The following is a 72,089-nucleotide window of genomic DNA, read 5'->3' on the forward strand; positions in this document are numbered from 1 at the left end:
GAGCTCGTTGATTATATTAGTGAATCTTGCATTCATTTCAGAGATGCCTTCATTGTCATTCATCTCGAACAGCTCGTACAACCGCATGTGTTGATTCACTTTTGACTCTTTGACCTTACTAGTTCCTTTGTAAGTAACCTCCAGCTTCTTCCAAATTTCTTGTGCTGGATCACAACCTGAAATCTTATTGTATTCTGCAGCATATAACACACAGTGAAGCATATTTATAGCCGAAGCATTATTTTTCAATTTCTTAAGGTCATCCTCTGACCACTTAGCCTCGCTTTTGACAGTTTTTACACCGTCAATGATTCATAGGGAACAAAAGGGCCTTGGACTATAGCTAGCCATGCACTCATATTTGTTGCCTAAATGAAATTTTTCATCCTGTTTTTCCAAAACGTGTAGTTGGCCCCAAAGAACAAAGGAGGCCTAGTTATGGATAATCCCTCAGGTGGTATCTGAGTTGTTTGGTTTTCAGGAAGAAAACGAGTGTTGTTCTCAGCCATTACAAGGATCAGCTCAAGATAGTTTTATCTTGATTAATGAGTTGTTAGGCTCTAATACCACTTGTTGGTCCCCTGTAATGTGACAAAATTAGTTCCAAGGGGGGGGGGGGGGGTTAGGAACTATTATAAAAAATTTCGATTAAGGCTGACTTATTTTATATTTAGTACTTTTTACTCAGTCTCTAGGTCAGCACAGCTGAGTGGATTTTGAGACAGCTTTAGTCAACTGCTAACTAGAGCTGTTTCAATTGTGAGTTGGGAAGCAATACTTAAGTCAGTTTCCAACTCAGCACTCAGATTACTCGGCGTATACAAGTTATTATTTTACCGAGTAATGTTTAGCAAGTGATATATATAAATATCAAGAGATAAAGGGTTAGAAGTTACTCAGTAGACTTATCCTGGTTCGGCCTCTCCGCCTACGTCCAGTCCCCGGAAATCCTTTCGAGCTTTTTGAATCCTCTACTGAGCTCTTTAAAGGTAGAGCACAAACCGTTTACAATAGCAACTGAGTATGCAAGAGTACCATCCTCTATTCGTCTACTCAATCCTATCTCTACCACTGAGTACTATAACCGAGTACTCAGCCTCTCTCTACCACTAAGTACTATAACCAAGTACGCAACCTCTCTTTTCTAACCTATTACAAATAATACAGGATTTGTTCTCACTGAGTGAAGAACACTTTAGATGAATAAAATCACTCTAGACTTTTACACAAAGATAGGAGTTTGGTGTAAGTGTTTGCTTTTTCGTTTTCAAGATAAAGCTTCTTTTTTGTACTTTATCAATGAATAGACTTGATGAAGATCTGTGTAGATTGAAGTGTTGGAATGGCCTTTTTATAGTGATGTCCGAGGCTCTAATGATTTGAATCCCGGCATAGCCGTTATGGGGAAACGTTCTTCTTTCATCACCATTTGGTCATTACTCAGTGCTGCAGGCCAATCCTATCTTCTGTTTTCGTCAGACGCCAAGTTTGCCTTGTTGTGTGCGTCAAATAGTCCATGCTTCTTGAAAAGGTCCTTCCGACAGATTTCTATGTCTTCTGAATTTTACTCAGAATACGACAGGTTTTGTTTTCAACGCTGTTCAATATTGAAGCTGACCTGACGACCACTCAGGTTGACATAGCGGCTTCGCCTTCAAGCTTTTTTGAAGAAGACATTTTATTTCTTCAAGCTGAGTTGCATTCTACTCAGCTACGGCGGTGTGACTTGCATCTGCTGACTTTGTCTTTCTCTTGTGGATTTTTAATTCATGTTCTTGTTAATTAACTTACTCAACATTGAACAAACTCATTAGTACAATTAAATGAAAACACTTAAATTTAATTATTTTGGAATGTTTTTATCATGGTGATTTACTTAAATAATTTTGTCAAATCAAAATCATGTGGAAAGGTGTTTCAACACCCTCTCCTTAAAGATATGAGAACAATAATCCCAATGGCGGATCAATCTACCTCAAAGATAGGAAAATGATTGATCACCGTCAAAGCGGGTTAAAAATGTCTCAAATACGAGATATTTACACCCTCAATTTTCTCCTCAAAAGAGAATCAAAAGACCCACTGTCGGATCGATTTACCTCAAAGATAGGAAAAAATCGATCGCCTAGGGCAGCTTAACTTCCTCAAAGGGAATAAAAGCTTCTAGCCTTCAAAAAAGGCCCACACTTTGGGGTATGGCTGGCCACCTGCCCTGGACAATCAAAACAAGTCCTAAACCTAGAAACTTACTTGCTAAAAGATATAAGGCATAAAGTAAAGTTCGGGAAAAAGGATTCATTAAAAAACAAAAATTGTACTTAGTTACATCCACAACAAACTAAGTTTTTACAACAACATCCTCCTCTGCACCTTTCTCTAAAGATGCATCCTTTAGAGGAGCCTCATTCTCCATGTCAACAATCCCCGCCCGAGGAACTCCGCTATCAATCTCCAGTACATCAGCCTTGTCAACCACCTATTTGGATACTTCACTAAGGTCATCCGCCTCGAGGTTAACGACAGGTTTCTTATCTCCTTCATTCGAGCCCCTCAGCTCATTCCGGACTTGACCATGGATAAAGTCACGGAAGTTCACCATTCTGTCATATTTGATAGCCTCCTCAGCCTTAGGAGCGACATATTCTGGATCCACAAAGTCTATCTCCGGATAAGCAAGCCTAACGTAGGCCATGATCCGCTCGCCATAATAATAAGCACGGCTACCAGCCAAAATCTCCACATTCGACAAAGTGACCTGGTGATCCTTAGCATCATCAGCTATTTTCTTTTCCAACTCCTGGATTTTGGCGTCCTTGCTCTCATTAAGAGCTATGGCGGCAGTCGCATTGGCACTGATCACAGCCACTTCTGTCACGTCCGTGCCCTTAAATTTTATTTATTATACCCCAAACCCTAAGTTATATTAAATTTGTTATAGGATTGGTCAATTAATTGGGTGTTACGGGTATAGTTTTGAGGGTAATTGCACATTTTTATAACAATTATAAGTTTAGGGTAAGTTTTAAAAGAAATTAGATTTTTGGAGGACCAAAAAGACTAATTAACCACTTAATTCAAGGCCTATATATAGCCTTATTGAGAATTGAAAATCATTTGGATCAATTCATCCTTTTACATTGTTCTTCCTCCTCCACTCTCTCTCTCCATTCTCCTCCACCTTCCACCACCACCAAAAACAGGGCAGCTCCACCGTTTTGGGTGTTTCTGGAGATCTAATCGTCCAAATGACCTAAAATTTTAACTGGAGACTCTAGACACATAGAAGCAACTTCTGACCAGAGGGATTTTGATTTGGAGGTGTGAGAAGAGAATACGGGCTAGGCAGATTTTGGGACAGATTTAGGGTTTTGTGATGTTAATCTCAAATTTAGGCTAAGGTAAGTAACTATCAACTAGTTTTTGGTTTGCATGTATAAATATATGTATATTAAGCTGTAAATCTCCAAGAATTTGTCTCCTAAGGGTTTTCTTAGAAATTATTTGAGTATTGGTTGCTGATTTGAGATTGTGTTCAAGTTTGAAGGAAATGAGTTCACAATGGTAATTTTGAACTATTTTGATGTTGAATTGGTTTTACATTGATGTTGAATTGGTTCTTCCTAAGAGTTTGATTATTATTTAATTCAATTTATATTGAATTGGTTTTCTTAAGGGTTTAAGTGCTATTTGGGTTAAATTGATGTTGATTGGAATTTCTTTAAGAGTTTTAATGTTATTTTGGTTCAATTAGTGTTCAAATTGGAATTTGGTTCAATTAGTGTTAAATTGGAATTCTTTAAGGGTTTTAATGTTATTTTGGTTCAATTAGTGTTCAAATTGGAATTTGGTTCAATTAGTGTTCAATTGGAATTCTTTAAGGGTTTTAATGTTATTTTGGTTCAATTAGTGTTCAATTGGATTTCTTTAAGGGTTTTAATGATATTTTGGATTTCTTCAGAGTTCAATTGCTATTTTGGTTCAGTAAATGTTGGATTTTGATTTATTGATGATTGTAGTAAAGTTGGATCTATTTGATGAAATTGAAGTTTGGTTGGATTTTGGGTAAAGTTTGTATCCATCAGGAGTAGTCCGGACGGGTGGTTTGATATTTGAAGACCATGTTCAGTGAGGAACATGGCCTGTGTACACAGTCTAAAGACCTAGTCGAGTATTGGCAGTGAAGTGTTGGGTAAGACCAATACGGGATTAGGCATGGTTAAAGAGACGTCTCGATTATGTTTACGTGTTGTGGATCGATTTACGAGGGGATACTCGGTGATGGATACGATATTGAATTTGATTCGAACTTCGATTTTTAGTAAATGTTTATATAAGAATCGTTGTGCTTTGATTAAGTTTGATTTGAGGTTATTGATTAACATTCTATTTTTAATTGATGTTGTTTACAAGTTAATAAGTTTAAGGTTTGGTTTGGTTAAATGTTTTCGCAAATGTATACATATAGCTATTTTACGTAAAAACTAGTTTTTATAGTTGATAGTTGCTTACTGAGATTTTTGTCTCATATTTTCAAATGTTTTAATGTTTTTAGGCGAAGAAGTACGATGTACTGAGGGAAGTGTTCGACACTAGGGCGAGGATTGGATACGGCCACGATTGTCCAAGTCGTCTTCTAGGGTATTGCATACCATTTTGTACATGTAGATATAGGCGTTTTTTTGTGCTTGTGAATATGTAGGAACTTACGTCGCCCATTTTGAATCGAATATAAAGTTGTGGTATACCGGATCTTGGTTTGAATGTCCAAGTATGGTGTTAATTTGTGAGATTAGGCAAATTAAAAGTTAACAAGTTAGAATTGGAGTAATTTTCTATGTTTCGAACTCGTTTTGGTAAAACACACGAGAAAAGGATTTGTAATTGGAAATTATAAATGATTTCGACCTTTTACAAATGTAAAAGTATTTGTAGAAAATGTTTTTAAGTTCAAACATGATTTGTAATTCTTAACATTTGATTGTGAGATGTTACTTCCGACTCGTTCACGTCTGTGGTAACGTCTCACTGTCATATCCGATTCTATTTTGGATCGGGTTTGACAACTTCATTCTCCAGCTTTTTGATAGTGGCTTTATCGGCTACACCTTGGAGAAGATCCGCCTCTATCGTGCACATATGGGCATACGCCTGATAAAAGAAAAGGGACACTTAGAAAACAAGATTCCCAAAACCAGGATCACTCTTTCATCCAAAAATGTGAAACAAAGAGAAACTTACTGTAAGGAGATCCATTTTTCCCATCTTAGCATGGGCGAATCCAGAATACTTAGTCCGACTCTCCTGCACTTTTCCCAGTTGACCGATCACCTCATCCAAGTCATTTATGACTAACTCGCTCTCAAGGGCCCCATTTTCCCCATACTTAGTGAACCAGTATTTCCCCAAATCAGGTTTGACCACCTAGACGGAAAAAACGGGAATTAGGGCCCATAACAAAAAGCAGAGTAGGGAGAAAAACTGTACCTGTTCTTGATTAAAGCCCAGCCAGTCGATCTTAGACTTACTCGCCCTTGAGGCATCCGCCAATAGCTTTGCTCCACCCGCAGGAGCCATTCTAGTCCTCTTGCCTACAGGAAGCAGGACACCATCTAAAAGACGCTTCCCGTCTTTCTTGCTGAGATTCGCCACCGGCGCATCCTTCTTCGCCTTTTGCTCCTTCATCTTATTTCGCCTCTCTACAAAGGCGCGACTAGCCTCAGACAACTCCCTGATAAGGGGACAACAAAATAATCAAAGTTCAAGGAAGAATAAAGGTACCTTCGTCAAGTTGAGTAAAATTCACATAATCGATCTAGGTCCCCACTCGGCGGACCAACGGAATCTCACTCATCATGAATTCTAGGGCGTCAGCATACGTCTAGAAATCCGTCTTGACACTCCTCATGAGATTCACCACATTTTCCTCAAGGGGAGTCAATTGAATCAAATCTCCTACCATATGTTGAGGTTTGTGGTTCCAATTCGTCGGGAATCCCAGAGATTCACCCTCTTTCAGCTTGACGAAGAAAAACTTTTCATCCCAGAGATGAACATTTGACATCTTATCACTAAAAGGTGAATAGCCTTTAAACTTAACAAAAGTTATGAAAGATTCGCTTTATCACTTAGAAGGCTTATGGAGGGATCAGAAGACCCGAGGAGCAAGGGTTACCCCGAGATTAGAGGCTAAAAAAGTATCTAGTGCCACGTCCAACCAGCCATTCGGATGCAGCTGGCTGACAGTGATTCCAAAAAAGTCAAGAATATCCCCCATCACTTGGGGAAGAGGAAGACGGAAACCCCTTTCAACGTGGCTTCTATACACAGAAAGGAATCCCCTAGGGGGACAGGCGGGATGCTGGTGGGCATCCGCCAATGTGATCTCATAGTTCTTCATCCACGAATAATGATCCGCCAAATAGGCAAGATCCGTAGGACTCATGCGAGATGAAGTGATTGAAGGAAAATAGACAAGCCTAGGCGCAGCGGAATAATAAAATTTTATCTATTTTATCTATTTCCCTTTTCCAAGATCTGTTAATTGTTATTTCATATAAAGAGGGATAGAAAGTAATACCTTCGGTGAAGAACTATCTACAGTTGCAAACGAAGTGCCCACAACTCTTAATTCGTGTATCACGAACAACAAAAGAAACAACACAGAAAAGATAACTAATCAGTAATCAACCTTAATAATAGCAATCGCAATGATAGCCTCTAACAGAAATCGATACGAGATCAAAGAGAGAGTAAGAAATAATGTAGATTAGCCGAGACGAAGACGGAACGGTCCTCCTCCTTTTTCATTGTGTTGGGCGAAATATGTAGGCTATGGAGTCTATTTATAGACTTCTCAAAACCCTAATCCTAGTTGTGTTAGGTAATTAATTAATTAGAATCTTATTCGGAATAGGATTACTAATTAGATAATTAAATAAACATTTTATTATTATCTAAATAATAACTAATTATATCTAGATAATATTATTAATCAAATTAATAATTTAATTATTGTTAGGGATAATTAATTAGAGTTTCAATCACATAAAAACTTCTAATTAATATTATCAGATGGTGCATTCTACGGTTACTTTGTTTTTGACAAAGTACCATTACTTGGTGTGTTTTCACCATTGGATGATGGAATATAAAATTAATCCAATGGTGAAAACACACAAAGTAAGGCTTACTTTGTCAAAAACAAAGTAAGCATAGCTTTTACCTTATCAGATAATACTTTAATTTAATTTATAATCATAATCTAATTATAATTATTAAATCAAATTAATATCCCTATTTAATTAATGAATTTCGGCCCATATATTGTGTCTCACTAATTTACACTTTCGTCCTCCGATTCCAAGTCCCATATGCGACCCATTAGGTCCTTTATTGCCACTAGCCGTATATATCCTTTGAAATTAATTCATTATGATTAATTCCAACATATATATAACGGAATACCGTCGCGGGCTGTTACTAGCAGAACCTATGATATTCCCTAGAGCAATTAAGAAGTCAGGTTGATAACTGACGTTAACCTTTCTGCATTAGGTACAGTATAATACGATCCTTCATCAACTATATCCTGTCGGTCAATTCCTTATAACCATGGAACGTGTCAAGGTTACATATAATGAAGAGTCCGGTTTTACTTGTACAGGTTGAATTCACTCTGAAAAGATAAGTTAAGTGAAATGTTCATTTCTACTCTTAACTCTATCACCTTGAAAGGATTTCAGTCAATTCACCACAAGCGGCCATTTGGATATATCTCCCACTTATCGGGAGTGACGAACGCTCAATCTGACATTAACTATTCTGCAATTACTTTGTGTGATATCCAACCCTGCTCTCACACACCCCAGGCTCTCACCTGTTGGATCGTGCTCGCATAGAATCAAAGTATCAGACTCCATAATCCAAAATCACTAATTAACGAATGTTTGAGTCTGAGGATTAGTTATACCTACTAATACTAATGAGATGAACAGTTGACACATTAGATAAATCAATCCATCCTGTTATCTCAAGTCGGGTCCCAATCCTAATGAACTCCTTCACTGGATCCATGTAACTGTCTAGATATCTGAATATCTAAAGCTTGTGAGATCAGCTTTCTGTCTCGATAGAAAACACTGTTACATGCAAGTCTCAACAGTAATATGCCAACCCCTACAACATATTACTTAACTTGGGTTTACTTTAAGTCTATTGGTCTATTATAAAGTATAGTCTCACTTCATGCTTGTATGAACACTTTATAACTACTTAAATAAACTTAGGGTTACTTTCTTTATGAAAGATTTGTGCCTTTATATATAGTTACATTTTAGTGCTATATATCTGATTAAACAAATGACTAAATAAACAATTTATTCATTAATATTTATATCCTAAAACAATTGTCTTTAGGACACTAAACTCCAACAGTGATCTCCGCGCGAGGCCCCTTTTTCCTGGTAGGGGTCGAAGAAGAAGTCTCCATCCCAGAAACAGCTCTAGAATTTACCACCGGAGCAACAGGGGCTGCAATGGTGAAAGAAATCTGGGTTTCTATAAACCCAAAACAATGATTCCTACGCTCCCTCAAAACACCACGTAATTCAGACAAATCGCAACTTGGAGTACTCTCAGAAGAGTTCGTGCTCTTAGAAGATTCTAAACTAAGTGAATAATCAGTGGAAGTGGTCAAGTTGAAGAGCTCAGTAGTAGAACTGGAAGAGGAACTCATAAAAGCAAGACGACAGATAAACGAAAGGAATGCAAAGACCAACTTACATGAAAATTTGAAGTTAAAAGGAAGAAGCTTCAAATAGTTGAGTTCTTGACACGAAGAGAGCTCCAGAGAAATTCAGACGAAAATCAAAAGTCTTAGCAAATGGAAAAGTAAAACGGAAGAAAGAGAAAGAGGGAGACTTAAAAGAAAAGACGTCACATACCTCGAGTGGTTGTCCCCGACACCTGTCAATCGGTGAATGGCCTGGGACAGAGCAGCCATCAATATGTCGCCTATTGACGGCATGCCAGGAAGATTAAAAGCCCTAAAGGACTTTAGCGGCACTTTAAGGGGGGCTTCTGATAACATTCAGATATACTGACTTTAGCATCGGAGCTTCCCCCCGCCGATCCCAACGGCGCCCACCACAGGGAAGATCACCGATCAAGAATTCATCACCAGTCATCAATACCAAAATGGTTTCCAATATCCGATTCAGGAACCTTTATAGAGTGCAGTCTGGAGCAGTCAATTGCAGAAACTACAATCCCAACAATATAATGGATCTTCAAGCAACCATCTTTAAGAAAATTGAAGGTTTCAAGCATTTCTAATGTAAAGAAAAGTTTATAACCCCTAAAAAGTTCCAAGAAAACAATCAAACAAAATAATATAAGAAAGTTAGAGAACGAAATCCGAAGTATACAAATAAAAAAAGGCGGTTAAAATCAGAGAATAGAATTTCAAAGCTAAAAAGCAATGACCAAAATTTCTTACCCATCATCCAAAGTAATTAGAACAATTACGTTAAAGAGCCTATATTTTCACAATCAAAATTAGAACAATTACGTTAAAGAGCCTATGCACGGTTCCAGCGAAAGAAGTAATTGAGGAAGATAATATGTGTAGGAGTTAGTTTTGCCGAAAAATGCAGGAAGATAAACATGGTAGAGTGGGAGTCAGTTTTCCTAAAATATAGCTTAGGTGTATGTAGGGTTGTAAACAAGCCGAGCCGAGCCGAGCTTTAGCCTACTTAGACTCGGCTCGATAAATTCTTAATGAGCCCGAACTGAGTTCCGAGCCCAGTTCAAGCTCAAATTTCTATTCGAGCTCGGTTCGAATAACAGCTCGTTTATTCACGAGCTGGCTCGTTTAATTTTTTCACGAGCCAGCTCGTGAGCAGCTCATTCATTAATCTAAAAAAAAACCCTTCAAAAGTTTGCAAGGGTTCTTATCCCAATGAGTGGGACAACCATGCTCAATTTGACTTTAGCTTAACTTCCCTTGTTTATTTATATAGAGAGATTCTCTCTATTTCCTTTATTGTTTCCGATGTGGGATTGTGAGAGTGCAACTAGTTACTACAGTCTTGATCACATGCACCTTAATCAGTGATTCAGAATGTCATAAAGGCCCAATAGGCCCGGGCCCAACACATGTAAAGACCACAAAGTTCACTATAAGTACCCCAACTCGTAGAGGGTAAATGGAGATTCCAAAAACTCACTACATAATTGGGTACCTTCTGATCTCTTCGAATATATTCTTTAATAACTGCCCTGAAACTCTAACTGTCTTGATCGTCGGAATATATAGAGGGACCGCTCCCCGCACAGAATCTCCGAGAGCCACGAGAACCTCTGAAGGCAGCCCGGAGCACTGTAGTCCATTCCCTAATTATTTGGTGCGGTGAGCGTGGACTACAAGTGACCTTCGAGTTTCAGCGAAATGCGGACACCAATTGAATCCACCCCGATTGGAATACCGGATGCTGGAGCAACCAGCTCTATGACCAATGAAGTACGCTCCATGCCGGTCATCCCAATCTCTCTAAGAAACCTGGCCCCGCTGATGGAGGAGGTGGACCCGGAAGAAGAAGAAGCTTACAACACCTCATAGCTCATCAGCGCGATACGAGGTTTCCAGACCACTCAGGCCGTTCATACGGCGGATCAGATGAAGATCATTGAACAACAACAGAGTCTGCAGGAGGAGAACGCCAAAATCTGGCAATATCTCAAAGGAGCCGCAGAGCCACATAGAGAGGACGTGGCCGCAGGGCGATCCGCGGTCCTGGAGGTACCCACCGAAAGAAGGCCCGGGCCCACCATAGCAGCTTTAGGCGGGAGAGGCGCAGTGTTTGAGGGGCTGGCAGCCGTGAGCAGCGAGGACCTACTAGATCTGAAGATCCAACGTTTTTTGGAAAAAAGAGCGATCGGAGGTGTGATGGGAGGAAGTATCACCTCCAACAAGACTCCACTGGTGCAAAGGATCATCGAGACAAGGTTCCCGAGAGACTGGAAGGCCCCTCACTTATCCCAGTATTTGGGGACCGAGGACCCGAATGACCACGTAGCCTCTTTTATGAGCACCATCAATCTCTACTCTAAGGACGAGGACATCATGTGCAAAGTGTTCCCCACTACGCTTTTCGCAAGTGCGCAGGAGTGGTATCGAGGACTGGCTCCCAAGTCCATCGACTTTTTCGACCTATTGAAGGACCTTTTCCTCTCCAGATTCTCTGCGGCCGCAAAAGTAAGAAAGATCAGCTCGTACCTCAACGGTCTCAAGCAGCGAACAACTGAGCCACTGCGCAATTTCCTCTCTAGGTTTCACCATATAGCCTCTCAAGTCAAGGGACTCAATTTGGAAGTGGCTCACGATGCTCTCGCGAAGGGCACTTCTTGCGAACCCCTTAAACAGAAATGCTTCAGGAAAATGCCCCGGTCATTCGAAGAACTCATGACCATAGTGCAAACCTTCATCCGATACGATGATTGTGACCGGCCGACAAGATATGAAGAATCGGAGAAAGACAAGGCCAGAGGAGATTCTTGAAAAGAGGAGAAGGGCAAGGTGTCTAGAGATGCCCGGGATGGAGGCCGGGGCCGCAAGGAAGATGCCCCCATTCCCTATCCCCCGCGGATAGAAGCAACAAACTCGGACCGCAGAAGTGACAGGTCCCACGGCAAGAAAGTACACTACGTCACCCAGAACCCAGCTAGAAGATACACACACCAAGCCTCGCCAGCGGATAAGGGCAAGACCCACATCGAGAAGGAGTACTGCAAGTACCACAAATCCTTCGGGCACTCCATGGAGAACTGCCATCAGCTGCAAAAAGGAAATTGATCGAATCACGGAGCAGGGTGCCCCACCGAGATCTCTCAGGAAAAGTGAGCAGAGTCTGAAGCAGCGAGATCCGGCCGATCCGAGGACCCAAAGATACCAAGATTTTAAGGAGAGATCCACGTCATACGGGAAGGTGCCCCGGTGCACTGCGCCCCCCGGAAACCTCCCGAAAAAGGAAAGCAGCAAATCAGATCCTGACACTACAGCCACCACTCTGAACCAGCCACTCGGAAGCCCTCGTCATCACAATGAGTATCGCCAGCTTTAATATGCATTGGGTGCTAGTCGACACGGGGAGTTCGGTCAATCTACTAACCTAGACGGCGCTGCGCGCCATGAAAAGCATCCACACTGCCCTCCGTGCAGGAACCTTCCCTCTAGTAGGTTTGTCCGAGATTGAAGTCCCCGTCAAGGGGATCATTTCCCTCCCTACGATTCTCAGCCACAATAGAAGAGAGGTAGAATGCGTTGCCGAATGGGTAGTAGTGGACATCCCACTAGCCTACAACGCTATCATCAGAAGGCCCCTGCTGGCAAGTCTGAAAGCTACGGTCAACGTCTTCGAGCTATGTCTGACTCTACTGTTGGGGTTTAATGTCCTATAGACAATTGTTCTAGGATACAAACTTAATGTAAATGAATTGTTCTTTATATCATTTGTTTAATGAGATATATGTTTTATAACTATATAAAGGTAATCCCTTTTAAGCACTAAATAAAGTCTAATAAAAGGAAATCCGTAAGTTTATTTAAAGTGATTATAAAGTGTTCATACAAGCATGAAGTGAGACAAAACTTTATAGTTAAACTGATAAACTTAAAACCACCCCAAGTCAAGTGATATGTTTGGGATTGACATATCACTGTTGAGACTTGTATGTAACAATGTCTTCTGTCCGATAGAAAGCTGATCTCACAAGCTTCATATATACAGATATCTGGACAGTTACATAGATCCGATGAAACGTTGTTCATTAGGATTGGGGGATCCGATTTGAGATAACAGGATGGGTAGATTCATCCTTGTCACCTGTTTATCTCATTGGTATTAATAGGTATAACTAATTCTCAGACTCAAAGGAATATTAATTGGTATTCTGGATTACGGAATGTGATGCTTTGACTCTGGTGTAACACGATCCTTAACAGAGATGACTCTGGAGTGTGAACAGTAGATGTTGGGTATCACAGGAAGTAATTGCGGAGTCGTTATATATTGGATTGAGCATTTATCACTCCCGATAAATGGGAGATACATCCATGGATCGCTTGTGGAAGACTCGACTCTAAATCCTTGCAAGGTGATAGCTTAAGAGTAAGAAATACAGATTTCACTTAATCTATCTTTTTGAGTTGACTCGGCCTGTACAAGTAAAACGAACGTCTCGCTATATGTGACTTGACATCACCCATAGTCATAAGATTCAGTTCAAGGATGTAGTTGATAAAGGATCGAATTATACTGTAACTAATACGGAAAGGTTAACGACAGAATCAACCTGTCTTCTTATAACTCTGGGGGAATGATTACGGACTTGCTAATCACATACTCTGTACATCATTCCGTTATGCAAAGATTAAATATAATTCTTTGAAAATTAATTTAATAACGTTGCATACGGCTAGAAACAATAAGAACCTAATGGATCACACATAAGACATGAAACCTGAAAGAGAGATAGATGTTAATTAATTGATAGAAGCCCAATTGAGCCCAATAAGGCCCATGGACATAAGGGGGTCGAAATTCATGTAGTGATATACATGAATAATTAATTTGATTTTGTTAATCCTAATTAGATTAGGAATATGAATTAAATTAATTAAGAGATAATTAAGTTAGGAGTTTTAATTAGATTAATATACTCCTATTATTATCCAATAAGGTTATTATTATTATCCTTAATATATTGGATATATAGTGAGATAATAATTAGGAAATCTATTCCGAATGGAATTCCTATTCAGTAACCTAATTCTATCTAACTAGGGATTAGATACAAGAGATTATAAATACCCCTTCCCTTGAGATTTTCGCAATCCAAGCAAGCCATACCCTACTTGTGATTTTCGAAATTCACCTAGTCCAAGAGAGAGAAAATTCGACACCCCTAGTTCGAGGACGAGATTTCTCTACGGCTTCGTTTGATCAATTGATTTTCATCTATTTCTTTTATCCTTGATCTTGTGTTGATTAGTTAGAGGCAATCTACTTTGGTTGCTATTCAACGGTTGATACTAAATTAATCTTCCCGTGTTTTATTTCGTGTTTGGGAACTCGAAAAAGAAAAACAAACAAAAGGGAGAAATTCGTTTTACTACTCCTACATCAGGTTAGTTCACGATTTCGCGGATTCCCGGAGATTGAACCGTCGGATCGTCGCAATTTTTGGACAGGAGCATCTAGACATATTCTTCCACGTTTCCACCGAAGGGATTGTCGATCGGAGGTCTGGAAGGTCTATTTCGGATAGGGGCAGATTGGTAGACAGTTTCTATCTCTTTTGAAGTTATGGGCACTTTGTTTGCAACGGTAGATAGAACTTCTAAAAGGTATTTCTTCTTATCCTTCTTTATATGAAATAACGGTTAACGGATCTTGTAGTTAAATGGAAATAGGTTAAAATTTGTATATTTCCGCTGCTATACCTTAGCCTAATTTCCAATCGTGGTATCAGAGCCATCGTTAAATCCGTTATTTCATATATGAAAATTTAGAAGTTTTCAATAGGATTGAATAAATATTTATAGTTAGGATTAATTAACAAATTGTTTTGATTAATTAATTCTAAAGATAAATAAGTTTTAATTAATTGTTAATTAAAACAGATTATGCGTATGTTCCTAATTATTTTGGTTGATAATCATTATAACAAAATCTATTAGTTTTATAGTTAGATTGATAAAATCAGTTTTATTAATTCTAAAGATAAAACGGAAATCTATAATAATTTTTCCTATTTTCTGAAAATCGTTTTAAAACCGTTTTAGAACTGATATATATATATATATATATATATATATATATATATATATTTAAAATCGTTTTTATATTTAAATATATATGTTTCAGAAATTGATAGTTTTCTGTTTTGATTATCGAATGAAAAATTCGTTTAAAAGTTTGTTTTACCAATTTGTAAATCAAAATGTTAAATGAATTAAAATCAAAATAATTGGGACGTGCATAATTAAAGTTTTGTATAGTTATATTAATCTAAAGATTAATATAAAAGATACGAAACTATTAGAAGTAAAATTTGATGAAAGTTAATTTGATATGTTAATGTGATTAACATAAATATTACATAAGATAGTTATGTAATCAACCAATTAAATTTATTTAATTGAGTCTATGCATGTTTGGAGTTATGGACATATTTGGACCCTCTTTTAGTCTTTTGGTATTTTTGAAATAGGGCCTGCGAGTCCTGCCTTTCTACTATCTATTGTAATTTCTCCTCTCATCTAATTCCCTTCAATTCAATTGAAGTTTTCTTTAGTAGTATAAAAATTAATATGTAATTTCAAGGCGCCATGGAGAAGACGGGGGACCTAGAGAGAAATATGTAATAGTTAGTATTTCCTTAGGTTTGCCCTTTTATTTCGTCTCTGGCTCGACGGAATAATTTAGATGATATGTCCATAACGCCAATGTATGTGAATGTATGTGTCTGATGTATGCTAAAGCAAATCAAGACTAAGTTAGATTATGAGACCTAAAATAAAATCCCTCATTAAAAAGTTAAGTAAATAAACAAGTTATTAAAATCGGCTGCCCCTCCCTAATATTATAATTCAGCCGGCAGTGCTGAGGGCCTTTGGGTTGTTGAGTAAACTCAAGCTCGGGGTCCTTTCGGTAACACCTGAATTATCGAAAATCATTTTTCATGAATATGGGGTAATACTTAAATTAGATTATGATAATTAGATGAGTAAACTCATGTTGTCATAAACTAATGGGCAAGACGGTTGGGATTAATATGAATAACATATTAGTTACTAATGTGGTTAGTAACCCAATAACCTAGGAATCACATTAAAGATGTGATTGATTACATGAATCTACCTAATGAATGAGACTAGCTTGTTGAGTAAACTCAAGGCGAAATCTCAGGAGTTAGGATCCTAGCTCACTAAAGGATTTGTGAAATTCTTCGAATTAATATGGAGGGCTATTAATTTGGCAAAATAGTAGGAGCAATCTAAAATAAACTAAAAGGCCTATAATTTTAGATTGATATACTTTAAGCAAATGAATGACATACGTTTACTCTTTCTCACTCTCAGGTTTAATTAAACCCACTCTTATAATCATGACTAAAACCAATCTGCAAAACATTCTTACCGATAACAAATTGAATGGTTCAAACTTCACCGACTGGTTTCGTAACCTCAAAATTGTTTTGAAGTTCGATAAAATAGGGTATGTACTTGATACATCGATACCCTCCTCTCCTTGCTGATGATGCTCCCATTGAGGAAATTGATGCTTACCAGAAGCATAAGGCTGGTGATGATCATGCCGGATGCATCATACTTGCATCGATGACATCGGAATTACAAAGGCAACATGAGGAAATGGATGCCTATTCCATCATCATGCACCTAAAGGAATTGTTTGGGAAACAAACCAGGTGCGAACGCTACGAGATATCCAAGTTGCTATATCGTAGTAGGATGCAAGAGGGCACATCTGTCATGACACATTGTGTCAAGATGATTGGCTACATTACCAAACTTTCTAGTATTGGATTTGCGATGGATAACGAATTAAGTATAGACTTAATTCTTCAATCCCTCCCAGAAAGTTATTCACAGTTCATTATGAACTATCAGATGAATGACTTGCAAACCTCTCTTGAAGAGCTTGCAAATATGCTCAAGTCAGTTGGGCCCAATATGAAGAAAGACAAAGCCATACCGGCTCTTGTCATTGAGGGATCAAAGAAAAGGAAAGGGAGCTATCCCAATCCTAATTATCCCAAGAAAGGTAAGAAAGTCGTGCCCTACAAAGCTAAGGGAAAGGAAGTGAAGAAGCCCAAAGGAGAGTGCCACTTCTATGGTAAAGACGGGCATTGGAAGAGGAACTGCAAGGAGTACCTAGCCTCCCTCAAGAAGGGAAATGGCGGTGCTTCAACATCTGGTATGTTTTATATTGAAATAAATACAGTTTCACTGTCTGAATCTTGGGTATTAGATACCGAATGTGGATCTCATATTTGTACAAATATGAAGGAGCTAAATCAAACTAGGGAACTAAAGAAAGAAAGCATAAGCTTGCGAGTAGGAAATGGAGCAAGAGTTGCCGCCCTCGCAATTGGAGATTATGTTTTAAATTTGCCCTCTGGGCTTGTAATAGAATTAAGGAATTGTTTATACGTTCCTCAAATGTCTCGCAACATTATTTCTATTAGCCGTCTTGTTGACGACGGTTTTCATATTTCAATAAAAAACAAGAGTTGCAATTTTTATAAAGATTCGATCTTTTATTTTTTAGGAATTTCACAAAATGGGATTTATGTGTTAGATAACAAAATTCCTGCTTTTGCAATTGATACCAAAAGACATAAGCTAGATAATTCAACTTACTTGTGGCATTGTCGTTTAGGCCATATAAACAAGAGACGCATGCTAAAGCTACATTCAGATGGGCTTATGGATCCAATCGATCCCGAATCATTGGAAACATGCGAATCATGTTTAAAAGGTAAAATGACAAAGACACCCTTTAGCAATAAAGGTGAGCGTGTATCAGACACTCTAGGACTCATTCATTCAGATGTATGTAGTCCTATGTCAGTCCAAGCAAGAGGAGGATTCAGATTCTTCATAAGCTTCATAGATGACCATACCCGATATGGTTACATCTACTTGATGAAGCACAAGTTAGAAGCTTTTGAGAAATTCAAATGCTTCAAGAATGAAGTAGAAAATCAATTAGGAAAGAAAATAAAGACGCTTCGATCTGATCGAGGTGGCGAATATCTTTCAGATGATTTTCTGAATTATCTAACTGTATGTGGGATATGCTCACAATGGACACCTCCCTATACACCACAACACAATGGTGTGTCCGAGAGGAGAAACCGTACCCTATTAGATATGGTACGATCCATGATGAGCATGGCGTTACTTCCAAAGATGTTCTGGGGCTATGCCTTAGAAATTGCCCTCTTCACCCTAAATCGAGTACCAACTAAATCCACTAGTTCCACACCATATGAATTGTTCGTTGGTAGGAAACCCGTGTTTTCATTTATGAGAGTATGGGGTTGTTCAGCCTTTGTCAAACGCATTGCGTCCGACAAACTAGATTCAAAATCTGATAAATGTTTCTTCATTGGATACCCTAAAGAAACTATGGGATATTACTTCTATCATCCAGATGATAAAAAAGTAATCGTATCCAAGCACGCAACCTTCTTAGAGAAAGAGTTTCTCGAAGAAACACAAAAGGAAAGCATGATTGAACTTGATGAAGTTCAAGAAGAAGAAACACCGACTGAAACAACAGAGGCGGTTGAGGTACCCGAAGGAGTCCCATTAGATGAGACTCCAGTGCCACCTATTCGTAGATCACAAAGAGTTCGTGAACTCCCAGTTAGATATGGTTTTCTAGTGGGAGATGATAATGAGGTTCCCGTGTTAGACGACGAACCCAAAAACTACGAAGAGGCTCTTACTAGTCCAGATTCTAAAGCATGGCTTGAGGCCATGGACTCTGAAATGGATTCCATGTATACTAACCAAGTGTGGACTTTGGTTGATCCACCCGAAGGGATAATACCCATTGGGTGCAGCTGGATCTTCAAAAAGAAGACAGACATGGATTGAAAGGTTAGCACCTACAAAGATAGGTTAGTAGCGAAAGGATATCGTCAGAAGCAAGGAATTGATTATGATGAAACTTTCTCTCATATGGCTATGTCCAAATCAATCAGAATCATGCTTGCAATTGCCGTTCACTACGATTATGAGATTTGGCAAATGGATGTGAAAACAGCTTTCCTAAACGGAAACCTGCTTGAGGATGTATATATGATGCAGCCTGAAGGTTTCATATCGAAGGATGCAAATAAAGTTTGCAAACTTCAGAGATCCATTTATGGACTCAAGCAAGCATCTAGAAGCTGGAATAAGGGTTTTGACGAAACCATAAAACAATTTGATTTTGAACAAAATTGCGAAGAAGCTTGCATTTACAAGAAAGCAAGTGGGAGCTCTATAGCATTTCTCATACTATATGTGGACGATATATTATTAATGGGAAATGACGTTGCTCTCTTACAGTCAGTGAAAGTTGTTGGTCCCTTGTAAGGTTGCAAGTATAGTTCCAAGGGGGGGTTAGGAACTATTTAAACTTTTTGCAATTAGGGCAGACTTCTTTTTCTAAGGAAAAAGGTTTTAACAGCGGCGCTGAGTAAACAGCAAGATACTGGCTTAGTCAACTGGTGACTAGGTCAGTTTCTTAGCTTGAGTCAGGAGATAGCACTTAGAGTCTATTCCTGAGCTCAGATGTTCAACGCACACAACTCTACTTGACCTCTTTACTTGGTCGGTTTTTGGTTATTTTAAGCAAGCAATATATATAAGGAATTAAAGGTAAGAAATACTTCACTCAGCAGATTTATCCAGGTTCGACTTCTTCTAAGCCTACGTCCTGTCCCCGGAACACGTTCCGAGATTTCGAATCCTCTACTGAGCTCTTTAAAGGTAGAGCCTCAAACCTTTTACAATCTTAGCAACTGAGTATGACAAGAGTACCTTCCTCTATACCTCTACTCAATCCTAATCTCTCGCTGAGTACTAAAACCGAGTACTCAGCCTCTCCTTTCTATCTCTAGAAATGATAAGTGTTTTGTCCTATACAAAGATTTGCTAAGACACTTTAGACGATTGAAACAATCACTCTAGACTTTTACACAGATATAAGAATTATAGTGTAAGATTTTGCTTTGCTTCTTTGCTTACAGAACTTGTGTAGAAATTTGGTCAGCGTAATGGCTTGATCAAGTTCTGTGTTGAGTGAAGCTTTTGATGGCACTATTTATAGAGACGTCTGGGCATCGGTCATTTCGAATTTCGAAATAACCGTTGGAGGGAAACGGCTACCTATCGTTGTCATCCTGACTTGCTCAGAGCTCTCGACTAATCAGAATTGTGTATCTTCTGTCCTCGGTCAGCTCAGCAGACTGTCTCTCCTTTTATGGTAAAGTCAACTAGACAGCATACTGTGTCGTCTGAACTTTACCCAAAGTAGAAATACTTTGTCTGGAAGTTTTCATTTGCCAGCTGCTGTCTTGTACGCTTTGTCGAGACTACTCAGCAGCTTCATCTTGAAGTTGTTCCCGAAGGTCTTCTAGATCCTTCTTTTGCTGAGTTGCGTTTTGTTAAAAAACGGCAACGTCTTGACAAACGCGGGCCGAGTTGTACTGAGTTGTTTGACTTGGGCCTTGACTTCCGTATTGGGCTTGGGCCTTTTAATTCTTGTGTCTTATAAACAGTTTTAACTCAACATTGAACAAACACATTAGTAGAATGAATCAAAGCATTTAAACTTAGTGTGTTTAGAATATGTATTTTAATTATACTTAAACAATTTTGTCAAATCAAAATTTATGTGGAAAGGTGTTTCAACAAACTCCCCCATTTTGATGTTGGCAAAACTATTCAGCGAGGAACTCAGTATGAGCTCCCCCATGATAGTTGACCTTTTATAACTTGGCAAACTCCCCCGTAAGGGTTGAGCTACTGACTTAGTTTTACTCTAAGAATTTAAGGTTTAATCGAGTAAGTCTAAGGTCAGTTTTTCAGATAGGTCAGCTAATTCAACATATTCTATTTACTCAGTATTAAACGGAAGGTTTAATCATATAGAGTGCGCTGAGTAATTTGTTGTTCAATGAGTTCTTAATAGTTAATGTTTTATAAACACATAGGTCAATGTCAAACATGTTATCAGCATTTGATGTAGTCAATAAGATTTATAAGTATAAAACATAGCTGATATAATTGAAGATACATAATGACTCAGTACTTAGTAACATATATCATAACTCAAGAATATGAATAAAAGATGCAGATATGATATATAGATAGTAGTCAGTAGTTACACAACAAAACTTATAGATAAGGCATATAGATTACATCTGACTTAGTCTATACTGAGCTAGCCTATCTATTTCTTTTTCTTGTGTTGAGACTGACTTCGCTCATGCTGAGCTCTAGCTGTTTTATCTTTCTCCCCTGTTTTGTCAGCATCAGGAGGAGGAAGTTTGAAAGCATCAGTTAAGACAGCTCGAGTCAGTTCTTTAGACAGCTCTTTAAGTTTGTCAGCGCTTTCATTGACGCTGTCAAAAATTGCAAATCCATCAGTTGATACCTCTGCGGGTATGTTGAGGTCAGCAGCACTGAGCATGTTGACGCTAAATGCTTGAGCTTTGCCTTGCCAGATGAGAGCTTCAGTAAGACCAACAAAGATTTGGTGAAAGGTCTTCAAAAGAGCTGTGTCGTAATACTGACGTTGAATATTGTTATAACGAATGTGGTTGAAGGTTTGTTGCATGATAGACTGCATCTCATTCTGCTTCATTGCGTCAGTATCCATCTCTTGCTTATTCAGATTAAGCAAGCGAATAGCCTCACCAATTTGCTCTACTGAGCACTGATTGTAAGAAACCATTTGCTCATTGGTCTTGAGTTGCTCGGTGTGAATTTGAGCAAAGAGCATCTTGACTTCAGATGAAGTGGCATAGTCGGTGTTCGCAGCTGACAAGTTCTGGATTTGTTGTTGTAAGGAGGTCAAGTATTGCACGACTGTCAGCTAGATCTCAGCCAGTTTGGCGATTGAATCCTGCTTAGCTTGCTGTGCTTGGAAGGTAATGATTACATTCAGCAAGTCCTTGAGTCCCTTTACTTCGTTGAGAAGTTGAGTGACTTGGGAAAGCTGAGTATTCTCAAGAATTGAAGACCCAGCAGTAGGAGGAGTAGATTGTTGAAGGTCTCAGATTAATGCTTGCACTGAGTCAATGATCTTTTTACCGGACTCAGTGGCATTCCGATAGCTTTGTGAGCCTTCAGGGACATCAGTGTGACCGGAATGAAGATGAGTGAAAGGAGTTACCTGGTCAGTGACTGGAATAGTTGTTTCAATCTGCACTTGAGTGTTAGGTATAGTTGATTGATCGGCAGAGAGTGGAGTTGGAGAAGTGGTAATCCGAATACTGTCTGTGCTGACGGCAGAAGTGTGTGGAGTCAGCACCATGCTTGAAGAAATGGCATGAACAGTAATCGGCTCAACCTGACTGGTTGAGGTGGCGGAAGCATTTTGGTCGGCATGTTCCTGTTGAGAAGAAACAGAGGCTTGCTTTTCTAATGGCGCCGATGTAGTGGAAGTTGGTTGGCGTTTGAAAAATGTTAGCTTGACTGTAGAGGGGTCCTTAGTTGTCTTTGAGATGACAAAGTCAGGAAGAGTTTGTGGTGGCACAAAATCTTCACTGACAGGCTTCTCACTAGCCTTAACCAACTTTCTTCTCTTACGAGGTGGAGTGACAGTTTGAGTAGCATCTTCTGAGTGAGAAGGAGAAGATTCATGTTGCTCATCATGAGGCTGGTCAGTTTGTTCTTGGACTGAATCAACATTATGTTGATCAAGTACTTGCTCATCTTCAGCAGCAAACCCAGCATCGGCCTACTCAGTCTCATGGTCACTTGCTGTCTCCTCGGAGTCCTCAGCGTCATCCTGACCGCTGGCCTCTTCTTCTTCTTCGGTACTATCACCATCAAGTTCTTCCTCAACTTGAGAGATGAAGTGATCATCTAGTTGTACCTCATGTTCTTCAGACTCGGCTATTGTACCTTGACACTGAGTGAAGTGAGAGTCACCCGGTACAACGAAATCATTAGGTATAGCATTGAGGGGAGTCAGTGTAGAAGATTTTTGCTTCTTCTGAGGTTGCTCAGCAGCTTCCTCAGTTCCAGGCTCACCTTGCCTGCTTCATTTCTCAGCTGACTTACCAGCTAACTTCTGCCTTTTTGCTGGAGACTCAACATTTTTGGAAGGAGTCTCAGCAGTTTTCCTTTTGCGGAAAGCTGGGGCCTTAGTCCTTCGCCCTTTCTTTGGCTCAGCAGTTCCCTCAGCTTGTCCAGCAGCAGCAGCAGCAGCAGCTTTACCTTTCTTCAAAGGCTGTCCAAACTTTAATGCTCTCAGCGAGGCAGCTGTGATCTCAGTTCCTCGAGTCTTCTCCTCACCTTCGAGATCAACCTTATAGTCAATGAGGATTCTGGTGATGAGTGATCCAAGCCGCATCATGCCAGTGCTTCGAAAGAAACCAGCAACGAGAAATACTGGCATGTTGATGGGAGTGTACGTCAGCATATGCCATATAAAGCATTGCTCAAAGTTAGTTGCTGATGTAGTGCAGTTGATCTTTGGGTAGATGAAGTAGGTCAGCAAATAATGAGCCATCTTCTGGTGCTGACCCATTGATGAAGCTGAGACTTCTCCTGAGTGACCCTCAGGTTTGCAGAAGTTTTGTTCATACCCAGTGCCATCCTGATCTCCAGATCTCCTCAGCCTTGCTCCCTCAGTTTTCAACTTGAGCAGATTTCCTATGTAGAGAGGGTTGATGAAGATGGTTTTCTCTTTAACCACAGTGCACAGGTAGTCAGTGTTGTCATTTGCAACTTTGAGGTTGTGGTAGAATTCCCTCACAAGGTCAGGGTAAGTATAATCCCTAACTGAAAATAGCCCAGTCCATCCATTCTGTGAAATCCACTCGCAAAACGGTTGTTCATTTTGCACGAAGTTTTCAGAGACCCATCTTGAGGGCTCAACTTTCCATTCGTGGGCATTTTCAAAGACCTTGGAGTAGGTCCTGACCTTTACGGGTTTTCCCTGACCAGAGGTTTGGCCAGCTTTTCCTTTGCTGGGTGTTGGAGGATTCCCTGTAGGTTCATCGGAGCTGGACTTTTGGTGGCCGGCACCGGAGGTGTTGTAGGAAACCTTAGTCATAGTTTTAGGATGGGAAAGCTTCGATGGATTTTTAGAGAGAAGGAATTTCTTTGCTTGAGAGTTCGATAAGCGTAAAGAATAAAAAATGGGGAAATACCCATTATTTATAGAGGTGATGTGTGGTGTGGATCTAATCGAATCCATGTGTCAGTTTTGCCTTGGGATTTTGAACCGACAAAGATCCTGGCATTTATGACACATACGGCGTATACGTCATCCTAGGGCTATACACGTGCTATTGCATTTATTCTAACGGATCTAACACTCAGCGTTTAGAATACTAATCGTTTGATATTTTGAGTGGTCAGTACTGCATAAAGGGATGATTTCTAAGTTTAAGTTTAAACTAATTTACTCAGTGTGCAAGTTTACTCAGTATTTACTGTTTAATTTGTTTCAATGAGTACACAGCAAAGACAATCATTCAGCATAGGAATTCACTCAGCATTCATATTCATTTAGCACAGGAATTTACTGAAGAGGATTAAACATACCAATTGCTTCTCTCAGTATGCTGAACTGCTCATGGGCCAGTGGCTTCTTGAAGATATCCGCAAGCTGTTCGTCCGTTGGGACAAAGGTCAGCTTGATCTCACCCTTGAGTACATGGTCTCTAATGAAGTGATGTCTGATGCTGACATGCTTCATTCTGCTGTGTTGAATTGGGTTCTTTGAAAGATCAATTGCACTTTTGTTGTCACATTTGACTTCAATTGTCTACGTTTGAACACCATAGTCTTCAAGCTGTTGCTTAATCCATAGGACTTGAGCAACACAGTGACTAGCAGCAATGTACTCAGCTTCAGTGGTAGACAAGGCTACTAACGCCTGCTTTTTGCTCAACCAGGATACAAGACAGCTTCCTAAGAAGTGACATCCTCTAGAGGTGCTTTTACGTTCCAGCTTATCCCGTCCATAGTCAGCGTCAGTGTATCCGATGAGTGTAAAATCATGAGTATTTGGATACCATAAACCTACGTTCACTGAGCTTTGCAAATATCTAAGGATTCTTTTTACAGCAATGTAATAAGATTCCTTAGGGTTAGATTGATATCTAGCACAGTAGCATACTGAAAACTGAATGTCCGGACTACTGGCTGTTAAGTAAAGTAGAGAGCCTATCATACCTCGATATAATTTGCTGTCTACTGACTTACCATTCTCGTCAGCGCAGAGGACAGTGTCAGTGCCCATAGGAGTGGATATTGGCTTGCAATTTTCCAAATCATATTTCTTTAATATCTCCTTGGCATATTTGGCTTGACTGATGAATATGCCATTCTTTCCTTGTTTAATTTGAAGACCGAGGAAGAAGTTGAGTTCTCCCATCATGGACATTTCAAACTCAGTCTGCATTTGTTTGCTAAACTCCTTGCACATTGATTCGTTAGTTGCACCAAATATTATATCATCAACATAAATTTGGTCCAGCAGGGTATCTTTACCCTTTCTCTTAATGAATAAGGTTGTATCAGCTTTGCCCCTGACATAATTTCTAGTCAGTAGGAAACTGGTCAGCCTCTCATACCAAGCACGTGGTGCTTGCTTGAGGCCGTACAGAGCCTTTTTGAGTTTGTAAACATGGTTTGGGAACTTAGGGTCCTCAAAACCTGGAGGTTGATTTACATAAACCTCCTCGTTTATAACTCCATTAAGAAATGCACTTTTGACATCCATTTGGAATAATTTAAAGTTCATGTAAGATGCATATGCACATAGAATTCTAATTGCCTCTAGCCTTGCCACTGGGGCAAAGGTCTCACCGTAGTCAATACCTTCTTGCTGACTGTAGCCCTGAGCTACAAGCCTTGCTTTGTTCCTGACTACATTCCCTTGTTCATCCATCTTGTTTCTGAAGACCCATCTTGTTCCAATGGTCTTTTGACTCTTTGGATGAGGCACTAGCTCCCATACATCGTTTCTTCTGAATTGATCGAGCTCCTCTTGCATTGCGTTCATCCAAAATTCATCGTACTCAGCTTCAGCGAAATTCTTCGGTTCTTGAACTAAGACGAAAGGAACATTGCTGAGGTACTTCCTGAGTTGATTCCTCATCATCAGGGTATTCCCAGCAGAATCAAGGATTGCACTTTCTGAGTGCCCTCTTGGAATCCTTATCTCTTTAGGTAGATTTATGTCTTGTGTTATTTCTGTTTCAACAATCTCTGCAGAAGTAGATGGGTCAGTAAAAGTAATTTTAGGTTCACTCTTACTCTTGGTCAGCCTTTTCGTGAATGACTCAGTAGCTGGTTCTTGGTCAGCGGTGGTTACTGAGTGTGGATCATCTTCGGTCAGCGGCTGGTATCTACCTGTAGGGTTAGTTTCGTCGAACTCTACATGTACTGACTCTTCTAAAACTTGAGTTCGCTTGTTAAAAACTCTGTATGCTTTGCTGTTTGTTGAGTAGCCCAAAACGATAGCCTCATCAGCTTTTGAATCAAACTTTGCTAAGCTATCTTTGGTATTTAAAATAAAACATCTACAGCCAAAGGCACGAAAGTATCCAATATTGGGCTTTCGTCCTTTCCAAAGTTCATAGGGGGTTTTCTTGAGTATAGGTCTAACTAGAGCCCTATTAAGAGTATAGCACGCTGTGTTAACAGCCTCTCCCCAAAAATACTTTGGAAGCCTATGCTCATCCAGCATTGTCCTGGCTATTTCAACCAGAGTTCTGTTCTTCCTTTCTACAACCCCATTTTGCTGAGGTGTTCTAGGAGCAGAAAAATTGTGGTCAATGCCGCTGGCTTCACAGAATTCAACAAACTTTTGGTTTTTGAATTCTCCACCATTATCACTACGGATGTGAGCTAATTTTAGGTCTTTTTCATTTTCAATTTTTCTAACCAAATTTGAAAATGTCTCAAAGGTTTCATCCTTGCCGGTCAGCAAGATGACCCACGTATACCGAGAGAAGTCATCTACAATGACCAAGGAAAATCTTCTTCCACCCAGACTCAGCGGCTGGACTGGACCAAAGAGATCCAAGTGTAGTAACTCTAACGGACGTTTAGTTGAGACAATATTTTTGCTGTGAAAAGATTGTTTGGTTTGTTTTCCAGCTTGGCAAGCGTGGCATAATTGATCTTTTTCAAATTTAAGTTCGGGCAGTCCCTCAACCAATTGCTTTCTTGCTAATTTGGCCAGGAGGTCCATGCTTACATGACCAAGTCTCCTGTGCCATAGCCAGGAATTCTCTTCCTTTGATACTAAGCACACAGTTTTTGAAAACTTTTTCTCTAAGTCTAGCATAAAGACATTATCTATTCGAGGGGCAGTTAATATTAACTCATTTGTTTTACCCTCGTATATTTTACATCCAGTAGCATCAAATATAACTTTTTTCCCATTGTCACATAGTTGAGCTACGCTGAGTAAGTTATATTTGAGTCCGCTGACTAGGGAGACAGATTCAATAGTAGGATTACCTCCGATGGTTCCTGAGCCTACTATCTTACCCTTCTTGTTGTCTCCAAAACTTACACTCCCTCCTCGTTTACGCTCAAACATGATGAACTGAGTTTCATCACCCGTTATATGCCTTGAGCATGCGCTGTCAATATACCACATCTTTGACTTCTCGGCACATCTCAGGCTTACCTGCATTGTAACTAGTTACTTTTAGGTACCCAATTCTTTTTGGGTCCTTGCTTGTTAGGTGCAACAGGTAAAGTATCATATTTTATTTTATGGCGACATACATGGACAGTATGGCCATTCTTTCCACAGAAGTCACAACTGACCTTCTGTTTAGGATGTTTCACTGACTTGTCAGCACCCCAGTGCTGAGCGTGCCAGCACACCTTAGTGGTGTGTCCTAACTTCCCATAAAAGTCACACTGGACTTTTCGCTGGGGATTCCATCTCTGCTGAGTACCTTGGTACTGAGTTCTCAGAGGACTGTTTCTTTTATTTGGAACCTTTAGTTGGTTCTGGATAGCTGTGACGTCCTTACTTAGTTTCTTTGAAACTGACTGGACTTCAGAGACAGACTCATGTATGATCTTCATGTTATCATGTAGAGTTGTATTGTCCTGAAGAAGGAATCTGAGGTCACTCAGTTTGACCTCTTCCACTTCGTCACAGCGCCTGCTGAGTGCTCTAACTTTCTTATTACACTTCTTGACAAGTGTATAGAGATCACTCAGGGCATTAACCATATCGTTTCTGAGTTGGGGAAGAGAAATTACCTCATTTGATTGCTCCTCGTCATCTGATAGGTCAGCATGCTCAGAGACGCATGGCTCAGCAAGTTCGTCAGCCATGAAGCATATCTTCGCTGACTCGGTGGCCTCAGTTTCTGTAGATAAAGATTCATCACTGTCGCTCTAAGTAGCCACCATTGCCTTCTTCCCACTCTTCCTGTCTTTCCTCAGTGTGGGGCAGTTTGACTTAATATGGCCAGTTTGATGGCACTCAAAGCATGTAATGGGCTTTGAGCTGTCCTTTTTGTATTTGCTGTCGCTTGAGTCATCTTTATACTTATCAAACTTTCTGTAAGGCTTCTTAGAGTATTTGTCATTTTTCCTGAATAGCCTTTTCATCTTCCTTGTGAACATAGCCATCTCCTCATCATCAGTTGAGCTCCCGTCAGTGGAGTCAGCTTTCATGACAAGGGATTTTTGCTTCTTGTCTTCAGATTTTTCCTTCACCTCGAAGTTCTTCATAGATATCTCATGGGTCAGCAATGAACCGATGAGTTCGTCATATTTGTAGGTGGTTAAATCCTGAGCTTCCTCAACTGCTGTCTTTTTTGCTTGCCAGTCTTTAGGAAGACTCCTGAGTATCTTTTTGACTTGTTCTTCCTCAGTGAAGATTTTTCCAAGTCTCTTGAGCTCATTAATGATGTTGGTAAACCTTGCATTCATGTCTGAAATGCCCTCATCATTGTTCATCTCGAACAGCTCGTACAGTCTCATCTGCTGATTCACCTTGGACTCCTTTACTTTATTGGTTCCCTCATAGGTGACTTCCAGCTTTTTCCAGATCTCTTGTGCCGACTCACAACCTGAGATTTTATTATATTCTGCAGCATCGAGCGCACAGTGAAGCATATTGATAGCCGAAGCATGGTTTTGGAGCTTCTTAAGATCATCCTCTGTCCATTTAGCCTCAGCTTTTACAACTGTTTGGCCAGCCACAACTTCGACAGGTACAAATGGGCCTTGGACTATAGATAGTCAGGCACTCACGTTTGTAGCCTGAATGAAATTTTTCATCCTATTCTTCCAGAAGGTATAGTTTGACCTGAAGAATAGGGGAGGCCTAGTAATGGACAGCCCCTCAGGCAGTATCTGAGTTGTTTGGTTTCCAGGGAGAAACCGAGTGCTGTTTTTGCCCATGGTAGGGATCAGCTCAAGGTTGTTAGACCTTTTACAGTGAGCTTTTAAGCTCTGATACCACTTGTTGGTCCCTTGTAAGGTTGCAAGTATAGTTCCAAGGGGGGGGTTATGAACTATTTAAACTTTTTGCAATTAGGGCAGACTTCTTTTTCTAAGGAAAAAGGTTTTAACAGCGGCGCTGAGTAAACAGCAAGATACTGGCTTAGTCAACTGGTGACTAGGTCAGTTTCTTAGCTTGAGTCAGGAGATAACACTTAGAGTCTATTCCTGAGCTCAGATGTTCAACGCACACAACTCTACTTGACCTCTTTACTTGGTCAGTTTTTGGTTATTTTAAGCAAGCAAAAGGTAAGAAATACTCCACTCAGCAGATTTATCCAGGTTCGGCTTTTTCTAAGCCTACGTCCTGTCCCCGGAACACGTTCTGAGATTTCAAATCCTCTACTGAGCTCTTTAAAGGTAGAGCCTCAAACCTTTTACAATCTTAGCAACTGAGTATGACAAGAGTACCTTCCTTTATACCTCTACTCAATCCTAATCTCTCGCTGAGTACTAAAACCGAGTACTCAGCCTCTCCTTTCTATCTTTAGAAATGATAAGTGTTTTGTCCTATACAAAGATTTGCTAAGACACTTTAGACGATTGAAACAATCACTCTAGACTTTTACACAGATATAAGAATTGTAGTGTAAGATTTTTCTTTGCTTCTTTGCTTGCAGAACTTGTGTAGAAATTTGGTCAGCGTAATGGCTTGATCAAGTTCTGTGTTGAGTGAAGCTTTTGATGGCACTATTTATAGAGACGTCTGGGCATCGGTCATTTCGAATTTCGAAATAACCGTTGGAGGGAAACGGCTACCTATCGTTGTCATCCTGACTTGCTCAGAGCTCTCGGCCAATCAGAATTGTGTATCTTCTGTCCTCGGTCAGCTCAGCAGACTGTCTCTCCTTTTATGGTAAAGTCAACTAGACAGCATACTGTGTCGTCTGAACTTTACCCAAAGTAGAAATACTTTGTCTGGAAGTTTTCATTTGCCAGCTGCTGTCTTGTACGCTTTGTCGAGACTACTCAGCAGCTTCATCTTGAAGTTGTTCCCGAAGGTCTTCTAGATCCTTCTTTTGCTGAGTTGCGTTTTGTTAAAAAACGGAAAGGTCTTGACAAACGCGGGCCGAGTTGTACTGAGTTGTTTGACTTGGGCCTTGACTTCCGTATTGGGCTTGGGCCTTTTAATTCTTGTGTCTTATAAACAGTTTTAACTCAACATTGAACAAACACATTAGTAGAATGAATCAAAGCATTTAAACTTAGTGTGTTTAGAATATGTATTTTAATTATACTTAAACAATTTTGTCAAATCAAAATTTATGTGGAAAGGTGTTTCAACAAAAGTATGGTTATCTGGTAACTTCTCAATGAAAGACCTTGGTGAAGCAGCTTATATACTTGGTATAAAGATCTATAGAGATAGATCGAGAAGACTGCTTGGTCTTTCACAGGCTACATACATTGAAAAGGTGCTAAATCGGTTTAGCATGCTTAAATCGAAACGAGGTAACTTACCCATGTTACATGGAGTAAAGTTAAACAATCATCAATGTCCTAAAACCGATGATGATAAACGACGTATGGCTGTAGTCCCGTACGCCAGCGTAATCGGTTCGATTATGTATGCTATGCTATACACTAGACCTGACGTAGCGTACGCGTTATCTATAACAAGTCATTACCAAGGGAATCCGGGAGACGAGCATTGGATTGCCGTCAAGAACATTCTTAAGTACTTGAGAATAACTAAAGATATGTTCCTAGTGTACGGAGAAGGTGATCTGAAAATAGATGGATTTTCAGACGCAAGTCATCTCACAGATGACAATGATTATAAATCCCAATCAGGATACCTGTTTATCTTGAATGGGGGCGCGGTTAGTTGGAAGAGTTCAAAGCAGGGAAGCGTAGCTTTCTCTACGACCGAGTCAGAGTATATCGCAACTGCGAAAGCAGCAAAGGAAGCAGTTTGGATTAGAAAGTTCATTACAAAACTAGTGTGGTGCCTGACATTGTCAATCCCATTACACTGTACTGTGATAACAATGGAGCCATTGCGCAAGCAAAGGAACCACGGTCTCATAATGCATCCAAGCATTACTTTAAGCGATACCACATCATTAGAGAGATTGTGGCTAGAGGAGATGTGAGAATAGAAAGAGTACCTATAGAGGACAACGTTGCAGATCCGTTGACAAAGCCTTTAACCCAGAGAATACATGATCGTCATTTAACTTCTACTGGGATAAGTTTTAGAAACAATTGGCTTTAGTCCAAGTGGGAGTATGTTGGGGTTTAGTGTCCTATAGACAATTGTTCTAGGATACAAACTTAATGTAAATGAATTGTTCTTTATATCATTTGTTTAATAAGATATATGTTTTATAACTATATAAAGACAATCCCTTTTAAGCACTAAATAAAGTCTAATAAAAGGAAATCCGTAAGTTTATTTAAAGTGATTATAAAGTGTTCATACAAGCATGAAGTGAGACAAAACTTTATAGTTAAACTGATAAACTTAAAACCACCCCAAGTCAAGTGATATGTTTGGGATTGACATATCACTATTGAGACTTGTATGTAACAATGTCTTCTGTCCGACAGAAAGCTGATCTCACAAGCTTTATATATACAGATATCTGGACAGTTACATAGATCCGATGAAACGTTGTTCATTAGGATTGGGGATCCGATTTGAGATAACAGGATGGGTGGATTCATCCTTGTCACCTGTTCATCTCATTGGTATTAATAGGTATAACTAATCCTCAGACTCAAAGGAATATTAATTGGTATTCTGGATTACGGAATGTGATGCTTTGACTCTGGTGTAACACGATCCTTAACAGAGATGACTCTGGGATGTGAACAGTAGACGTTGGGTATCACAGGAAGTAATTGCGGAGTCGTTATATATTGGATTGAGCATTTATCACTCCCGATAAATGGGAGATACATCCATGGATCGCTTGTGGAAGACTCGACTCTAAATCCTTGCAAGGTGATAGCTTAAGAGTAAGAAATACAAATTTCACTTAACCTATCTTTTTGAGTTGACTCGGCCTGTACAAGTAAAACGAACGTCTCGCTATATGTGACTTGACATCACCCATAGTCATAAGATTCAGTTCAAGGATGTAGTTGATAAAGGATCGAATTATACTGTAACTAATACGGAAAGGTTAACGACAGAATCAACCTGTCTTCTTATAACTCTGGGGGAATGATTACGGACTTGCTAATCACATACTCTGTACATCATTCCGTTATGCAAAGATTAAATATAATTCTTTGAAAATTAATTTAATAACGTTGCATACGGCTAGAAGCAATAAGAACCTAATGGATCACACATAAGACATGGAACCTGAAAGAGAGATAGATGTTAATTAATTGATAGAAGCCCAATTGAGCCCAATAAGGCCCATGGACATAAGGGGGTCGAAATTCATGTAGTGATATGCATGAATAATTAATTTGATTTTGTTAATCCTAATTAGATTAGGAATATGAATTAAATTAATTAAGAGATAATTAAGTTAGGAGTTTTAATTAGATTAATATACTCATATTATTATCCAATAAGGTTATTATTATTATCCTTAATATATTGGATATATAGTGAGATAATAATTAGGAATTCTATTCCGAATGGAATTCCTATTCAGTAACCTAATTCTATCTAACTATGGATTAGATACAAGAGATTATAAATACCCATTCCCTTGAGATTTTCGCAATCCAAGCAAGCCATACCCTACTTGTGATTTTCGAAATTCACCTAGTCCAAGAGAGAGAAAATTCGACACCCCTAGTTCGAGGACGAGATTTCTCTACGGCTTCGTTTGATCAATTGATTTTCATCTATTTCTTTTATCCTTGATCTTGTGTTGATTAGTTAGAGGCAATCTACTTTGGTTACTATTCAACGGTTGATACTAAATTAATCTTCCCGTGTTTTATTTCGTGTTTGGGAACTCGAAGAAGAAAAACAAACAAAAGGGAGAAATTCGTTTTACTACTCATACATCAGGCCAGTTCACGATTTCGTGGATTCCCGGAGATTGAACCGTCGGATCGTCACGATGTTTGGACAGGAGCTTCTAGACATATTCTTCCATGTTTCCACCGAAGGGATTGTCGATCGGAGGTCTGGAAGGTCTGTTTCGGATAGGGACAGATTGGTAGACAGTTTCTATCTCTTTTGAAGTTGTGGGCACTTCGTTTGCAATGGTAGATAGAACTTCTAAAAGGTATTTCTTCTTATCCTTCTTTATATGAAATAATGGTTAACGGATCTTGTGGTTAAATGGAAATAGGTTAAATTTTTTATATTTCCGCTGCTATACCTTAGCCTAATTTCCAACATCTACTGCATCAAGGCGGCGAGATCACAATCCGCGGAGACCGAATGCTAGCTAAGAAACTACAGTGGCAGGCGACCCAACCACAGACAACTCTGTATCTGGAAGACGACCTAATGGACATGAGGGGGTACAATCCCACTCCCATTGAGCCGGTCGAAGACTGCCTGGTCGGGGAGAGAAAGACACTGAAGATTGGGACCAAGATGCCATCCAAGCTGGTCGACGAGATTAAAGCCATCCTCACTGAGCACGCAGACGTGTTCGCATGGAGCACCGAGGACATCACCAGCATTTCACCAGAGCAAGCAACACATAAGCTAAACATCGACCCTTCTATCGAGCCTCTGAAGTAGAAGAAGCGCGTGCAGGCACGAGATAAGCAAGTGGCTATCAAGGCCGAGATCTAGAAACTTTTGGCTGTACAGTTTATTTGAGAGGTCCATTACCCGGACTGGCTTTCTAATGTTGTACTTGTAAAGAAAGCCAGCGGTGAATGAGCAAATTCACTTGTTTATTAAGGTGCATGTGAAAATTCCTGCTAGTTACTATCCCACCCACCCACAACACACTGCCTCACTTCTTTTCCTTTTCAATTAATAATAAAAAATATAACTTTTGCTTTGGACCGATACTTTTGTGTTTTGACACCATATGCACCAATGCCTTTCTCATATTTATTAAACTATTTGGCTGTTACTTTTATTTAGTTTTGAAAAACATTATTTTAATTTTATTTTCAAGATTTTTTTTCATTTTCATATATATAAGTTTTTCATTATATATTTACATGTAAATATAAATAATATTACTAATATAAAGCTACATAAATATTATAATCAAGCCTATTCATGAATATTTATCGAGCTTTTATCGAGCCACTAACCGAGTCTGTTCGCGAGCTTTCGAGCTGAGTTTACGAATCGAGCCAATAAATCGTACTCACGAACAACTCGTTTATAAATCGAGCCGAGTTGAGTCGAACTTTTATCGAGCCGATCACCGAGCCGCTCATGAGCGGCTCGGCTCATTTATTGCCTGGATTACGTATGTATTGCAAAATAAATTAAAAGAATTCCAAAATTTCATAATTGAGAAATTACACAAGTCTGACACATAAGCATTTTAAATTAGTTTTAGTATATGTATAGATTTATAGCCTTAGATGTATGTATGTATTGGAAAATAAATTAAAAGAATTCCAAAATTTCATAGTTGAGAAATTACACAAATCGACATATAAGCATTTTAACATCAGCTTTAGTATATGTATAGATTATTAAGTGGATTACTATACCCAGTCTCAAATTCATACACCCGGCCCCTGGAAAAAGATAATACTACCCGTTATCATATTTTTCAAAAACCCTAAACCCTTTCAAACTCTCTCAAATCTCAATTCTTTCATAAATCCTTGATTATACGTGTAATAGCGAGCAATCTGTCATCCCCGGGAAGAGATGGGAATAACCAATCCGCTAAAGTCGAGGTATTTTTCCGTTTAAAAATTTCCGAATATGTTTAATTTTTTTTGAATAACATGGCTGTCGGGGTCCGGTGCATGTGAACATCACGCCCCACCTTGAGGTGGGGCGTATAAACATTGCGCCCCACCTGATAGTATAGAAAGAGCTCCATGGTGGGGCGTGATGTTCACATGCCCCACCTAGTGGTGGGGCGCAATGTGCACACGCCCCGTACCCAGAAAATAGAATTTTGGGCTAGAGACCCGAAATATTAGCGAATTTTGGAATCTAATGTTTGTTAGTTAACATTTGCAGGTTCCGTTAGAAGACTTTGGAGGTGACGATGTTGATTACAGTGGAGAATTTTATTCTTTACAGACGTTTGAAACATACCAGGAAGCTGTTAAATGGGCAAAACAGACGACGATTCATCTTGGCTCCGAGTTAACTATATCTTCTCACAAGACCGAGGCAAAATTGAAATGGATATTGGTTAAATGTGCCCGTGGTATAAAGAATACCCAAAGGGATAGTGATATGGAGGAAGTAATACGGAGGAATACGAAAACAAAATATTGTGGTTGCAAATTTCAGGTGAAAGTCCTAGAAATCGGAGAATTAGGAGGTTGGGTGGTAAATGATGTTGCTGGAGAGAGAGGACAACACAATCATGGATTGGTTGTATATCCTCAGGGACATGGACAAATGAGCGGACTAAGTCCCGTTTTAATATTTATTTATCAACTTATATTATTGTTACGTGTTTTAATTTAATTTATTTATCAACTTATATTATTATTACGTGTTTAAATTTAATTTATTTATTAACTTATATTATTGTTACGTGTTTTAATTTAAATTATATTTTAAAAAAAAAATTTACGAGAGGCGTGAGGACATCACACTTCATCACAAGGTGAGACGTTTGGCTATCACGCCTCACTATGTGGTGAGGCGTGATAGCCACACACCTCACCTTATGGTGAGGCGTGATGTCCTCACGTCCATGTATTGGGAGAGAAAAAAAAAATCCATTCCCATCCCAACACCTGAAGAGATATTTTCGTCATTTCAGATGGTTAAGAGTGGGAAAATGGAGATGGGAATAACAACACCCCCCGTTATTAGTTACAAATGTTTTTAATATTTACATGAGAAGATGAATCCTACCAAAAAAAACTAATTAACACAATGGTAGAACTCGTCTTACTGATGCGGCCCAGTAACAAATAACGACAAATGGACCCACTTAAATAACCTAACGACTTCCACATTACTAATATTACACGCTCTCATGACGCGTGAAGTAAGCTTTATTTCACAACTAGTTACTGGAAGCCAGCTCTTCCACTCTGCCTGCCTTCCTCTTCCCTCACCTTCAGTTAACCAAAAACCCCCAAAGCCAACAGCAACCGCCAGCATCAGACACCGGGATTTCCACCGGCGATTGAAATCAACGCTTTCCCTTTGCCTTGCATGCTTTCTTCCGTTCTTCTTAATTCCGTTTCTCTACAAATTCCTTTCTTTTCAAACCCCAAAACCCTGAAACCCTCCATCTCCTTCTCCTCCTCTTCATCAGAAATGAAGGACCGCCCGCCTTCCGTCTACGTCCCTCCGCACCTGCGTCTCCGCTCGGTTATTTCCAAGTCCAAATGTAGCCCTCCTTACGCAGCTTCTCATATTGACTCTACACTCCATGATAATAACCAAGGTGTTCTCTTAAATTCTATAAACAGCTCTGCTTTACCTTACTTCCAACAACAGAAGCAGCAGAGGACCGGCGTCCCTGAAAATAACGTTTACAATTTTAATAACAATGATGATATTTGTAGTAGTACCGGTAATGGTAATAAAAATAGTCACCATAAGTTCATTTCTGCCTATGATGACGGGGTTTCCGAGGAAGGTTTCAATCGCGAGATGGAGACATCCTTCCTGCTGCCTGTGAGTAGTTCATGAATGTGATTTTCTGGTGCTTTCTACCTTTTATTATCTGATACTTCTGGCTTGTTTTTTTTTTTTGGCATTTGAAGTGTCAATTTGTGTTTTGGTCTTTTGCTTCTCTTCGTAGCTTTTACTTTGTTTTTTGATGCTTGAATTGATGCTTTTTTTTTTCCTTTTCGCGATCATATCATATTTTTTTATATGCCAATATCCATTCATTTGAGCATGTACATATTTAATCCCCCCATGAAATGTGGTTTTTCTAAGTATTTTTTTTTTTCAAATTATGTTTGTATTAAATCTCTGTTTCTATTGTGCCTTACAAATGGAAGGTAAATTTCCTTGACATTGTTGGGATTTAATTTTGTAGAGTCAAGAGTTAATGTATTGAAACAGAATGATGCATAAAATTCATATGTATGTGATATGGGAAAAGGTGGTAGTCAAACGTAGTGCCTTTTGTGAAACATTACCTACCTGATTATGGCATTTTATGATGCGTTAGATTGCTTGCTCAGATCAAATTACTAGAGGCATTCCTTTGGTGTTTAGTGTTATGAGTGCTAAGATTTAGTGCTGCTATCTGCCCTTGAGTTTAAGGTCGGGACCTTGGTTGCTATTCTTGGAGGTTCTGTTAGTTTGATATGGCTATTCTGTTGGTGGTTATTTTGAGGATTGACGAATCCATAAGCACACTGATTACTTCTATTTTTGTTATCTTTTCATGCCAATAATTTTTTCTGTTGCTTCTATATTATATAATTTGTCCCGTGTCTCCTTTATTGCTTCCTGACTGCTAATTAGTTGACCTGTATGCATGACATCCTATTCTCTATAGATTCACTGTCTTTCGTAACTATTTCTCCTCTTATTGAGATGATTACATACTTGTAGTAAAAGTACAACCTTGAATAACAAAACAGAATTAGATATTTTGACTTGCTTGATGGGATTGCTTTTAACCAAAAAAAAAAAAAAGATAAGATCTAGTACCCTTCTAAAATAACCTTATCTTGCGATAACATTCTACAGTTGGATTGTACATAGGATACGTGCCTTCATAGATAAATTGATGGTGTATGCTATTAGTATTTCAATGGGTGAGCTAGCCTTTGATATTTGTACTTAATTTCTGTCATAGAGCCAATTGAACTAATGCCCACTAGACTTGAAGCATGCACAACACATGCTCGTATTATCATGTCCTGCAATTTAATCAACAAATGGGGTTGCCTGGAATCAAACCCTTGATCACTTGGTCAAAGAGGTTCTGATACAATGTCATAGAACCAATTGAACTAAAAGCAAATTCATGTTAATGTCTGACAATTTCCAGAGGATGGAATTTGCATTGCTTTTTTTTTTTTTTGCTTTAAGGTGTTCAAACTTTGAGGCTAGGGCTACTGTAAATATTTTTCCCAAATTATCTATATCTCCGAGATGTTTTGGGCAGGGCTATCATTGTTAAATATTTAAGTATTAGATTAACAGGGTTTCAGCATTGAGATAAAGAAAGTTGTAGGGTCTTGTCACGAACCTTTCTCTAAGTTAATCCAGGGCAAGTGTCCAGATCTATTATGACACAGCATCAGATTGGTGAGTAGTAGATTTGAGGATTTAGCTGTTTTGCTAGCTTAATATGGAGAAAGCTCAAAGTCATTTTGGGAGATTAATACCTTTCTTTTCTACTCAATTTACTTCACTCTTTTCAGTAAGTGAAAAAAGTAGAGTTTATGGAGAGAATGTTACTTTGATGAATAGTTATTGCAGCCAAGTGTATTGCAGAACAAACAATACCAGTAGTATAGTGTTTTGTGGATACAACAGTACTGGTACATGGTGGATTAGAATAGGGAGTACTATCATCATGTATTTCTTGCACATTTAAGAGCTACTAGAAGGAGGGCAAGCCTTGGCGCAACGGTAAACGTTGTTGTCGTGTGACCAAGAGGTCACGGGTTCGAGTCTTAGGAGCGGCCTCTTGCCAAATAAATTGGCAAGGGAAGGCTTGCCCCAGTACCCTTGTGGTGGGACCCCTCCCCGGACCCTCGCTCAGCGGGGACGCGTAGTGCACCGGGCCGCCCTTAAGAGCTACTAGAAATGCGGCAGAAGACATCGGAAGTGAATCTTATTCATTATAAAGAGTATCACTAATATCCCTCTATCTCATGTGTGTGCACAAACATACATCAACCCTCTTACTACCTGTTCTTACTTTGGTCAACAGTGTTTCTAATAATTTGCAACATGAGAGTGTCCTTCATTTCTTTGCTGAGAATATGTATAACTTGCTTAGACCATCCTTGGGGTCCTTTACAAAGTATGTCGATGCAAATTTCTTTTATATATTTATGGTTGCATATTGTTAAACTGTATTTGTCAGGGTACTTCCCTTTCTGATAACATTGAGGAATGGAGGCGAAAATTAACCATTCTTTTGCACAACAATGAGAAGCAAGAGTTGGTCTCAAGGGAAAAAAAGGATAGACGTGATTATGAACAAATAGCAGCTTTGGCAAGCAAAATGGGTTTGTATAGGTAGCTTATTCTTCATCATATTAGATGCTTCAGTATACTGGTGGTTTTCAATATTTATACTCATCTGATATTACTTTTGCAGCCACCTTTATGCGAAGGTTGTTGTTTTTAGTAAGATACCACTGCCAAACTACAGATTTGATTTGGATGATAGGCGTCCACAGAGGGAGGTATGTTCTTTGATATGTGTCTATAGTCTGCCATTCTCTCTGAAATTACGTGGTTCACCAACTACCTGGGGAGCTTTATACAATCCGTCCCAATAAATTTGTTTAAATATTTCGTTGTCTTTCTGCCGACCACATCCACTCTTCCTTTTTACAATACTGTACATAATTAATTCGAATTGATGCATCATTGCAATTTATTTTATTTATTTATTTTTTATGTATCTTCTTTTTAATGGGTTGTGACAACCTTCTGTTTATTTCCATATTGTCCAACTTAATGCTAGTCATTGGCGTTGTAATAAATATATTCAAAAAACAAATTGGCAGGTGACGTTACCAGCTGGTTTACAAAGAAGAGTTGATGCCTATCTTGGAGAATACCTCTTTCAGAAATCCAAGAGGCAGGAGAGGTTTCCAGATAGTTCTTTTTCTAGATCAAGCAGCAGCAGCAGTCTTAATACTGATGAAGGGCTTTTTGAGCAACCAGAGCCACTGGCTTCTAGTAAGACTGTCATGGAGAAAATTATGTGGCGGAGAAGTTTGCAACTGCGAGATCAACAACATGCTTGGCAGGTTTGTCTTGCGCTGAAAAATATAACCATGTTATGTATCTGTTACTATCTGAATGTACCTGTTTTTATAAGTTTTGTTTTAAATTTCAGCAATAGGCACCTGTATCTGGTAAGTTATTTTGCATTATTGCGCGGAATACAGCTTATAAACTGTGAAATGATACCTTGTTTTTGCCCCTCTCAGTTTTTAAGATCAGGCTAGAGTAGTTACTCTGACCAGGAGACTGGTCTGGTTAGTTACTGGCTAATACAAGTAAAATTTACACTATTGAAAGCTAGCAACTCTCTCTGGTTCAGTTCCAATTTCTTTTTGATTGATATGTTTTGAAACTAGTGGCTTGTTTATTTTATAGCTTTACATGGCATGATACCTTGTTTTTTACCCCTTCAGTTTTTTGAGCTCAGGCTGGACCAGTTACTCTAACCAGGTTACTAGTCCGGGTGGTTACTAGCTACCACAAGTAAAATTTATATTGTTGAAAGCTAGCAACTCTTTTTGGTTCAGACCCAAAGTTGCTTAATTGATATGGTTTGACTTTGAAAGTAGGGGCTGGTTTTCTTTTATATCTGTTTATAAAATTTACCAAAACAGTGTTGCAGACTTGCAGAGTTGTAGCTGCGCTGAAACTTGAACATTGACCCTGGAAAGTGCTTATAGGATCCTGGTTGCTTTAGATTTACATCTTTTTTTTTAAAGACTATACAGAGAAACCACTTAATGAAGACTCCAATAATTTGATATCTCAATGCAAATGAACATATATATGTTTTCTTTGTAAACGTGACGACTTCTTAAATGTTTCTGTTAAATCCTGTGTTGCATGGAAACTCTTCGTCACTAGCCACTAGCGTTCTCGTGTTTCGCGTCCCTTTCCGTTTCTTTTCCGTTTCCATTGCCGTTTCCTAGCTGTATTTTTTCATAGAAACAACATTTCCCCATGTCCGTTTCCGTGCAACATAGGTTAAATCTCAAATAACCCAAATTAGAATCTGATGCTTGTGCTTTAACGTTATACTACTCTATTCTTCACCATCTTTTTCATAAATTATGAAAATATTGAAGAAAACACAACACTTTAGCTTAAATCGCTACTAACTAGTCTTTACCAAGCAGAGAAAGTTAACCTTAATTTGGGATTTTTGTCAAAAGTTCACATAAAAGTTCTACGATTTTAATAAAGTTTGCATTCTTTTATTAATGACAGTGTTGCATATTTTCCGTGCTGCCTGTTGATGTTAAGATGCTATTTCATAATTTTCCCTGTTATATCATATTATCTGATTGCAAGCTGAAATATAGTCCTAACCATTGTGATTTTTACTTTTCAGGATTCTCAAGGAGGCAGAAAAATGCTGGAATTTCGGAAAACTCTCCCTGCCTATAAAGAGAAGGATGCTATATTGGCAACCATTTCAGAAAATCAGGTTTGCGTGGCTTACTGCATTAGGCTCTGTTCTTTTTGACTGAAATGAAGTAAACTGAACCGAATGCTATTGAACTGAACTGAATTCTACTGAAACTGAAATAATAATACAATCCTTTAAAAATAGCAATAATTAAAATAAAAGCTTATAAAAATAATAATGGTTCTAATAATAATAATAAATAATTATAATTATAATAAGTAATGATAAATTACTGAAATGATTACTGAATTGAACTGAACTGAATAGGGCCTTACTCTTTCTCTTGCTCCTGTCTTATGACGAACTGCTAAGAAAGATCTGGTTACCTTAAAGTTCCCATACTCTTGTGTGCATATTATATATACTATTGCTGATATACTGTAGTGGTTTTTCTGACGTGTATATTGATTTTATGGCACAGTCCTCTTTTTCAAGACAGTTATTGTTGCTGTTCTTGCTGTAATGAATGCTTATGATGCAATACTACTGACATTTATTTATTTCTGTTTGACATGGCAAATTCTAGGCAACTTTGTGCAACCTGTCTTACACTGAACTACAGAAGTCCCTTTTGTTTACTTTGCTTCTTAGGGGGAATAGATTATTGGTACTTTGTTATGAGAGATTGATTTTAGTTCATCTCACATTAGCTTATCTGCACATAACTGGCTGTAGGTTATGGTAGTCATACTGTCCTAATTGACAGTGAACCACTGAACTCTCAGATCAGTCAATATTATTCAAGTGCCATTTTCTTCACTATTTGTGATGATACCCAGAAATTTTATTTTGCAGGTGGTTATTATTTCAGGTGAAACTGGTTGTGGAAAGACCACACAAATTCCCCAGTTCATATTAGAATCTGAAATAGAATCTGTCCGAGGAGCTGGTTGCAGTATTATATGTACACAGCCAAGACGCATATCTGTGATGTCTGTTTCTGAAAGGGTTGCGTCGGAAAGAGGGGAGAAATTGGGTGAATCGGTGAGTTCTGTGTCAAACGTGATCTAGAGATAGTTCTCCAAATTACCTCCTAATATAAACTAAATATTTGGAAAAAATAAAAAATGAGCATGTTATGTATTTTTATTCTTAAAGGTTGGGTATAAAGTTCGGCTTGAAGGTATAAAAGGAAGAGACACCCACCTATTATTTTGCACCACAGGCATCTTGTTGAGGAGATTACTTGTTGATAGGAATTTAAAAGGCATAACGCATGTAATTGTGGATGAGATTCATGAACGTGGAATGAATGAAGGTAAAGTTTCAACTATTTGAGTTTTATTTTGCGAATGGACAGTATCTCCTCCTCCAGCTGTCGCTTTTATTTAATCATAATTCATAAGTTTTATCTAATTTTGTAGATGGTGGAATCTGACTATTAAGATGTACATTTCATGCCAGATTTTCTGCTTATTGTCCTTAAAGATCTCCTTCCTTGTCGGCCAGAATTGCGATTGATTCTTATGAGTGCAACCCTCGATGCAGAGCTTTTCTCGTCCTACTTTGGTGGAGCACCAATTCTTCGTATTCCAGTAAGTCTATATGCTGTTTAGGGTAAATAAAGCTGAGCTCAAATATTTAATTTTGAGAGCTGGGAAGGTGATTTAATGCAAATTTGTAGTGATTTCTGTATCTGTAAGTGTTTGGATTACTGTACTTCCCTTTGTTCTTCCATATTAGCTAATTCTATGACAAAATTAGTGACATGATAATGTCTCTATGATTGGAAATTGACTGCTTGCCGCCTCTATTTTCATTTAACAAATATACATTATTGGTTTTCTATGCTGCATTCAATAATTTCTTGCAGCTTTTTTTGCATTGTAATGCTTATGTTTTACCATCCATATGTTAGACTATTCAGTGACTTTGTTCTGTTATGTTATGTCTCGAGTCTAGTCCTTGCTTTGATATGGTTGAATCCAAAGGGCTTGTTAAAATATAATCTTTTAGTAGGAAGACTTCCTATGGAATTGAGATTTTCTTTGATAAGTGAGTATTGGAAATGTAATGAATTAAGGCTATTGTAACTTAGTTATTCCCTTAAGTGAATAACAGGAATGGTACTGAAAATGCTGGGATGATTTTCACCTAATCAAAGGTGGATGTGGATCTGTAATGGTTCTCTCTTTCCTTATGTATGGTTGGGTGATATCTTTCATTATAGTGTGTTTTGGGGGAAATAGTGAGGAAAAGGAAGCAAATAGGAATGTGTCTAGGCACGTATGTGTCTATATACATCCCTATTTCCTTCCGCTCCCTATTTCCTTCATAACAAAAACACCATTAGTGAATGTGTCTTTGTTCATGTAAGTTTATTAATTTGAAGGTACTTCTAAGTTTCATCTTTTCCCCCCCTGGTGGAAGGTATGTGTCAGAGTGTTTCAGATAGAAAGTAAGGTCTGACCAAGGTTGCTTATTTTTTTCCCTCTCTTTCTCTTTATGGTGTAAATAGGGATTCACATATCCTGTGAGAACTCATTTTCTGGAAGATATTCTTGAACTTACGGGTTACCAATTAACACTGTTCAACCAAATTGATGATTATGGCCAAGAAAGGGTATGGAGATCAAGTAAGCCAGCTCCAAGAAAGAGGAAAAGTCAGATTGCTTCCACTGTTGAGGTGTTCTAGTTTTTATTATTGACAATGTTGCTTATGCAATATTAAATGTTTCCTGATCCCCTATTCTCATTATGTAAACGTGTGACCAGGATGCACTTAAAGCTGCTGATTTTAAGGAGTACAGTCCTGAGACTCAGGAGTCTTTGTCCTGTTGGAATCCAGATTGCATTGGGTTTAATCTCATTGAACACCTTTTATGTGTTATTTGTGAAAATGAGAAACCTGGTGCTGTTCTAGTTTTTATGACTGGATGGGATGACATAAGTTCTCTGAAGGATAAGCTCCAGGCTCATCCTGTTTTAGGGGATCCAAGCCAAGTCCTGTTACTCGCTTGCCATGGTTCTATGGCTAGCTCAGAGCAGGTGATTTCTTTCTTCTCCTTTTTATGCATGTGATCTTTTTAAATTAAATATTGACCAAGTGATGCAGCTGAATTTTATCTCCAGGAAGAGATGGAATAACAAATTTTATTGCATATGCTATTTATTTTCGTCCTATACTTATCTTATTTTTTTAATTATCAAATCATAAATCAGATGTGGAAAAGTACTTCTTTCTTTCAGTTATTTTTCCTTTTAAATGATTTTCTGAGAGAAAATTTATCTGGACTGCCTTCAGAAATTAATATTTGATGAGACTAAAGATGGTGTAAGGAAAATAGTGCTGGCTACCAATATTGCGGAGACAAGTATCACAATAAATGATGTTGTTTTTGTGCTTGATTGTGGGAAAGCAAAGGAGACTTCATATGATGCACTGAATAATACTCCTTGTCTGCTTCCTTCTTGGATCTCAAAGGTTTCTGCTCAACAAGTAAGGTTTTCTTTTGTTTACATTCATTGTCGGAGACGGGTTCCAGATTCAGATATGATATTTCAATTGCATAGAAAATCTAGTTAAATTGACTTGTAAGACTTTGCACATGAGGGAAGTCTAGTCTCTCTTCCCTGTCCCAGAATAGGTATATAATTTTGATATCTTAGGAGGGCATATCATTTGCTCAAGTTTAGTTAGTTAGTTTTTTTTTTTTTTTTTTTTTTGGGTGGAAAGTTAGTGATATATGCTCTTCACTTCTTTCAATATAATTTAATGCAGAAGCATGAAGTTGTCCAGAAACTGTAATTTGCACCTATTATAGTTCCCCTTTTATAGATGCCTAAAATTAGCCCACAGAAACACATGCTGGGAGGGGGTTTGTTGTGGTTATGAACATCTAGTCTTATTTGTGTAAGGCTTGATCTTGTCTGTACCATGTCAACTTATTCAGTATTTACTTTGAAAGAGAGATGCAAGGAAACAAGAAAGTGCAATACGAGTGTACATAAATTGTAAGAAACCTTAACCTGCTAACATCTTTACATACTGAGTGGTGTAACTTTGTTCAGAAGCATAATATGAGTAATGTAACCAACAACCCAGCATATATGAAACAACTATGTTTGGTTGCCTAACTTCTCTTAGGTTAACATGAGCTTTATAGAACTTTCATTTATACAATTTATTTGCTGGTCCGATGTTCTAACACCCCTGTCTTCCAGAAACTAGCATAAAGTGCTATAATACTTAAAAATCGGGAGTGCCTGCAGTGAGACTCTTCAAGTGGTTTGTCTTATGGTTGGCTTTTCATGAGCTTTTCTTGCGAGATTGGAGTGGCTTGTATCTAGTTGAACCTCTTTTTAACAGCTATTTTCTCATGTACTTAAGCTAGTCTTGAACTATCACCTGAGTTGGTCTTTCAGTTAACTGATTCAGTTTTTCACACTATGTTCCAATTGCTTATGGAGCTCATCATTCCACAATTATCTTCAACCCAGTAAGCCAAAATACTAGCAAGTATGCTTGGTCAAATCTTTAAAAGGGCCGTTGGGAGAGTGGGAGAGAGATGGAGTTGATTTTAATGGCCTATTCCTAGAAGGGGCTCCAAGATTTTGGCCATATGTCTTGGACTTCCATATCTGAATCAATTTATACTTGCATGCTAGTGTCTACATGGTATTGCTGCAGCCAGTGAGTTAGTGACAAAGCAAGAATTTCTTTCAAGACTAGCATTTTCATACTTTAGGCCCTGTTTGTTTCACAAAAGACATTTTCCTTATTTTCCAATGCTGGAGCTCTAACATAAAACTAAAGAAAAATTGATAGTCAACGAGATTTTTTAAAAACAAGGGAAAAACTTCAATTTTAAGAAATGGAAAGTTATTGTCCAGATTTTGAATTAAAACAGCCTACATTGAGCCTTAGATTAATTTTTAATCCTCAAATTAAAGCAAAACTCATTTACACATTAAAGGCAAAGTTAATATTTTCATATTTAGGATCCGTTTGTTTCAAAAAAATATTTTCCTTATTTTTTCAACGTTGAAGTTCTAAAAAAAATAAAGAAAATTATGTTGACAGTCTAAACTTTTGAAATTTTGCAATCCTTTGACAGTACGAGGAACTGACTATTTGAGTCAATACTTGTCCTATGGCGAGGAGTAAGATCACTTTGTTTAGTTCACGTGCTTGATTAGTTTTTATTGTAGACTTTTAAACTTATGGGTTGACCATCCAATCATTAATTAACTATAATTTTCCTTTCCGTTTACTGCGTATTATGTAGAGAAGAGGAAGAGCTGGTCGTGTTCAACCAGGAGAATGTTACCATCTTTATCCTAGATGCGTATATGAAGCTTTTGCTGAGTATCAATTGCCAGAAATATTGAGGACACCTTTGCAGTCTCTTTGCTTGCAAATCAAAAGTTTGAAGCTTGGAAGTATATCTGAGTTTCTGTCTAGGGCTTTGCAGTCGCCTGAGTTGTTGGCGGTAGTGTCAATTTATTTGGTTGATCTTATTTTGAATTTCCTTTCCCCTATGTTTCCCCCCTGGAAATTCTATTTATCACCCCCCCATTCATGTGACTCACATTCCTCTGTCTAATTTCTCTCACTTTTTCCCATATTTTTTTATTTTGTAGGTTCAAAATGCCATTGAGTACTTGAAAATAATTGGGGCCTTGGATCCAAATGAAAGTTTGACAGTTCTAGGTAGACCTCTTACTATATTTAATTAAAATTTTTTGAGATGCATGCAAGTTGCAACTTATGCTCATCTGTTCCTAGGTATAAATTTCTACTATGTATCACTTCACAGGAAAATATTTGACTATGCTTCCCATGGAGCCTAAACTTGGAAAGATGCTCATATTAGGTGCTATCTTCAATTGTCTGGATCCAGTATTAACTGTTGTTGCTGGCCTTAGTGTTAGAGATCCTTTCTTGACACCAATGGATAAGAAGGATGTAAGTCATCTTCGAAATCTTTGCTTTGCTCAATTAAGGTTGTGTGTTTCATTGGGATGATGATAGTAGAAATGATGAAATTAATTCTAGTTTAGATTTAGGATTGGGTTCCCGAACTGTGGCCTCATTGGGTTCGTATATGCCTTTGTTGAATAGTGATATTTGTTGAGAAATTTACTAGTAAATTGCTTTTTCTATGCTCATATGTTTTTTCTCTGGAAGCATGCTACTTTTGTTTTATGAACTGCATCTCGTCCGACCCCTCATGTGAATGATTCATTAGTGTTGCTGGTTTCAAGCTTGATAGAGCATTAGCCTACATTTTTTGCTTTTTCCATGTGATGGGAATGGAAACTTCCCAAAACTGAGTAGACATAGAAAAAAGGTATATATAGAGACGGTGCCAAGTGCAAACTAGATTGAAAATGAAGCTTAGTTGAGTTATTTTTACCCTATATTGTCTTATATATGCTCAAAAGTTATCAACCTTGCTCCATCATCCAGTATGTTATTTATGGGGATTTTCATAGTTAAAGGCCCAAGGTGCACTAAGGGGCTAGGGGGTCCTGGAGGCTAGGCGCAAGGCTCAGGTGCAGAAAATGAAAAAAGAAATAGATACAAAATCTAATTATCAATATTTGATACTAATGTAACTAATACTCTGTTAGTAGTTAAGGCACAAGTCATTTGGCCCCTTTGTATTTGATGCTTGTGATATAAAGATTTAAGCCTTTGCGTCTTCTGTGCAGCTTGCTGAGGCTGCTAAATCTCAATTTTCCCATGATTATAGTGATCACCTTGCTCTTGTTCGAGCATATGAGGGCTGGAAAGATGCTGAAATAGATTTTGCAGGATATGAGTTTTGCTGGAAAAATTTTCTATCAGCACAATCAATGAAAGCAATTGATTCTCTCCGGAAGGAGTTCTTTTCTTTGCTGAAAGAAGCTGACCTGGTTGATAGCAACACATCCATCTACAATGTATGGAGCCATGAAGAGCATCTCATTCGAGCAGTTATTTGCTATGGTCTCTATCCAGGGATTTGCTCTGTGGTGGTTAGTGATAGTTTGTTTTAGTTTACATTGTGTGATTGCCATAATTTTGACATGCTCTATTTGTTTCTAGCGTATATTCTTGTAAGAGCTCGGAATTCCCCCATCCCTCTTTGCTCCAAAAAATTTGTTAAACATTGTAGTCCGCTTCTCAATGATTTCCATGTGTTCTAACATAATTTTGTATTCAGCACAATGAAAAATCATTTTCTCTGAAAACCATGGAGGATGGGCAAGTTCTTTTATACACTGTGAGTCTTAATTTACCAATTTTAATATTCTGATGAGCTATTTCCAAATTGAGCACCAGACTGTGATTTCTATTTTTTTCTTCCCTTCCTGTAGAACTCAGTTAATGCTCGGGAATCCAAAATTCCTTACCCTTGGCTGGTTTTCAATGAGAAGATAAAGGTTAATGCTGTTTTCCTTCGGGATTCAACAGCTGTTTCTGATTCAGTGTTGCTTTTGTTTGGTGGAAGCATCTCTAAGGGAGATACTGTAAGTCTTTTTTTTCTTTTTGTCTCTTGTTTTCTGGATTATATGTTGAAAGTGATGATTATATGGAATAACATGTGGTCTGGCAGGATGGGCATTTGAAGATGTTGGGGGGATACTTGGAATTCTTTATGAAACCATATGTAGCTGAAATGTATCAAAGTTTGAGGAGAGAGCTTGATGAGCTGATTCAGATAAAAGTAAGGCAGGCCATGGTTGATAACTTAGTTCTGCCATGTTATTATTCTCCACTAATCTGGTTTATGATTATTTTTCCAAAGAGTTCATTTTTTTATATATATAAAGATTTTCTAGTATATTACAAGGTCATGCGCCTATATTGCACATTAGTAATGTTATTGTTGTTTGTTTGGACCTGTCTTTGGCTAAGTCTTAAGCAATCCGTTAATTTTTGATGGTGAATATGTGCAGCTTTTGAATCCAAGGATGGGTATATATGCGTTTCATGAGCTTCTGTCTGCTATACGTTTGCTGGTGTCAGATGATCATTGCGAGGGAAGATTTGTGTTTGGTCGTCAGGCTCTGAAACCCTCAACAATATCTGTCACGACAGTAAAGCCAGCTTTAGTTTCAAGGACTGAAAGTGGACCAGGAGGTGATAATTCTAAGAGTCAGCTTCAGACTTTGGTAACAAGAGCAGGATTTAATGCACCAACATACAAGACGAAGCAGTTGAAGAACAACCAATTTCGAGCTACTGTGGAGTTCAACGGAATGCAGATCATGGGGCAGCCTTGCAACAATAAGAAGAGTGCAGAAAAAGATGCAGCAGCTGAAGCCCTGCAATTGCTGATGGGTGGGACCCTATTGGGCCCTGAATATATCAGTCGCATGTCGATGATGTTAAAGAAAAGTAAAAAGGATCATTACTGAGCTAGCATTGTCAAACTCCCTGGGGTAGTTGGTGGCCTGAGCTCATCTGGAGCCAACTTTTCCTCACCCTTTTGAAGACCATGAAATGGCGATGTCATTTCAGAAACCTCGTTTCTTGGTATGCAGGCACGGCCACTAGCAATTGATGTACTATGAATTCAGGCTTAGGTCAGTGAGTAACCTGAGGTTGGTTTGGGACCTGGGCCAAGGGTGATATGTCATGTTCACTAGTTCGGTGTTGGAGGTCCATGATTTTGATGGTAACAGAGCGATCTGAAGCAAATACTTGGATTCGCTGAGGCCATCGGTGGAAGTATATAAACTTATTTTACGACATGATTAGTACAGATTCAGTATTTAGCAGGACTATCCTTTTTAAAATCTGATTATTAGGTTTGCATGTACAGTAGAGTGTAATGGTTGAACTGTTTGAAGCCAAATACTACACTGTGTATCTTGCTCCTCAATTTAAAATGCTTTGCCTGTCTTGAACTTTGCTTATATATGTTCAATGTTGTCTGTTTTGAGCTGATAGATAGACAGTTCAAAAAATGTAATGTATTTATTATAAGCATTTTAGCAGTTGGAAAGCCTTGATTTTTTTTTTATTTTTAAATTTAATCGTGTGATTTGGCTGTGCCTGCGGATTGCGATGGTTCTGTTCAATAACTCCTGCTCTACTGGTTTATTAGCGGTGTGTTATATGGCAATAGAAAAGAGAAAGATTGATAGATTGATAGATCTTATTAGAGAAAGCTTACAAGTGTTATATGGCAATAGAAAAGAGGAAGATTGATAGATTGATACATCTTATTAGAGAAAGCTTACAATTGGAAATAGAAATAAGAAGAACAAAAGATAAAATGGATAGAGTTTAACCCTCTATTCCCCAATAGGAGAAACCCTCTCTCTACTAGGTAGAGCCATTGCAATAGCAACCAAATAATAACTTTCAAAATTCTCTTTACTTCTCAGAAACCATTCTTTGTATACTAATGACTCATACCTTAAATGCATATATTAATGTATACCTGAAATGCCCCCATCCCATTTAATGGGTTACGCCATTCTCTAACATCACCCTTTCAAAGCATTCTTGTTTTCAAGATTGGTGGGTCAAGAGCTATTTGTTAAATGCAGATTAGTTCTTTTAGGAAAAAAACACATTTTGATCCTGCAGTCTTCTATGTAATCAACCATTGAAACACTGTTGTTCCTTGCAGTAATAAGGAAATAGAAACTTCTGAACCATAAAAGGGTTATTCAATCTGTTGCTTATTGGCGATACCAGAAGACCATCATCAACTAATTGTATAGTGTGAGTGAGTCTCAATGTTGCTTTGCTCAAAATAGAAGTATTAAGTGACAATCCACTCCACTTTCTAATCTAGCATGTATACTCTTCTTCAGCCACTAACATATCTTCCAACTTCTTATCCATAGTCATCACCCAGTTAATTCTCGAGACCATATGAGAATTATTCAAATCAAATGCCAATGTGTAAAATCCATCGCCCCAATTTGCATGACAGGATCACAACAATAATAAGGAACATACTCATCATTAAGAGAAGTTGCAAACCTAAGATAAGGGACAACCACTCTTGTGATTTTCGAAATGGCTACTAGAATGCTAATGGATATGTCTGCGTTTGGTGTCTTATGGCACATCCTACATGATCGCTTGTATCCAATCACATAAAAATTCTCTTGTTGTTGTGCTTCAGAAATCAAAGACCTGAGTCGATTGTACCTGATTAAAAATGCATTGCTTTTGGGGCGGTAGGACTAGCTGGTGTTTTCAAACTTTTTGTGAGCGAACACGTGACATTCCACCTCATGTTCGTTTGCTTGATGCCCTATCCTCAATTGGCGTTTCCACTCCAGTTTCCATTGGATGTTTGAAAAAGAAAAACCCAAAACAAAGGAAAGATGCTTAAGGAAAAATCACTAGTGAGATATCTTGTAGATTGAATTTGCTTTGCTGTTCTTTTGGGTAGGCTAGCTTGATGTGTCTATCGCAATTACATTCAAGGTAAAAGAGAATAAAAGAATAATGAGACCCGATTTTTTCCTTGCAACACATGTTCTCCCCTATTCTCTAATAAGGAGAATCTCCATTCCATTATCTCCAATAAGGAGAATTTGAACTTTTACTTGATAACTCAAAGCTTTACCTTTGAATACTTTATTCAGCTTGATGAATTTCAAACCCTCGCCACCCATTTTTCCTAGATCAACAAATTATAGTGATGGCCATCATCCATTACAATGTTCCTACAAGGAACGTGCCCACATCATTTTTTTTATAAAAGTTTGCGCAATGCGCTTACATTAAAGAAAAAAGAAAAATCCCCACCAGACCCGGATGTGATTCGAACCCGGATGTGCCCACATCATATTCTCCTTTATAGCTACCATCTTTCCAATTCTTTTAAGATAATTGGGAAACTCTCCCGTTGCAATTTTTGCTCTGTTTCTGTTGTACCTAAAACAAAGAGAAATTGTTGTATATTACTTTCACCCTAACCCGTATCAAGAACATGTCGGTTACATGCTATGGGTCCCTTAGACGGGTTAGATGGGTTAAACAGTGCGTTTCTTCCTCCCCATGTAACTTTTGTCATGTAACACATGTAAGACAAAATGGGTATTGAATTAGTTATGTACACATCACTTGTGGTCCCCAATTCAAACGAAAGACAATATCCATTTTGTTCCTCTAGGTCACCTTCTTCCCGATGCAAACTCATCACCGACAACAGCTGCAATTTCTTATCCTCTTCTCATTCATGTGTTAATTTCTCCTCCGTTTGTTGTACTTTCGAGATCTCCCTTGAAACCTTTTCTTGAGGAAAGTCAGATGTAAGAATGATGGATGAACTGGAATCAACATTGATAATGATTTCCTCCCTTTGTTGCTTCACCCTATCACCTTCATTTTCCCCATTAGGAGTTTCAGAACTTCCAAATATCTCTAGAAAAAATTCCTTAAATTCAAACCAAGTTAAATGTGGATAGATTTCAGAAATAAGATCCAACCAGTATTTGTCGAAAACCTCCAAACATTGCCAAACAACAGAGAATCGATGATCAAACAGGGTTGGATTGAACTTGAAGTATGTTTCTATCAGTCTTAACCATTCTTCTGGATCTTTACTAGAGAAAATAGGCAGTTCCATTATGTTTCGAAGCATCTCTATCATATCTCTCAAATGTTTCTTAATTTTCTCACAACTCCTCAAAAATCTATCAGTTTCTTCTGTATTTTCCATGGCTCCGTTATCAATGCATCCGACATGTCAGACCAATGTTAGAAACTCAAAATGCAGATGGCAATAAAAAAGAAAAATATTGATATATTGATAGATCTTACTAGAGAAAGCTTACAATTGGAAATAAAAATAAGAAGAATAAAAGATAAAATGGATAAAGTTTAACCCTCTAATCCCCATATGAGAAACCCCACTACAATAGCAGCCAAATAACAACTCCCAAAATTATCTTTATTTATCAATAACCATCCCTTATATACTAATGACTCATACCCTAAGGGTCCGTTTGGTATGCCGTAATGCAATGTAATGTAATCAAGGTCGTAATGTAATCAAAGTTATAATGTAATGGAATGGAATAGTGATTCTATTACCATGTTTGGTTGACAATTATGATGTAATGTAATAACCATTACATCGCTTATATTTTCCTAATTAAATGCAATCATAAAATTTTATTTACATAATTAAAATCAACGAAAAACAAGAAAAATGTGAAAAATCAAATCGAAATCAAATACAAAATTAGATTAACCGAAATCAATAAATTAACATATATTTTTTCGCTTTTTCATATTATTTTACATTTTTCTCATTTCTTTAATTTCCATTTTCAACATTTTTCACCGTTTTTCTATTTTCTCATTTTTTCGGTTTTTCATTTTTTGCATTTTTCGCATTTTTTCGGGGGTTTTTTTTTGCATTTTTCTCGTTTTTAATTTTCATGTTTTTCTACTTTTTACGTTTTTGACAAGAATGAAAGATGAGATTTGAGAAATGAGAGCTTAGATGACAATGTAATGAGAATTCAAGTCATTTTTCTATGTAATGGGGATTACAAGATTTCTTCAACAAAATTTAACTCAAGGTTTTTTCATTCCATTACAATGAAATTGTAACATGCAACCAAACATGGTAATGAGCCTTCAATGTAATGGCCATTCCATTACGAAGGTCTTTACATCTTACCAAACGGCACCTAAATACCTATACTAATGTACACCTGAAATGCCCCCATCCCAACTAATGGGCTACACCATTCTCTCATATTACCCACCCCTTCAAAGCAGCTTAAGATTAGTGGGTCAAGAGCTATTTGTTAAATGCAAATCAGTCATTTCAGAAAAAACACATTTTGACCCTGCGGTCTTCCATTTCAATCAACTACAGAAACGTTGTTGTTCCTTGGAGTAACAAGGAAACAAAAACTTCCAAACCATAAAAGGGCGATTCAATTTGTTGCTTATTGACGAGAACAAGAAGACCATTATCAACTAATTGCATAGTGCGAGTGAGTCTTAATGTTGCATTGCTCGAAATATAAGTATTAAGTGATAATCCACCATGCTTTCTAATCTAATATGTATACCCTTCTTCAGCCACCAACTCATCGTCCAACTTCTTATCCATGGTCCTCACCCAGTTAATTCTCGAGATCGTGTGGGAATTATTCAAATCAAATGCCCAATATGAAAAATCCATCATCCCAATTTGCATGACAGGATCACAACAATAACAAGGAACATACTCATTATTAAGAGAAGTTACAAACCTCATATAAGGGACATCCACTCTTGTGATTTTCCCAATGGCAACTAGAATGCTGATGGATATGTCTGCGTTTAGTGCCCTATGACACAACCTACATGATCGTCTGTCTCCAATCGCATAAGAATTCTCTTATGGTTGTGCTTCAGAAATAAAAAAACCTGAGTTAATTGGACCCGATTAAAAATTCCTTGCTTTTAGGGTGGTAAGACTAAGTGGTGTTTTCAAACTTTTTGCGAGTGAACACGTGACATTCCAGACAAATAAATTGCATAATGTAAGTGAGTCTTAATATTGCCTTGCTCGAAATAGAAGTATTAAGTGACAACCCACCCTGCTTTCCAATACAACATGTATACTCTTCTTCATCCACTAACATATATATGGAAAGTGATATATCTAGGTGAAAGAGAATTACCAAAGAATCATATTTGAGCATGGTTGTCAAAACCGGACCGGCCAAACAACCAGAAAAGACAACGGGTCAAAGGTTTGAGGTTTAACCGGGACCCAACCGGGGTTTAACCGGTATTAAAAAATCATGTGCAAATTATATTTTTATTCATATTTAATCTTATAACATAGTAATATCAACTATATTCATAAAAATTATACTAATATAATAACATTTATTTAGTATCAAAACATGATATCAAATTAATAAATTTAACATGACAAATAAATATAAAAATTAAAGAAAATATATACTTTTAAAATTAATAGTGATTATTTTTTTATTAATAACTAACATGTAAATATGCTAATAGGATATGTATTTTATAATTCAACTTAAATCTAAATTTATTAGATTTTTAAAATTTATTTGTATATATTTAAAATCAAATGCTAATTAAACTGTATTAATATTGAGAAAATATAATAAAAAATTTTAACCCGAGAATATAATAATTTTTTAATGATATTTATCCAAATTGAAAAAAATAATACTAAATCATATTTTAATTATTTAAGTTATAACATTATTATTTATTCTTAAATAGTTAATAATAGATATATATGAAATGGTAGTGTAGTGGTGAGTGTTAGAGTTTATAGACCAAAGGTTCAAGGTTCGAATCCTACCTTTGTCAAAATTTATATTTTTTTTGTGACCGGTTCTGGTCGAACCGGGTCGGACCGGTCCGGGTTTGATAACCTTGTATTTGAGTAGAGTAAATTTTTACTTTGAGAACAATTAGTGTAGTATTACACATATAAATCCAACAAAGAAGAACCAGAATACTTTTGATTTTAACAATCAAGAAGAGCCAACAAGTTTTTTTTAAAAATTTTAATGTAGGCACCTTGCCAGCTTTTTGTTTCAGAACAATTTTCCAGGACTTTCATTTAAAAAAAAAAATTAACACTAAAAACAACTTTTGCCTTTTAAATTTTTTCTTTTACTCAACAATAATCGTTCAATACTTGGTAATCTCAAAAGAATTTTTGGATCTAAAGTGAATGGATGGAGGAATATGGATTTAACTGGCTTTCACAAAGAAAACTGGCTTAACTAAAACAAGTGGATATTCAATGGAGAATATGTAGGTTGTTTAAGATAAGTGGCTAATACCCAATGCCTTAACCTTAAACAATCATGCAACCTCAATCAGTACTCCAAAAGCAAGTTGTACACTCAAGCAATCAATATTTTCCCACTCTCACAAGAGAAAAAGATATTTAATTATAAAAATGCCTACTATTGGTTCAAAACCCACTTTAATGGGTCTAATTTGCATTCAATAATCAAAATAAAACTTGACCTAACTAATAAGAATAAATCATTTTTTCAATGTATAGCAATTGGATAAGACTTAACTACAAAAAATTATCCAGTCAATGAAATTTTCACAAAATCAAGCAATCTTTCAACAATAAAAATAATCTTCTTCACAATACTAGACAAACAATTTTTTTTAACTTCAACACAAAGTAAATCCCAATTTTATTTAAGTAATCATAAAGTGTTCATACAAGCATGAAGTGAGACTGTACTTTATGATTCTAAATTGATAAACTTAAACTACTCCAAGTCAAGTATCTTGTTTAGGGATTAACATAATACTGTTGAAACTTACATGTAATAGTGTCTTCTGTTGTGAACATAAAACTGACCTCACAAGCTTTAGATATTAAGATATTTAGGCAGTTACATTGATCCGGTATGAGTTCATTGGGATTGAGGACCCAACTTGAGATAACACGATGGATGGATTTATCTAGTGTCACCCCTTTCGTCTCATTGGTATTAGTAGGTATAAGTAATCATCAGACTCAAACAACCGTTAATTAGTGATTTTGGATTATGGATTGTGATAGTTAGACTCTGTCCGAACACGATCCATAACAGAGAGGACTCTGGGGTGTGTGAGGACAGGCGTTGGGTATCACATAAAGTAATTGCATGGTAGTTAATGTTAGATTGAGCATTCATCACTCTTGATAAATGAGAGATATATCCATGGCCTTTTATGGAGAATTAACTTGAAATCCTTGCAAGGTGATATGGTTAAGAGTAGAAATGGAGATTTCACTTAACCTATCTATTTGAAGTATCTATACTATAAATAATAGCGGAAGCAAAGAGAATTGATAAGAAGTGTTTTAGAGGTCTTTTTGCTTAGTTGACACAGTAGGAGAAATATATGAATTTAAATTATTTATATTAATAGTAATTAGAAAATTGAAATATCATAACTACTATATTAATATCATAAATAGTATTTCAGTTTTATTGTTAAAATAAATTCATTAATTATACCGTCAATACAAATTTCATCAAACAGTTTCATCAATTCAAAAACTTGAATTATAAATAGCATCTTATATTTTATATGCAAATTAAAATATCCATCATCTGAATCTTTCAGAACTATTGTTTCATTATTAATTATTAATTCACCTTTGTGTTATTCTTTCGTTTCTTCATCGCTTGATGAAGATTTTGATGAATTTAGGGAATTTCTATTAACAGATGCAATCGACTTATTTTATGTTCCTAATCAATCTTCTTCTCGAAATGGTAAGGTAGTTGCTGCCGGTGGGGTGATTATATTTATCTGATTACATGCAAAATAAAGCGATGAAGTGGTGGATTTCCAGCCGACAGTGGTGGTAATAGAAGCGGAGCAGGAGAAGAACACGTTTTTGCTATTGAGGAGAAGTCTTATTTTTCTTTTCATACATTAACTTCATTCTAATGAATTTGTATTTATGATTTTCTAATTCTTGGGTGATTGATTGCGTTTGTACATTGTTATGATTTTGGATTTGTTGATCATTTTTTGTTTGTCATTTTTCTTTTTTGAATCAAGTAAGGTTGTAGCAAATATTAGAATACCTCTGTGTTCTTCTATTTTTTTTTTCTTTTCTTCTATTAAAACTAATAAACCTTTAATGGTTAATCTGTTGAAAGTAGGAGTTAATGGCGATGAAAGAGCAAGAAGATGAATGTGGTAATGAATGATGGGAGAACGAAGTGATATAGACATTATATGTTTTTATTTGATGATTTTCACATTCCATTTCAAGTTTTTAATTGACATATTAAGTATTTACAAGAATATTCACATGGACCTTAATGACCAAGTAAGTATTTATATTTAGCTCTTTAAACAAGTTTAGGGACTAACATGGTACCCTTTAAAGTTCAAGGCCAATTATTGATATTATTATTATTATTGTTTATGGAGGTTATTAGTCATAACAGTATCCATGGTTCATGAAGTTGTTTTTATTAAATTATTGGTTTTAATTGATTCTATACTATATATAATAGCGGAAGCAGAGAGAATGTATAAGAAGTGTTTTAGAGGCTTTTTCACTTAGTTGTTATTGTAGGAGAAAATATGAGTTTAAATTATCTATATTAATAGTAATTAGGAAATTTAAATATCACAACTACTATATTAATATTATTATTTCAATTTTTTTCGTTAAAATAAATTCATTAATTACACAACCTATACAAATTCCATCAAACAGTTTCATCAATTCAAAACCTTGAATTATAAATAGCATCTCATGACTCTGTTACTCTTCAATCTCTGACTCTGTCGTTTCTTCATCGCTTGATAAAGATTTTTGATGAATTTTGGGAATTCCTATTATCCTATGCAGTAAAGTTATTTTATGTTCCTAATCAATCTTTTTCTTCTTCTCGAAAATTGTAAGGTAACTGCTACCGGTGGTGTCATTATATTTGGCTGATTACATGCAAAATAAGACGATGAAGTGGTGGATTTCCAGCCGACAGTGGTGGTAATGGAAGCAGAGGAGGAGGAGAACACACTTTTGCTATTGAAGATCAGTCTTATTTTTCTTCTCCTACATTAACTTCATTTTAATGAATCTATATTTATGATTTTCTAATTCTTGGATGATTGATTGCGTTTGTACACTGTTACGATTTTGGATTTGTTGAATCATTTTTTTTGTCAATTTTTAATCAAGTAAGGTTGTAGCAAATATGAGAACGCCTCTTTGTGTTCTTCTATTTTTTCTTTTTTTTCCTATTAAAACCAATAAATTTTTTATGGTTAATCTGCTAAGCGTTAATGGTGATGAAAGAGCAAGAAGATGAAGGTGGCAATGAAGGATGAGAGAATGAAAGTGATAACATGATATTTTTTTTTGATGATTTTCACCTTCCATTTCAAGTTTTTAATTGACATATTAAATATTTATCGGGTAAATTCCAAAAAAAAACCCTGTGGTTTCATGGATTTAAAAAAAAAAACCCTGTGGTTTGTTTTTACAAAAAAAGGACCGTGTTATACGTCGTTACACGAAATAAGGAAGATGACTTAACAATGTTAAAAGTGATGATGTGGCAAAGGGTAAAATTGTCCGAATTTGTCTTCTTCTTCTTCCCCCCCATCTCCAAGAACCCAGAAGCTAAGAGAACCATCTTTGTTTCCTCCATGTTCGAATCTTTGAAGCTCTCCATAACACAACCCAATGGAACTGCCACTACGATCGTCTTTCCGGCTATTTCTCATCAATGCCTTGTGAAAAACGCACTGGAAAGAGCCAGGAGAAGTCTGTCGCCTCATCTACAGAGACCGATTAGGAGAGATTGAGCGATCGATCGATAATCTCACAGACGGTGAAAGTTGGCTGTTGTTGTGGCGATAGATGTTGTTGTACATGTTAACGCACGTGGGAGAGGTAGCGCGTGGTAAAAAAAAAGCCGTGGAAGAAGAGGATCGAGATGTGAAACTGGCAGCCGTTGACGAAGCCAACGCCGATAAGGATTACGACAGAGACATGAGAGGTGAAGATTTGCGACATGGGCAGAGATATGTTGTGGTTGAAGAAGAGAAAAATTACTACAAGGAAGTAGAAGAAGCAGCAGGCGTATAACCCAAATTGAAGTTTCAGACATTCTAATCAAAGAAATTCTCTTTCTCCTCGGAACAACAATGATCTCAGTTGTTTCCTCTGTTTTCATCAAGTTCTGAACCCACTTTAGTACAGTTACCATTAACACAAGAGAGAAGATCATAAGGAAGTTGAACTTCAGTCCAGGTATTAGATTGCTCATCAAACTTCCAAAATTGATCAGTTTTCTGCTCGAATTGGCGGTTAGTTTGTTGCAGGTAATCAGTTAGACAATAAGAAGCAGCAAAACCCAGAATAGAGGAGAAGAATATGAAATGGAATAAAGCCATAGATGACTTCAAAACCTTTAAAACTAGTGTTTTGTACCATATCAGAGAAAGGCCACTGAACTACTCAGAATTTGGGTATCATTTTGTAGATTTTTAGAGAGAGATCATTTGGAGATCTTTTTTATTTTAATTTTCTTTTTGTTTTTTTTATTTTTATTTTTTTATTTTAATTCGGACAATTTTACCTTTTGCCACGTCATCACTTTTAACACTGTTAAGTCATTTTCCTTATTTCGTGTAACGGCGTATAACACAGTCCTTTTTTTTGTAAAAACAAATCACAAGGTTTTTTTTTTGAAATCCATGAAACCACATGGTTTTTTTTTTTTTGGAATTTACCCATATTTATATTTAGCTCAGAAGTGTTTTAGAGGCATTTTCTTTTAGTTGCCATCTAGGAGAGAATATATGAGTTTAAATTATCTATATTAATAATAATTAAGAAATTTAAATATCATAACTACTATATTAATATCATTATTTCAGTTTTATCGTTAAAATAAATTCATTAATTACACAACCTATACAAATTCTATCAAACGGTTTCATCAATTCAAAATATTGAATTATAAATAGCATCTCATGTTTCATCATCTGAATCTTTCAAAACTATTCTTTCATTTTTAATTACTAATTCACCTATGTGTTACTCTTCATTCTCTGACTCTGTCGTTTCTTCATCGTTTGATGAAGATTTGATGAATTTAAGGACTTCCTATTATCCGATGCAATCGAGTTATTTTATGTTCCTAATCAATCTTCTTATTTTCAAAAACTGTAAGATAGCTGCTATCGGTGGGGTCATTATATTTGGCTGATTACATGCAAAATAAAGCGATGAAGTGGTGGATTTCCAGCCGACAGTGGTGGTAATGCAAATGGAGGAGGAGAGAACAGACTTTTGCTATTGAGGATCAATCTTATTTTTCTTCTCCTGCATTAACTTCATTCTAATGAATCTGTATTTATGATTGTCTAATTCTTGGGTGATTGATTGCGTTTGTACATTGTTACAATTTTGGATTTGTTGGATTTTTTTTTGTCATTTTTCTTTTTTGAATCAAGTAAGGTTGTAGCAAATATGAGAATGCCTCTTTGTGTTCTTCTATTTTTTTCTTTTCGTCTATTAAAACTAATAAATCTTTGATGGTTATCTGTTGAAAGTAGGCGTTAATGGTGATGAAAGAGCAAGAAGATGAAGGTGGTAATGAAGGATGAGAGAATGAAAGTGATAACATGACATATTTTTATTTGATGATTTTCACCTTCCATTTCATGTTTTTAATTGATTTATTAAGTATTTATATTTATATTTATCTCTTTAAACAAGTTTAGAGACTAACATGATATCCTTTAAAGTTCAAGACCAGTTAATTTTTTCTAGACAAGTTCATCTGATTAATATATTAAGTCTATTATTATTATTATTTATGGAGGTTATTAGCCAAAGCAGTATCCATAGTTCATGAAGTTGCTTTTATAAAATTATTAGTTTTAATTAATTATTTTATGAGTTATAAAATCATTTTAACATAAAATATTAATATTATTTATATTCAATTATACGTAATTAAAAAAAATATTACAATCTTCGATTTGTATATAAAAAATTCATGGTAAATTACAGAATCGTGAGGATTGATAAATTTTTTACAAGTGCCTCAAACTCTTAAACAAATTTATGTAAATATCAAATCTGGTAGGTTTTTAAAAACTGTTTTTTTCTACAAGTAACTAACTGAAAATTTGACAAAAACAAAAATAAAGTTATTATATTATGATATTTTAAGATTTAAAATCATATAATGATAAAATACATAAAAAGATTTTAATAAATCTAAATAAAATTTAAAATATGATTTTTGATGTAATTTCCTCAATAATTTTATTGCCCTGCGCAACGCGCGGGCACAGTACTAGTATGTATAATAGCGAAAACAGAGAGAATTGATAAAAAGTGTTTTAGAGGTCTTTTCATTTAGTTGGCACCGTAGGAGAAAATATATGAATTTAAATTATCTATATTAATAGTAATTATAAAATTGAAATATCATAGCTACTACATTGTTTTCATAAATACTATTTCAGTTTTATCGTTAAAGTAAATTCATTAATTATACAACCTATACAAATTCCATCAAACAGTTTCATCAATTCAAAACTTTAAAGGGTAAAGTTCAAATAAAACCCTTGTGGTTTCACTAATTTTCAGATAAAGGACTGTGGTTTACTTTTTGTCAAAACAAGGATTGAGGTTTCAAACTTGGATTAATGCTATTAAAACCATCTTTAACGACCTGAAAATGAAAATTTTCAAGAATTAAAATTGTTCAATGTCATATTTTCTATGGAACTGCATTTTCGATTTTCGAAAATCATCTTTTTTGGAACTTTCTCTCTCTAAACATTAACTTTCTCTCTCTTTACCAAACATCATCTAAACAATCTCAAAATAAAAAAGTTGAAGAATTAAAGTTGCTGAGAATATTAGTAGTTCTTAAAATATGTTATTTTTGAAGTCGTCAAAGGTGATTTTAATAGTATCAATCGAAAAAATCCTTATTTTGTTAAAGTTTAAAACCTCAATCCCCGTTTTGACAAAAAGTAAACCATAATCCTTTATCTGAAAATTAGTGAAACCACAAAGGTTTTATTTGAACTTTATCCAACTTTAAATTATAAATAGCATCTCATGTTTCATATGCAAATTGAAATGTCCATCATCTGAATCTTTCAGAACTATTGTTTCATTATTAATTATTAATTACTAATTCACATTTGTGTTATTTTGCCGTTTCTTTATCACTTGATGTAGATTTTGATGAACTTAGAGAATTTCTATTGCAAAGTATAGTAAATATTTTTAAATTGCAAGATTATATAGAAAAAATATTATATTAAGAACGGAAAGGAAGGACTCTTACAAACATGTCGACAAGAACAATAAATTATGACTTCAATAAATTCCAAATACTATTATCAAGCAATTATAAATGTATTTTTTGTTAATTTATTTATAATTTGTAAATTTAAATTATTTTAAAATAAAATATTAATGTTTTTATATATAAATAATATAAAATTTAAAAAATATTAAAATGTTAAATTTATGTAAAAAAAATTTAAAAAATACTAGCAGATTAATTAAAATTAAAGGATATTTAACCTTTTATGAACCAAAAAAAATCTTTATCATCCTAATTTCCTTCCTTCATCGACGAATGTTGTAGACCATCGAAACCCTCGTCGTTTGTAAAAACTCCGGCATCTGTATTTGAAACGACAAATGGAAGAGTCGGAGAATGACGCCACCGATACCGTTGCCGTCACCGCCTGCTCAGTCGGTTCTGCTACTCCAAGCTTGGATAGTCTACCGGAACATCTCATTCTGCATATCCTTTCCTTTCTCCCTACTCAAGATACCATCTCAACCAGCTTGGTTTCCAAAAAATTACGCTCTTATTGGTCCTTAATCCCTTCTCTAAACTTATCCTATTCCCGTTTTCCTCCCTATAACACACCTTCCACCACCCGCCAATTCTTCGCCGAATTCGTCGATCGCACTCTCATCTCCCGCTCTCTTTCCCCTCTCCTTAAATTCTGCCTCGATTTTATCTATGAAGATCGATATGGCTTCCATGTCGATTCTTGGATTCGTTACGCCATCAAGAACCAGGTACAGGAGCTCGATCTTGATTTCTTTATCGATTCGCGTTTCTTTGTCGATGAACCTCATCTACGGGACACTTACGATTTCCCCTTCTCTGCACTTAGACATGGTAAAGTTAGAGTGTTGAAGCTTACTCGTTGTGACCTTACGTTGCCGGTAAACATGTCATGTATGCGTCTTTGGACTATGAAGTCTGTTTATCTTGATCAAATTTACCTTTCGGATCAGATGGTTGCAGATTTGATTAATGGATGTCCGAATCTTGAGGTTTTGGAACTTGCGAATTGTTATGGTATGGATACTTTAAAGGTTTGTTCAGGAAAGCTGAAGGAGCTTGTGCTTGAGTATTTTATTCGGAGTGATACTGAAGCAAATTTGGAGATTGATTGTCCTAATCTTGTTTCGTTGACTATTATTTGGTTTGAAGTAGGGAAATGTCGTGTTCAGAATTTGTCTTCTTTGGTTCGTTTTCATACTTCTATTGGGCATAAACGCGATTTATATTATGGATACTGGAAAAAGATTGTCAGCATTCTTGATCAAGTGCCTCATATCAAGAGTCTGCTGGTACAAAATTGGTGGCTTAAGGTATAGTTACATGTTTTTGACTAGTGGAGAACATTATCCTATAGGAAGCATTTGCTTTTGAAAACAGAGCTAACAAATATTATTGATGATTAAGAATTTGTTAGAATTGAGAGTGTATTTTATTATTATGCCTCAATTACTTTACACTTGTTATCTTGAACATCAACTTGTATGGTTCTAGTTCGGCTATTATACTAGTAGCCTAAGTAGTTGGAGATCCTCCATTAGACGGTAGAACTACTCATTCTAATCCATTAGGTCAGTAAGGTGGTTGACATCCTCCATTAGACGGTAATAGCTTATATTCTCTCTAGTTTGGTTGTTAGCTGTTAAACTACACCAAAAATTAGCAAAAGATGACTTCTCTCTTCTTATTTCAATAGTTTATTGTATTTCATGACATAGGTGTTAGGCGCCCCACAGGCAAGGCTCAAGGTCCTGCGCCTAATAACGCGAGGCTCTATATAAAAGGCTCTCACCTTGTGTGCATTGCCTGGGCTTCGTAGGCTCTCCTCAGGCGTGCCTCTTCTGCCTTTTGATTAATGATTAGGTTTTTAATTTTTTTTACTGCTCTCATTAAAATAAAAGGTTGATTAATTTCAACCACTTATCCTGTTTAGCAAACCTTAATCTAAGTTAAAAATAATAAGAAAAGACATAAGGGAGAGGAGCTCCTTCTGCAGTGTGAAAAAGAAACCAACAGACTTCTGCTGTAGTTCTAGTATCTTAGTTTCTGTTGTCAACACTGGACTTGGTATTTTTGATGTTTAATATTATGTTCTTATATGATTTTGTTTTGTTTATGGCTATAAGTATGTTTTTAGTTCATCTTAACTCGTGCCTTAACTACTAATAGAGTATTAGTGACATTAGTATCAAATATTGATAAGTAGATTTTGTATCTATATATATTTTTTTTCATTTTCTGCTCCTTCTGTTGATCAGGCATGCGCCTAAGCCTTGTGCTTGGGCTGCCTGGGCTCCAAGACCTCACAGCGCCTTAGTGCGCCTTTAACAACTATGTTTCATGATTTGCACTAAGACAGCAGAACCACATATTTTCTTCTGTACGCCATCTTTACCACATGAATTTGATCTGGTTGTAATATTAGTGAATAGTCATAGACGTTGCAGTTCAGTTTGTTTAGGCTAGTTTATGCAGTTTGTTTAGGCTAGTTTATGCTCTTAGTCTTGGCTGTTCAAGTACTTGAAGTTATAGAGTTTTCTCTGAGCTCTTTTCTTTCTTCAAATTATATATTTTCTCTTGGTTGTCAGAAAAAATAAACTAAAGGAACAGAAAAGGAAGAGTAGGTTTTGTCAAGATGCAAGTTTTGGATATACGACTTGAATTACTTTCATTCAGATTAAGAATCATTAGAGCTTTGAATTACTGAGCTGACTGTTTTCTCCGAATACTCTCGCACCATTTGGAAAGAACTAATTATACTATAATTATAGTCATTCCTGTTAAACAGAATATGTTCTCCTATCACAGGATATATTTACTTTACAGTACTGATTAATTACTATTTGCGAAAGCTATTGTCCTAGGAATCGAATCTGTAAATGATTTATTTTAAATTTGATTTTGATCGGTTATCTAATTAGACTTTCATATAATTGACTTCGCATGCATGATGTTTATATCCGAAGCTGGTGCCAAAGGAAGTTTTCTCTGAAGATTTTCTACTTTACAATCTCAAACAGTTAGAGCTGCTAACTGGATACACACAATATGACCTCCTTGGTATGGCGCAACTGCTTGAACTTACGCCACATATGGAGACACTGATCCTTGATTACCTTTTGAAGGTCGACAAAGATGTGAGTGGTCTTGCTTTACTCTTAGCTAGTCGAGTAATTGGTGCATTTTGAATCTCAAAGTATGATGTCCATTTTCCAGGAGAGCTTGTCGGAAGAACTCTTAAAAAAACCAATTAATCTGAGCATACCGAGTCTGAAGGAAGTAAAGATGAAGCAATTTACTTGTACAGAAAAGGAAGGTAATTTTTTGATGCTTTTAAAAGCGCAAGGAGTTGTATTGGAAAAAATAGTAATAGTACCTGCAAAAGTAGGTGACATTCAATGTCCTCCTATAGTTTTACGTAAAAAAATGTCAAGGAAGATGGAAGCTGTGGAGGGATCATCAGTAGAAGTGGAGGTAAAGCCATAAAACTGAAATATCGATTAACTTTTATGGTCTTATTCTATAACTATTTATTCATGCTTGCAGTTGCAGGGGTGGGCAGGATTTGTAATTACTCGCCAACTGTAGATTTGAATGAATCTCACAACTTATTCTAAATATGATGGAATTTTTTTATTTATTTTTTCAATTGTTTTTTTGTTCTCTCTGGAACACAGTTAAAGCTCATTTTAACCGAAAGTGGGAAATTTTCAAGTTCTTAATGGCTAAATAAATTGCATATAGTTGTTAGCTCAATTTACATTTTTCAGCAGAGATACCTTTGCGAGTCTAATCCAAATGAATTGTTGTATTAACTAGTTTTTACCCGTGCGATGCACGGATTCATTTTAACATATAAATATCAACAAAAATATAATCTAATAATTACAAATTAATGATATAAAGGTGTTATATAAATTAAATATTATTATTTTATTTTCACATTTACTTTAAATAATCTTTTTTATAGATAAATATAATAATATAATTAAAATTAATATATTGTATATTATATTATATTTTTTATCAGTAAAAAATGAGGAAGTGGCACCTCAGTTCCATCGTTACTGTTTTATATTATATATAGATAGATAGATATGTAGAGAATTATAGAGATTTTATGGATTAATTTAAATTTTGTAGAACTCTTAGATATAGTACGGATAAAATAATCTTTTTGTGGATAAATATAATAATATAATTAAAATTAATATAGTTCATTCTCAGTAGACTGGTATAAATTTGTTTGGAATGCTCACACTCCCCCTTCTCGTGCATTTACTTTCTGGAGGGTTTTGCATGACTGAGTTCCGACTCACGACCTCCTGCAGCGCCTTGGAATCTCCATTGCCTCTTGTTGTGCTCTTTGTGGCAGGGATGCTGAGTCTATTAACCATTTATTCATTAGCTGTTCTTTTGCAGATTCTCTTTGGAGGGCCCTAGAGATTCATTTTGACTGCTCTTTACCTCGACATTCCCAATTCATCCATTTCTTCAGCACTCTTCGTAGCATTCATTTTGGCTCCCAGGTGTCGATAATCTGGCGTGTTGCCGTGGTCACTTGCATCTGGGAAATCTGGCATTGTCGGAATGAAGCAATCTTTAAGGATGTTTCTCCTTCTATTCAGCACTCGAAGATCAACCTTTTTCGAATGATTCGCGAATCCTTTGCCTCTTCTAAAGGTTTTTGCTCTTCGCGGAGAGATGCTGTTATCTTATCCTGTCTTCTGGCTTCTCCTAGGCCGCCTCTTGCTCCCAACATTATTCCGGTCCATTGGCTTAAACCTCCTCCGGGCTGGATTAAAGTCAATGTAGACGGCTCTGCTTTTGGCACTCCTGGCGAGGCTGGAGCGGGAGGTATTTTTCGCAACTATCGAGGTTTTCCAAACGGTTGTTTTGCTTTTTCTACCCCTCTTTCTTTTGCTTATATGGCTGAATTGAGAGCCGCTATTTTCGCAATTGAACTTGCTTGGGAGACAAATTGGCATCAGCTTTGGGTTGAGTCAGACTCAATATACGTAGTTAATCTGCTTAGACATCGTTCCATAGATGTTCCTTGGAGTATTCGACAAGAATGGTTGCACTGTCTCAGTATTTGCTCTAGGATGAACATTCTCGTTTCTCACATCTTTAGGGAAGGAAATAGAGTTGCTGATGCTCTGGTAAAAGTTTGGAGTCTCTTCTTCAGTAATCAATTGGTGGCCTTCCGCTCCTACTTTTTTGCCACAGGTTTATCAATGATGACATTTGTAATATTTCTCAATTGCGTTTTTCTTGATTTCTCTGAACCTTTCTCCTCCCCTTCTTTTGTTTGTTCTCCTCCTTCTCATCTTGTTCAAACACTCACTTTTTTCTTTTATTAATATATTGCGGGTTTGACGGTTCATGGACCATGGGTGCTCACCCCGTCCTTGTTCTGTCTCGTCCCAATTTCTATAAAAAATATAATTAAAATTAATATATTATATAATATTTTTTATCTGTAAAAAAATGAGGAAGTGACATCTCAGTTCCATCGTTACTGTTTTATAATATATATAGATTTGGAGCATAGTATTATTGAAGTTAAATAACATTTTCTCCAAGAACATCTATATCTATACTATATATAATAGCGGAAGCCGAGAGAAATAAGAAGTGTTTTAAAGACCTTTTTGATGTGTTGTCAACGTAGTATAAAATCAAATTTTAAAAAATTTAATAAATTAAAAATAACATATTTATATTTATAATATATTAAATAATTACTAGTTCATTAATTAAAATAATAAAAGAAGGCATGAGTTAAAGAAAGATGAAAAAACACAAAATAGAGGAAAACCAAAAGTCACAAATAAACTTATATATAAAGCATGATAAATAGTATTCCACCATTATATTCATTGTTATCGAAAACCAAAGTCTTATAACTTTGTTCTTAGATTCAGATCTATTTAGGAGCGATTTCTATCGATAAACTATTTAATAGCATTTTCTTCAAGAATTTGGAGAATTCAGACTTTCATATCTCCAACTGAAGAAATCCGATAGAAATACAAGATGCATGGACAACTAAAATCGGGAAACGCAAATGTGTAAAAAATTACAAGAAATCATTATGTTTCTGAAGGTAATTATTCGGTTTTTTTTTCCGTATATTGTAGTAATTTGTTTTTAATAATATTGTGTTGTTGCTTTATTTTATAAAACAATAGTTGTTATAGTTTCATCTTTCAAATCCATTTCTGATGTTATTCGGTTTCTATACCTCTCGCTAACTTATACATGTTTTCTTTTTTTATTTGTCTTTCCTTTTCAAACTGATATCTCCAATTGAAGAAAACCGATAGAAATAGAAGATGCATGAATGACTAAAATCGGAAAACACAAAAATGTCAAAAATTACAAGAAATCCTTATGTTTCTGAAGATAATTATTCGCTTTTTTTCATATGCTGCAGTTATTTTGTTCTCAATTGTGTTGTTGATTTATTTTTATTAAACAATAATTGTTATAGTTTCATCTTTCAGAGATGAAATTCCATTTTTGCTATTATCCAGGTTCCATACCTCTAGCTATCTTATTCATGTTTTCTTTTTTATTTGTCTTTTTTTTAAAATGACTAAAATAAAGATTTTGTACATTTGCATTCTTTTTTAGTATATGTTGCTAGGTGTAATCGTCATGATTGTTAACTCTGACTAAAATTTAGATTTTCGGCTTTATATGAACTCAATTATTAGGTTTAATTGAAGTTAGATTAATTTTTCAAATTCAGAACATGGTGAAATCCACTAATTTTTTTAGTTTGAGGATATCTAATTGATATAGATTGTATTTTTTATTTTTTTTTTATGCATTTTGGTATGAATAGATATAAAGTTTCACACAATAGTTGTTCATTGAAGTTGGAGTCATATTGAAGAAAATATTAAAGAAGTATTGAAATAATATACTTACAATGAAGTTTATTTCAATTATAAATTATGTTATATTATTATTATTATTATTATTATTATTATTATTATTATTATTATTATTATTATTATTATTATCATCAAGAAGTTTTTTTCTCAATTCTCTATACAAAGAAATTGTAAGCATCTAATACACTTGATAAAGTGTTTATTCTTGAAGGCAATTAAAAATAAATTTTTGATGCTCAAAATCCTAAAAATATACATTAATTATGGGATGGTGAGACAATTGCTTTTACAACATTGGCTTATATAATTTTTAACTATTATATTGTAGTTTGTATAAAATTGTTAGTATTTCAAAAGTGTTTAACAGATGAAAATGAAACATGATCATAGGACAAGTTGTTAGAAAATATTAATTAAAAAATATTATTATTTAAATCTCTATAGATTCTCAAATGTTGAGCATAATGATTCTAATTAATAGAATTAATTTCACATATTAATTATAAAACGTTTTTTTTACCGAGTGGTTACATTTACGATTAATTATATTTAACTAAATTTAATTTATGGACTTAATATTTAATTAAAAAAATAAAAATTTTAATTAATGGGAAAAAAATATTTCCACTCTCCTCTTTATATGCATATATCTTGACATTCTCTCTTATTTTTGAAAAAAAACGAGAGGAAGATAGTCCTCTCCTAATCAACTTTTTGGTCCCTTCATTTTTGTTTTCTATTCATTTGTTTGTTTCATGTTTTTGCTTACGAAATTCAAGAATATATAATTACTAGAAAATTTAATGAAGTCAAAGAAGTGATATCTACGAGCAGGACTGATATTCTATACAGTGAAAGAATGAAGAACAAATTGATTGAACGTCTTAATGGGATATTACGAGATGAAAATAAGATAAATCATCACATTAAGTTGATTCAATTGGATATATTGAGGTATTGTAATATAATAAATAATTGAATTCGAATACTTGATGATCATGAAATTCCATCAAGCAAAAATGATTATCAAGATGAGACGAATTCTTATGAATTTTATTTTATTTTTATATGAAATTGAAGTTTTTTAAGCTAAAGGCTATATATATATATATAACATATAACATGATATAAACTTACTTCAAAATAAAATATGTCAATTTATTTATTTATTTAAATTATATAAAAGTTTCATATCCTGTGTATCGCACGAGTTTTCGACTAGTTTCTATAATAGTTAAACATGACATCCGAATTTCTACTACACAAGATATACTAAATATGGAACTCGAGGCAGGTAGTGGATAGTAAGGTCTTTTAATCTCCAACATGGGCTATATACACAGCCAGACAACTCAATTGTAGGGAACATTCTCTCTCTACATTAAATGTATGATCTCTCTATCACTTATTCATTGGCTTGATAACTCGTCATTTGGTGTGGTGAGTGCGGAACGATTGACATTAAAAGTCTTTTAGTTCATTTGAATCAATCTTGAATGAATGGTATAAACCTCTCAACTAGCAAGATCTACCCCCACTAAGGAAATCATCAAAACAAGCCTATTGAGATGACAACTGTCAACATTAAGTTCGAGGATAGGGTAATGTTAGAAACAGAGCATGAGGGTGAGTCCTAAGACCCTATAACAAGAATAATGAAAACTCTGCGAGGCTTCCAAA

General features: G+C 36.5%; 2 protein-coding genes across 7 annotated transcripts; both read left to right on the forward strand.

Moving 5' to 3' along the window:
* The first annotated feature begins 36,398 nt into the window (after positions 1–36,398).
* On the forward strand, positions 36,399–50,654 carry LOC136235663 (DExH-box ATP-dependent RNA helicase DExH5, mitochondrial). The gene is made up of 19 exons (XM_066025503.1): positions 36,399–37,028; positions 39,412–39,566; positions 39,649–39,736; positions 40,064–40,309; positions 41,638–41,733; positions 42,511–42,699; positions 42,814–42,973; positions 43,120–43,250; positions 44,174–44,341; positions 44,431–44,703; positions 44,960–45,154; positions 46,944–47,147; positions 47,299–47,368; positions 47,475–47,623; positions 48,373–48,678; positions 48,867–48,926; positions 49,021–49,173; positions 49,260–49,370; positions 49,603–50,654. The coding sequence occupies exons 1-19, from the start codon at positions 36,561–36,563 to the stop codon at positions 50,062–50,064; spliced, it is 3,684 nt and encodes a 1,227-aa protein (XP_065881575.1). The 5' UTR covers positions 36,399–36,560; the 3' UTR covers positions 50,065–50,654.
* A 13,076-nt stretch (positions 50,655–63,730) lies between these two features.
* LOC136235669 (F-box/LRR-repeat protein At3g26922-like) lies at positions 63,731–68,917 on the forward strand. Of its 6 annotated transcripts, none has more exons than XM_066025534.1 (4): positions 63,731–64,235; positions 66,525–66,641; positions 66,721–66,820; positions 67,927–68,917. In XM_066025534.1, exons 1-4 carry the CDS (start codon positions 63,846–63,848, stop codon positions 68,865–68,867), a joined length of 1,548 nt encoding a protein of 515 aa, XP_065881606.1. In that variant the 5' UTR covers positions 63,731–63,845; the 3' UTR covers positions 68,868–68,917. The 6 variants fall into 6 exon arrangements, with proteins under 6 accessions (XP_065881606.1, XP_065881597.1, XP_065881590.1 ...); XM_066025525.1 differs by having other exon boundaries at positions 63,732–64,235; positions 66,471–66,641; positions 67,927–68,915; XM_066025518.1 differs by having other exon boundaries at positions 63,733–64,817; positions 67,927–68,914.
* Positions 68,918–72,089: the final 3,172 nt, after the last annotated feature.

The sequence above is a fragment of the Euphorbia lathyris genome, chromosome 1 (genome assembly GCF_963576675.1).
Source record: "Euphorbia lathyris chromosome 1, ddEupLath1.1, whole genome shotgun sequence".
Taxonomy (NCBI): Eukaryota; Viridiplantae; Streptophyta; class Magnoliopsida; order Malpighiales; family Euphorbiaceae; genus Euphorbia; species Euphorbia lathyris.

Bases quoted from the DNA above. Each gene is read 5' to 3' on its own strand.
- LOC136235663 (XM_066025503.1), top strand. From the start codon at position 36,561: ATGCTTTCTTCCGTTCTTCTTAATTCCGTTTCTCTACAAATTCCTTTC. The intron at 48,679-48,866 runs GTTAGTGATAGT...TTTTGTATTCAG, and splicing joins CAGGGATTTGCTCTGTGGTG to CACAATGAAAAATCATTTTC. The intron at 49,174-49,259 runs GTAAGTCTTTTT...GTGGTCTGGCAG, and splicing joins GCATCTCTAAGGGAGATACT to GATGGGCATTTGAAGATGTT.
- LOC136235669 (XM_066025513.1), top strand. From the start codon at position 63,846: ATGGAAGAGTCGGAGAATGACGCCACCGATACCGTTGCCGTCACCGCC. The intron at 66,642-66,720 runs GTGAGTGGTCTT...TCCATTTTCCAG, and splicing joins TTTTGAAGGTCGACAAAGAT to GAGAGCTTGTCGGAAGAACT. The intron at 66,821-67,926 runs GTAATTTTTTGA...GTTCTTTTGCAG, and splicing joins TACTTGTACAGAAAAGGAAG to ATTCTCTTTGGAGGGCCCTA.